Source organism: Balearica regulorum, chromosome 16 (genome assembly GCF_011004875.1).
Source record: "Balearica regulorum gibbericeps isolate bBalReg1 chromosome 16, bBalReg1.pri, whole genome shotgun sequence".
NCBI lineage: Eukaryota > Metazoa > Chordata > Aves > Gruiformes > Gruidae > Balearica > Balearica regulorum.
The window spans coordinates 15,140,536-15,211,930 of record NC_046199.1 but is presented as its reverse complement, the minus strand read 5'-3'; the positions used below and the strand labels follow the sequence as shown (position 1 = coordinate 15,211,930).

The window sequence follows — 71,395 nt, the reverse complement described above, 5'->3', positions numbered from 1 at the left end:
TCTCACTTGCTTTGAGTCAATTTGTCACATATTTCTTAATTACCATTAACCATATGAAATGTCTAACTGAAATGCACTGCCGACATGCCATTTGCAGTTATTCAGTTTCAATTAAGCAGATCTTCTTAATGAACCTGACACCCTCTTTTGATCTTATTTGTAGTTTCAGGAGCTGCCTTTTAGCTTCATCATACTGGATTTTGGTTCTAGTTCATCAGTTTTGAGCAACCTTTTTGGCCAAATGTCCTTAGAAATATTGCAAAGTTCACATAGGTTGATTTAATTTATATTTTTTGTACGTGTTAAGTGCCGTTCTTGCTATTACTTTATCCTCCCCCTTTCCTCTGTCAGTAAAAATATTTCCCAACTCAATTCCTCTTTACACTAAGTTACAAGGAACTGTTTAGGAATGTGCACGCACACACAATTATAGCATGACATTCTTGCTATATGGAAAATGGTTGTGTTGGTCAAAGAGCTTTTCACGTGTAGCTTTTTATGTAGATGCAGTTTGCACGCGAAGGTATGGTTTGTGCTTCCTCAAAGGCTGGACTGCATTTTACACTGGCTCAGTTACTAAAGGCTAAAAAAGTGCACACAGAGCTCAGTGCTGTGCCTTCAATTCTGAAGTATGATCGCTTATATTTTCTAACATTTGGGAAGTCTTTCACTGGCAGATAAGGTAACATCAAAGTCTTAACAGTTTATTTTACAAGGATATTTTGGAGTCTTTCTAATCTTCTTGCATGATGGCTTATCTTCTCTGCTGCCACTTGTTGAATGAAAGGATAATCTTCCTTTTGGATTAGTTTAGGAATTTTAGACCAAAAAGTCCACAGTGTTTTATATAAGAGAGTACACTCTTGCTGCTGATGGTGCTTCTGCTGAAGTTCAATGTCACTAAGTACACACTAGATTAGTTTTTCATTCTGCTTAGCATTAACTGAAAGTCCTTAAAAAGGACCTAAGTGAAATCAACATAAATATATATCATAAATTTTCTGCCTTTCTTCTAGAAATCAAGGTACAAGCAAAAATGTCCAGAAATTACAGTGAATCAGTTTCAAAATGGTTTTGGGATTATTGAGGTTGTCTGGGCTGAGATATCCATCAAGAAATGTGCAAAACTCTGTGAAAACCTAAATCAAAACTCCAGTCATACATATTCTGACTATGGTAACTAAAAGATGGTTCAAACCAAGCTGTTAATTAGGGTCATGTTGTTATTCTGAAATTAAAATTCCTAGAAATGTAATTTACAAAAAAAATAAAAAAATAGTGATGATATTAAACCAGGGGCTGGAGCTTTAAAAGCCTTCAAGTTTTCACATTTACAATTGAGTCTTGAGATGTGGCAACAATACCTGAATATATCGCAAAAGGATTTACAGATTCCACTAGATATGTATTTTATTCTATCTGTGTTTTCAAGGAACTGTTAACAATGCAGTGTAGTCAAGTTCCTTAATTTAAGATAGATACATACGGGAAAAAAAGCTCATGGGGGAAAGCTACTGAATAATTCTATTCAACAAAATCACCAATTGCTTATGCTTTTAAAGCTAGAAATCTCACAACTGGACGTTGGAAACTAGTAATTGTAGGTATGTGTTTTGCTCATGAAAATGGCCAATTGGCAAGCACATTTATAAAGACAATACGTGCAATTAGATTCGTAATTATACATTTTGTTTATTGGCAAACATTCTTCTTTGTTTCAAACTGGAGAAGGAAAGTCATGAGCAGCTTTTGGATGACACCAAATATTACACATAAATGCTTTTTAGCAAATCTACCCCAAGCAAGTCTAATAGAAACCACTGATTTTCATAAAAGGAAATAACATTTGGTTAAAGTTTAATGTTAAGGAAATGAACTGTCACAAAGTATAAGGCTTGAACAGACTGAGAAGGGATGACAGCAACGCCTCTTTCAGACCCAAATGCTGCTAAAATGCCATGGTAACACTCATGCATTATTTATTTCCATGACTAAATATAAGCATTACTTTTGCTATCCCAAACTGAACCACAGCTGGGAATTAGAGTTTTCTTTCAATAAAGCTCATCAGTCTTACCAATCTATCAATCTTACCAGGCAGGCTTTTCAATTAACTGAGGAGTTGTTTGATCTGCTCACGCCAGCACAGCCGCGTGATGGGGACCCAACCTGCCCCAGCCACAAGCAGATCCACGTGTTACATGAGATAAGTTGCCCGTATTTTCGCCAAATGCACTATTGGCCCTCTGTGTAGTTGCAGGATGTTCAGAAAAGTGGGAACAAGGTGCCAGAAGAATGTGTTTGTTGGTGACACCTACCCAGATCTAAGGGATTTCTCTACAAGGAAGCTGGCAGGAAATACGTTGATGGCCAAGCGAATTGCCCTGACAGCCTGCATGTCGTTATTGGTGCCCCACATTCTGTATTAACATTTTAGCTCTTGTGCGAACTCCTGCAGTAAAAGGTTAATTGTGGACAACTCTTTGACATCTTGAGTTTGCAGCATGAGTTGGGATTGGAGACTGCGAGGAAAGCTTCCAAGACAAAAAGATAAAGACTGACGTGTCCGCTAGTGCAAACTGGCATCGTTCAACGGAGGGGAATGAAATTCTGCCAGTTTAGATTTACTGAGACTCCAACCAAAAGCTCATAATAAAGTTACAACAAGCAGATTCTAGTTTCTCCAGAAAATCCCTCAAAACTAGTGTTATTGATAGAGAGTGAAACAGAGGCCTCAGAACTACTCATCCGTCATTCAAGGAATTAGGCCTTGGAACAGCCATCAACTGAGCACATTGCAAACATTAGTACATGACTAAGACCATTAATTTATAATGTCATTATGGAACTGCTTTCAATTAGGTTCACAGTTAAGGCTCTTGATGAGTCAGGGCTGTAGCGTTTCAGTGCTCGTGGTCAAAAATTACCGAGAAGAGATTTGCAGGAGAGAAACGAATCCTTCCCCACATCTAACCTGGGCGAAGGCCAGGGGATGCGGGGAAAGGACGAGGGGTGTGCGGCACCTACTTTAAGGAAAATTAAGCTTCCTGGTCAGGTGTGTGCTCACTGCCGGAGCCCCAGAGACGTACGCATCTCCGGAGCAGGTTTGCTCCTTGCCCTCTCGGTTGCGGCCGATGGCCCTGCCTAAAACTTCCCAAGTCCATAGCGGAAATGGGCAAATTCTGAACGCTCCTCCTGTACGTTGCAAAAGGCTCCTTCGAAATGTAATAAACGGGTTCTCAGAGGAACCTGACAGATGTAGGCATCTAAATCCCACTGAAAATTCACTAGGAGCTGGGCTTCCTTAAGCTCTCCTGAAAGCCCGAAGCACACAAGTGATGCCAGGACCGCGAAAGCGATGCCCAGCGGTTCTGCAGCAGTGCCGAGGGCACAGCACACTGCCTGTTTTTCTCTCCCCTTTCAGGCTCTGGCAATCAGAAGGGACAGGTGATGTTGTTACAGCAGAATTAGTCACAACTTAAAATTTACTTTTCCCCCATTCTTTAGGCCATAGTTTGTTTTGAAAGAGAAAGCTCTTTGAGCTTGAGTGTATAAATTCATAAGGGCTCACGCTGAATGACCACAATATTCAAATTCAATACTTTAAGTCAGATGACAAGTTCAGTTTGTTCATAATTTGTACATGGACTCCTCCTATCCAACTTCCTGTTGTTTACTGAAATGTATGGAAAAACATTAATACACAGCTGAGTAGATAATTGTCAGGGTGGCTGGTCACTGGCTGTGTAGCAATTACCATTAGTTACTCTTTCAGTATATCCTATTTAAAGGAAAATTAAATGTAGTTTGGATTTGTACATGTGTCAAAGACTGATCAAAACTACAAAACAGCACAAAGTGCACAGAGGACGTACTCATCTTCAGCCTTCGGTACTTTGCAGAGACCTGGGCTGGATGCAGGCTGGGAGCATCCGCAGCATCTCGCCACCGAGGGTTTCTGTCCTGCAGGTGGGAGCTGGAAGGGCCGCGATGCTTCGGAGAGGGAGCTGGGTTACCTCAAGTAACCCCTATATAAGGTTTTATTAAAGTATTATAAAGTTTTAATACAATGATGGAAGTTCCAGCAGTAACGGTTTGTTATGGGTTGTGGAGTACACAGGTGGAGCAGTGTGTTAGTAATTCTTCAGCACTACATTTTATAATAACTTACAACCTTTTAGCTTAGTGCTTCCTGCCACGCAAATTCACATATTCTTAATAGTCATCTAACGTTTTTAATGTGTTGTAAACTACTTGTTGAAAGAATGTTGACATAAAGTGAGATGGATGAGTCTGGCCACAAATAAAGACAAAGTTAAATTTGAATTAATGTAACATTTAATTATCAGTAAGGAAACAAAGGCAAACCCAGTCAGGAAACTGCTGACGAGGCTTGTTAATGCTGGGCAGCGCATGTTGCTCGAGTCGTCTTTGCTGGTTTTGTTTCTGAAGGAATGCTCTTTGTGTACTCCTGCCTGTGCTGTTCCCCCCTCTCTGTTCCTGCTAATCAGTGTGTGTAGCCACCGTTTAGGACAACTGATGAGTCCCCAGAGCCAGCTGAGCCTTGGCGAGCAAAGTCACCTGTGTTAATGAATGCTCATCTGAAATAATTTACGTGAGAGATGCAATTTACAATATTTTCCGTGTAAATTGCATGAAAATCAAGGATAATTGGGCGTTAAGTCATTCTTCTCAGTTCCTCGGGGAAGTAGCTGCATGAGAAAGGTCTGTAAATTCCACCCGATACAGCCAGATGTTCAATTTATGGTAGCTTTGTTAGAAAACTTCTTAAACTTTGGGTAATAGTAAACAAATATTTTACTGCTACACTCTACAGTCAAAAGCCCTGTCTTTTTCACATCGCTTTTGAGTGACCTGACGTATCATTGAATTTAACCCTTTGGCAAACTTTTCCTGGTTTAGACAATCTATGCCTGTGTTGGAATCTGCTTCTCAAAGTATTGCACAGCAGCCCTCAGGAGGTGCGCGCGTGGAACGAGTTCTCGTGCTATTTCTGACCATGACCCTGGGAAATCTGAGAAATCATTTAGCGTTTGAGAATCCTTTCCCGTTTGTATAGCAGACTCGCTGGCGCAGTTCAGGAAAAGAGACCGGGAAGCACCGCGGCTGAACCCAGACAGGTCCCCTTAAATCTTCCGTGAGACTTCACCTTCGTGGTCAGTGCAAATGCAATTAAGAAATGGTGTCTCACAAAGAAAGGTCACGAGTGACTCGCTCTACGGTACCTGCAGCTGCCGGGCAGTTGGCAGAAGTTTACAGAATCTGTATTCTACACAGAGCCTGTCGCTACGTGGTGTGATGGAGCCACGCGAATCCCTCTGATCGCTTCCTGAGCAGAGGGCCCGTCATTTGCGCTTTACCACTCTGAAAGTGTTCATAATATTCTTATTTCAATACTGAAATGCAAATTCCAGATTTGTTTGCGTGCCATAAAAACTTACTGTCCTGGTGTCTGCCTTACTTGAGTTAGTCTTTGTTTTATAACGGCTGTTTTGAATTTCCACCTTCACAGTTAGCAAAGAACATCTGTAAATTTGGGCTGCCTTTTCAAAAAAGTGACGTGCAGGTTTTCACACGTGAGCCGAGTGTTTCCAGTTGTGTGTGCAGGAGCGTCATTGACGCAGCCTTTTGTCTCCGCTCTGGTCAAGAAGAGTCAGAGAGTACGTCTTTGTAGTTAGCTGTCCTTTCTGATCCTCCGGTGTGAAGGTGCTGTGATTCAGTCGTCGTTCTTTCCTAGTAATGTGTCTTGCTTCTAAAAGGAAATAACTCGCCTCAGCCTTTTAGTGCATTAGAAAGCACAATTCTTCTTGGACCAGGTCCATACAAAGGGACTGATTTGTTGGGAGAACGACACGGAGAACCAACCCGCCCTTCACGCCATCCCTGGTCAGTAGCTCCAGGGCGTTGAGAGCTTTGGCTTTTCCAGCCTGCCAGTCATGCTGCGCTGGGGACCGGTGGCTGGTCTCACCTTCGTTCGGTTTAATCTGGTGCCCGCTTCGTGCAAATGTAACCTTGCAACTGCACAATGAAACGTTAAAATCCGGCCCCCAAATCTACTGATTATATAAGGCAGCACACAATATCAAACTCGGCGTTGTAAACTGACTCTACTTGGTATCTTTTCCAAATGCCATCTGCAAATACTATAATTAGAATATATACTTTTTTCTAACTCATTTAACAGCAACAAAAAGATCGAAAAACTTTCAGGCATAAATTTTCAGTAGACATGCAGCAATAAATGCTTAAATATGCACTAAGCCAAGATAAGAATTTGCCTTGTAGACATATTGTTAACACAGACATCAAATTAGCTTGACATTGGCTCAGTAATGAGTATTTCGGGCAAAACAACAGAAAATGAATTGCGCTGAAATCAATCAGTATTGGAATATCTATAAATATACACATGGAAGTCTAATTTAGAAACGACTTCTCACGTTTAAAATTCTGATGTAATGTAAAGAAGGTTCTATTTGAATTTTCAAGTGAAACCTTTAGCACTTGGATTTCAACTGAAACTTAGCCAATGCTTTTCTTGCAGCATGATAAGAGTAAATTTTTTATTTAAATACACTGTAATAGCGACCAGCGTCCTGTTACAGCACTGGAGGCAAACTGCAGCCTGAGTGTAGTAGTAACCCCAAACCTTCTTCCCCGACAACGTTACCAGAGACAACGTTGAGGTTCCTACAGAATGTCCTTAATATTTTCAGATACTGTTAAATATAGGCCCTCGCTTAAATATTTCCCTGGGCACCATTAATACTTTCCCAGTCAAGTTCCTTTGTGAGCACACAACAGGCAAATCGGCCGTTTGTGGTATGGTGTCCGTACCTTTGTCTGCTAAATCTCACGCACAGCTTGAAGGTGGCAACTCGAATCGTGAGATACCCTTTAGCAGACTTGTCTTCAGTGTCTCGGAAAACGCTGCCTCATCCCGGAAGACATTGATTTTTCCGCCAGCGGAGGTAGGTCCTGCTTTGGAGGATGTCTTGGAGGAACTGTTCAGCATGCTGGGGGGTTTAGCTGGGCCAGCCCCAACGACAACCACGTATGTCGTGCAGTGAAATCCACCTACACAAGCAACACAGATAAGTCCAAACACACAGAAAAACGCGAATGAGTCTGTCATGTGCACATGGAATAATCCGGATTCAGCTGCCGCCGAGGTCTGAGTCTTTCCCGCTGCTGCATTGCCTACTCAGGGCGCGGTAAAGCCTGCAGTTGCATATTTTGGGACCTACTCTGGGATTAATGTTCTTGTGCTGGCTCAGACGGGAAATATCAAACAGGCAGTCAGGGAAACCACAACTGCACAGGCTACAGCACTCCAGCCCTGCCACAGCCAACGATCAGAGCGAGCTGCCGGTCCCAGAGCTGCGCTTTGATACACTGCAGGCTCTGCTAAATTCCCTACAGGAAAAGGGAGGACAGGGGGTGACCCTGTGACCCGCCGCTCAGTCCTGCTTAATCCCTCCAGCCGTGTTCTGCAGATGCGGGAAGGTCCCTTGATGTATGTCTTCAGGAGAGCGAGGATGAAAAAGTTGCTTAAATGCTTGTAACTGTCACAGAAATACAAAGCAAGCAAAATGAATGTTGGGTTTTTCGATCGCTAATGTTACCCTGGATTCACTTTGCTTGCAGATTCAGTTAGCATATATTTATTTCTATCTTAACATTCACTGTGTTGACAGTAATTTTGTTAGGGACAAAATATTACAATCAGAACCAGAGTTTCCAGTAAAAGGATGCATTTCATTTGCTGCTCCCCCCCCCCCGCTGTCTTCTCTGCGTCTCACCACCTTGGTCTACGTGAAGCAAAATTATTTGGATGAATCGTGCAGAGGCAAGGTACTTTCAGTGCCTGCTACTGCAATATTACTGTGCAAAATGGCATGTTAGCCTGGTTAATAGATTATTTATTTTCATTAAATATTGATTATCGGTGGCTTATGCTGGCAGGCACTTTCCTGTTTACTGCGCAAGTAGCTATATGCCTACGTTCTGTATGGTAGGGGTTTTTAAGTTAACTGTTCAGTCTCATGAATTTTCATGTTTTGGCACTGACTGACATCTGCATAGTAATTCTGCCAGTAAGTTGTGTGTGCATTTCACTAATGCAATTTTAACCTAATGTATTCAAAAATCCCTGGAGCGAATGAGGATGTTTTAACCAAGGGTCCTGCCCTCGCTTCACCAGGTAAGCTTCCTCAAAAGGCTAGCCCAAATCTTATGAAGGTTTCCTAAATTCTGTGACCCAACACGCTACTCCTCTGCCTGAAGCCTGGCAGTGCTGGCCGTGGCACTGGCAGCTTTACCGGCTTATTAAAGACATAGAAGAAGTTGTAACAGCAGAGAAAAGTATCTGAGAAATCTTCATTTCTGCAGAATTCATTCACTCGAAATCAATTAGCACAACGGTACGTAAATGGTGAAGGAAGAGAATTTCTGAGCAGTTTTGTCCTGTGATCCAGCGTATGGTTTTGCATTAGCACCAGCGGTACAACAAGCGACAATTATAAGGCAAAACAAAGCAAATCTCTGCATTGTAAAAGAAGTAAATCCAGAATAAACTTTTTTCTTTTTCCAAAATTAAATATGGCTGGCCTAATGATCCGAGGCAGCACGACAAGTTTGGCTTTGCAAAAAGGAGAATTCAAAGGGATTTCAAGGTTTGCCAAGAGCATAGGAAAACCATGTAGGGGTTTTTTGTTTGTTTGTTTTTTTAAGAATGAAACTCTTTCATTTTTGCTCATTATCTCTTACATATCCTTGCAGCTAGAACTAGTCTAAATTCATAATTACTATTGCAGAAATCAGAAGGAAATATCAAAAATTTATCTTGCACCAAAACAAAATTAGACATAGGAATGCCAAAAAGCTTTTCATAGAGATACTGTACTTGAAATATTGCATTCCAGTAACCTAAAAGTACTTGATAAGGTCAGAACACTTCATTGTGATGTTATCATTTCTAAACTACTCCGAAAAATCAAAACAGTAGTGGAAAAATGTTGGCATCTTGACCTTACGGAGACAAAATGTTACGGCAGCTTTTCATAAAAAAATATTGATGCATGTTCTACATTTCCAGAAAATCATTTCAGGGTGATCAAATGAGAAACTTTTTTGTCAGGAAATGTTTGACTCCAGCTCCATCTGTTCAAGGAAATAACTTTAACAGAAAATATTGCTTCCTTAAAATGGCCTCTGCAGCTTTCTTATTCCGTAACTTGGTAAGTCTCAGAGATGTTTGTCACATCTCGCCTTCAGACTCTGATGAAATAATATCACGGACACAGGGGATGCCATGCTGCAAATATAATAAGGTGAATATAAGTTTTTTTTTCAAATGTCAGTATGGCATTTTGAAAAAACCGGATACCTTCGTTTTCAGTTAAAAAGCATAACAGTGATTTCTGTTTCTAGAGCCCTAAAAGCCAACAAGCTCACTGTAGGGCCTTACAGTGATAGTTATTATGAGATTAGAATATAACAATAATCCACTTAAATTATTAACAGCGGGCTAGTACTTCAAAGTGACCCTTGACTCTTATCTTCAGAAGAAATAATAGCAATAACATTATCATTAAAAGGAAAAGAATTTGCATTTCAATGAAAGCTTATTAGAAAGGTTTTATACAGTTTTGAACATAGATAAACAGGCGCAGCATTTCCTTCTGGGGAGTGCAAATGGTCAATAGACCCCTGGGGAAATGAAAGGAGGACTCCTGTCAAAACAATGAGAGCACACATTTGCATCGCTATTGAAACCTGGTAAACAAGGTTTTTTTCTAGTGATGGTATTGGGTTGAAAACCTGAACAATGAGATTTTCTGGCACATTCTCGGAACATATTGCACACGTGGGAATCAAAATGCATTTTCTCTTTGAACCATAGCATGTGTAAGGGATTTATGTTGTTCAAAGTGGACACTAATATCCTAATTCATCAAAGAATAAGCCCAGGCTTAAATCCACCTTTACTTAGCAAAGCTCTTAGGAATGTGTTTACCTGCAAGAATATGCCAGTGGCTAATGAAATCAGCAGTAGGTGTTTACAGGGACTGGAAGGGATTAGAAGAAACGTCTAAACTTGTTGAAAAGACATCTAAAGTGGCTCTGTAATTTGTTTCCTGCTACAAATGCCTTTGAAACCAAAATAAGCACGCTCTGGTTTTTTTCTGGTTTTAGAATATACTTGATGCTTCCAGCGTTAGTATTTTTATGGTGCTTGGGATTGTGAAATATGTTTCCGTGCTGAATGCACGCTTGTACACAAGACGAAGCAGGCTGGGTGTCTTAGCTTTTCGGCCAGGGGTGAGATCTAACGGGTGGTGCCGCGGGCCTGGCACTAGCGGTGTTCGGGGCTCTGTACAATGTATTTGACAACGCCACATTACTTGGCAGTTTTGCGGTGAGGAGCCTGTGCTTTGTAATGTGCAACTTCTGTGTCGATTTAGGGTCGGATTATCCTAGTGGATGGACTTGTCTCAATGTTATTCTCATTTCTGTCATGTTTTGGTGCACGGGTGTGGAAGTAGTTGTTTCCAGCTGAAGCTGCTCTATTTTATGCATTCTGTAGAACAGCCCTGTGAAAAGGAGAGGGAAGTGTAAAATTGTGAGGCAAGGACTGCAGACTTGTCTCCTTCATCCTAAGTGAATTAGCCCTTCAGCTAGAGAGCCTTACACTCTATCTCTGTAATCCACTCCATCAATTAATATTTCGTAAAGCCCTGCAAAGCATAATCACCTCTCCAAGCAAGAACTGAAAGCACCACGCAGTTACCACAGCGGAGCAACCGCCATCATTTCTGGCTGCTCCTAAAATGAAGGAGCTACATATTTAAACCAGAAAGGAGCCAGTTTTAGCATAGGTGAGTTTTGTAGCCATCGAACAACTAGACAAAAATGAGCATCACTTCCACGCTGTCCAGGCTTGGCACAGCTGCGAGGCGATTCTCTGCTCTGCCTTCCTCCTTGCTGCCCCGTTTGTAATTTCCATGGCACGATAATTCTCAAAGTCAAAGTCATCTATCTGGCTGACCTCCTCCTCAGACTGCCTCTATTTGTAGTGCTATTAAAAGATGTTATGAAGAGATGAACGATCCCTCTTTCCAGGACGTAGTATTTATAGCGTACCACTAACAGGTAACCCATGTAGCGCAAGCGGAGTCACTGGAGCCCCGCTCTCCCGGGCTTGCTGGCGTATTTGGCAATGTTTGCACGTTCTTGGAAAAGGAGAACTCGGGGGACGCAGAAGGCAACCCCGGGGCCCAGTGCCAGGCAACCGCACATCGCCTAGAAAACGCAGCGTACGCTGGTGTGACATTTCCAGGACACGGAGTGCACCGCAGGACGACAGCTCAGGTTACCGGGCTTCGGGAGGAGATGCTGGAGCTGCGCCACTTGGCAGACCTCCAGGCATCCGAAAGACTTTCTGGAAAACCCTCTTTCCTGGGGAAAACCGCAGGTCAGAGCCTCACCCCCCTCAGCACGACGGGGCAGATCCGATTATCCCCAGCTCCCCCCGCCCCGCAGCTGGAGGACACGCTCGGCACAAGGCGCGGCGTGGCCCGAAGCCCTCGGGCAGCCGTTAGCCCAACTCCCGGCGGAGCCCGCGGTGCTGGGGGCTGGGGGGGCTCCTCGGCACCGGCCGCGGGGGAGCGGGGACCGCCGGCCCTCCCGGGCGCGGCAGGACGGGGGGTGCCGGGGCGCGGACGCCCCAGCCGGGGGAGGGTGCGGGGGGGGGGGGGGGGGGCGCGGAGGGCGGGCGCTGCCGACGGCCCTTCCCACGGCCGGGGCGCTCCGCGGGGCGGTGCGGAGTGGAGCGGAGCGGGGCGCGGCTCGGAGGCTGCTGAGCGCCATGCGGGCTGGCTGAGCGGGGCCGGCCGCCTCCAACTTTCCCGGGGAAGGATGGCCTCCAATTTCAACGACATCGTGAAGCAGGGCTACGTGCGCATCCGGAGCAGGCGGCTGGGGGTGAGTGAGGGCTGGCCCCCTCCCGGGCTCGCCCCAGGGGCACCTGCCGAGGGGCGGCTTTTTCCCTTTTTTTTTTTTTTTTTTTCCCCCCTTTTTCTTCCCCTCCTTTGTCCTTCTCGCAAACTGAGCTCAGCGGGTGTCTCCGCAGGGGAGACGCCAAACAAAAAAATGGGGGGGGGGGGGGGGGGGCGGAGAAGAATAAGGGCACTTGAATACGCATATATATATATATGCATTATATAGATATACACGTGTACGTATATTTTTTTCCCCCCTTCTCTCTCCGGTTGGGAGATGGGGATGCTGCCTGCCGGGAAGGCTGCGCCGCCTCCACCTCCGGGCTCTGCCCCTCGCACGGAGCCCCCCGGCGGGAGCGCCCGGGGCCGGGCAGCCAGCGCCAACTTCGGGCCGGAGCTGCGCGGAGGGCTCGGACCTGCGGCGGGGAAGGGGGTGGCCGGGAGGAAGGCCGGAGGCTGGGGGTGCCTGTGTCCTCGGGGCTGAGAGTCTGGGGGTGCGGGGAACTTTGGGCAGGGGTGAGGTCTGACAGCGGTGAGTCCCGCTGTTCCAGCAAATCGGGTCTTCAAGGTCTTGTGCGGGACAGGTGAAGACCTTGTGATATCTTTAGGGCTTTTAAGATCATTGCGTTTGAGTGGCACAAATGAAAATCCCCAAAGCCCCCTTTAGCGCCTTATTTAATTTTAAACTTATTTTAAGGCTCTCCTTTTACTACCGTGGGGCGTTCCTACTTTCGGTTGTAGGTACCAGATAGGCAATAGTGGGGGCCAGGTCCCTGCCGTACCTTGTTTGGCGTATGTTCTCTTAAAGCCTGGTCTGTTCCTACAGTTCATGGGCTCCCAGAGCCGCCCCAGGGATGGGACTTGTGTGCCCCACACCTCCTGTCTCCCTTAGCGAGCCAGCGTGGCTTAAGGGGGACACTGGAGGGAGGCTTTGTGTATATAACGTGCTTTAATTGACTCATTTCTTGTGTTTGCTGAGATCCGGTGGGTTGGCAATTCTGAATTGTTCATGGCGTGAGTTTTGCATCAAGATTTGTTATGGGAGGGTGTGTGCGGTCATCTGAAAGCTTTTGCTGGCTCATTACAATTATAGTTTCATTCTCTTACTGTATCCACGTTCAATGGCTTCTCTACAGTGTTGATAACTTGCACCTCCCTGACTTGTCTGGAAACTGGAAAGCTTTTTAAAGGATTCTAGCAGGCTGTTTTTCTTGTACCTGGACTTGCAGGTATAGTTCATCCTTTAGGAACTGCCTGATTCTGTGACAGATGGAAATAACATCATTATGAGAGAACTTGCAGTAAATTTGGCAGAATTAGTGTATCGTAACTATCCTTTCGTTACTGAATGTGTATTAGTATTCAGTTTGCTCCAGCATAAATGAAGAGTCAGATTAAACTTTCACACATTTTTCCATCCTGTAACGGTGAAACGTAACGGGCACGCGAACAAGGTGCATCTAACTCAGAGAGAGGGGTAAATTCTGTTAATGCCTCTGACTTTCCTTTGTTCAGGCTTTCCAAAACGCTTTGAGTGGTGGTGGTGAGGAAGTGATCGGTGCCCTCTCAGCAGAAGCGAGTTTGACAGTTGAATGCAAAAACAAAGGAAAAACCAGGGAACGACATTGTGTCATTGGAACGAATGTTAAATGTTTCCTTTGAAAAGACAGTTTCTTTATCTGATCTCATTCTTTCTAATTCCAAAGGTTTGTAGCATTATCAACGGCTGGGAAGTGTGAAAGGGGTGATGGCAGGTGCTTTTCTGAGGAAGTGCAAGCAAAGTCCCAGAGAGTTCCCGTGGCCACAGACCTGTTAAAGTGCCCCGAGCTGTTGCCCTGAGCTGCCCTTGGCTCTGGGCATCCCGACGGCTTTCCCGTGCCGAGGAGGACACGAGGAGGGAAGGTGGTAGCTGCTGTGATCTGGCTGTCGCTGCTTTAGGTCTGGTGGAGGGAGAAGTGACCTATTCAAATCTTGCTGCTCCAGTTGTTTGGAAATAAGTGTTTTCATCAGCAGTAATGCTTTTCTCTCCTTGTACTTTTCAATTTACAGTCTTGGCCCACTGCGTAAGGATAGATGGTTGGAACACGGCTGCGGATTTCTTCCTGTAACTTGCATTTTCTATAAGCTGCTTAAAAGCCCAGTGCCCTGATTTACAACACCCAAGTAGAAGTGGGTAATTGCGATTAACCAGAGGTCTTTAAATGCAGGACAAGCTTGCGCGGCACCCTCTTCTCAGTACTCAGCCGCAGCTAAAACGTGTCCTTTCTCCTTTGCGAGTCTTCCTCCTTGCTGCAGGTGTGTGTGCGCAGGGCAGCGCTGAAGCTGGCTGCGCGCCGGGGGCTGCCGCCTGCCTTCAGCAAGAGCGTCGGTCCGGGCTTACTGGGTGGCTACCGTGGGCTTGGCTTCTGCAGAGGGGAAGGAACTGCGCAGCCAGCTTGTTTTCTGGTTGGGGGAGGGCTGATGGATACCCAGGAGCTGGAGGTGGGAAGGGAGAAAAATACTTTAGACCTTAAAATACGAACTTTCAAAGAACTTTCCCACACCCTGAAAACATTAGGAAGGACAAGCGTACTCCAGCCCCTGTTTAATGGAGAAGGATTTCAATGCTGTGTGGTGGTGAGATGTAAGTGGGAGTTATTGAATTACATTCCAATGTTATGGTGGCACCGCTGTAATCAGTGCATTGTCTTTTCAGACTGAATTCAGCTCCTGGATTTTTCTCTGTAATGCTATGGTAATTCCATCACCAAGGGAACTAGGAGCAGATCTTGTATCTACAAATTATCTCCAGAAATGACTTTTCTGAATAACTGGGGTGCAGGTGCTACGTTTGGAAAGAAAGGGGTGCAGAAAAGCGGCTTGCTCAAAACCAAACCTCTCTTAGAAGAAAGATGACAATTCTGATAGGCCCTACTTTGTAATCCCAGATTGAATTTAGGCTAATTAGTTTTATACCTGGACTGGTTTTGTGCACTTTAAATATGTAAATCTAATTTAATATTATTTAATAGAATAGTTTCCATAGCAACATTTGTATCACATGTGTCTTCTGCAGAGCCAAATATATTCAGGAGAAAGCTCACTCTTCCCCATTCTTGCCATCCTTACAGGGAGAAAAAGAATTCCCGCAGCCGATGGTCTCCCTCTGTTACGCCATTAGCAGAGACACAGAGAGCTGCTGGCAGTGTAAAAGCACGCCCTTCCAGAGTTCCTTACAACAAAAACCAGCTTTGCTCGGTGAGCAGTGCTTCCATCAGTGGCCACTAGTGACCGCTGGACCAGTTTTGGGAAAGCAGATCCTCCGTTGCGCTGAGCGCTTTTGCTTGTAGTCACCTTTCACCTCTATATGAAAGTGCTTTATACCTGCACATGAGACAGAGGAGTCGTTTTATGGCCTCTGTACCTAAAAAGGATTTTTGTGATTACGATTTTCAAATAATGTCTTGTTCTGTGATACAGATGTGAGTTTTCCGAGGGGGAATATATTATGGGGATGTTTCCTCTCCGTAATGAAAAGGCCGGTTCTTGTGTTTTCATTTTGAGGATGGGTGGACGTGCGATGCTCGTGAACACGCTTGGGCCTTCATTGTAGGTTGGACTGGCTTAACTGAGTGTTCAAGTAAGAATTAAACGTCAAACCAGGAACAAATCTTTGAAATAGAGGGCCTTTGGTGAGTCTGAAGAGCTTTAAAAGGAAAGAGGCACTTCAAAGTCTTCTTCGAGGTGCAGCCAGGCCACCTCTCCCCGTGGAGTGTGTTGGCTGCAGTCTAACGCTTTTACTGAACTCCCCGTAGTTAAGGCTTAGCTTACCCTTGCTGTGTCCACACCCAAACTCAGGTTTGCTGGAAGCCACGTATCAACGTGAGCGGCAGAAGCTGCTCTAAGGATATCCTCTACTGCCAACGTCGAGGTGTAGGCAGAAGTGAGTGCTGGGGGCTCGAGGTGAAGGCGGGTGATGTTCCCGAAGCCTGTTCCTCAGGGTACAGGCAGTGGTGGTGGGAGTGCTGATGGTCTGGCACCGGGAGGGTGCCGGCTGCCCGCCTGTGCAGGGCTTTGAAGACGATGCTGCTCCCCTTGGAAGACCCTGAGGAGTTTGCAGGCATCTGGCCTGTCCCTGCCTCTTGATGTATGGGAGACTGCTGGAGCAGGATGCCACGGGGTTAGCTGTCAGCCCCTGGTTTCTGGTATGCCAGCAACACACTGGGAGTGTCTCGTTGCATTAAGTGATGAACTACTGTTAGTGTCAGAGGGAAACAATCTCTTCGATGAACAGCAACTGCCTTGAGCTGTCCGCAGCTAAAAGCAAAATAGTGCTGACCAAGCAGAAGTGCCTGAAAGGACCAGCTGAGAGGTGCTGGTGGTGAGCAGATATTTCTCTGTTGAGGAGCTGTACATATTCACAGCTGTGTAATGCCTTGCAGAGTCTGGTTTGGCTCTGCACAATACTTGATTGACTAGAAAACATTGGCTTCCAAAAAACATTCTCTGTGGCTTGCTTGGAGACTAGATATCTGCTTCCCAATTGAGAGTTTGGCTGTGGTGGCTTACATGTTGCTGCTTTCCAGGAGGGTAAAATACCTTTCTGAGCACACGTTAAGATGATACAAATAAGAACGTACTCTTTGTCCCAAGCTTCGTCTACTACAAACGCATCTGGCTTGTGTGCAAGTATTTCCACTGTATCCCCATTTCTCAGGTAGCATCACGTTTAAACTCATTAATGTAGCAGGCGTATCAAAACGTGAGCTTCATTCTGTGTACTGTGATGCTTGACCTGTTGCGCTACAAGGTGGATCAAAGCTCTGCGTAGGCGATGTGAGGAGCCTGTGTTACTGAACAATCTTCCAGGAAAGATCCAACAGCAAGGACAGACAGCATCTTTTAAATTTTTAAGGCTTAAAAATAGATGTGGAGCCATCTACAGTAGTTCGTGCTCTCATGTACGCTTCCCTCTGTCACAAACTTCCCAATGCTGAAACAATCTTTATCTGTCTTGCTAATAAAGCTCTTAAAATGTCTTTGTTCTGGGAGACTTTTGATATAAGAGGTCTATGCCATAATACGATATAAATCCAGATTGAAATAAGGAATGAACTGTGGTTAAAAAGCCGCGCGTGCAGTGGATTGCATACGTCTTGCATTGCAAAGCCGAGGAAGCGTAACAGTTGTGATGCTTTCTGCTTCAGCAAACTTCTCTTTAACATTGAAACTGTTTCTGCTCCCTGGCTCTTCGCAACATGTTACTTGGGGTTGGCTGCCTCTTCCTTTGGTGGTGAAGGTGCAAGAATTGGAGTTGTAAAACAGCTTTGGCTCTCGCAGATGTGGAAGTAGCCTTCCCAACCTTAAATGAATGTTTTCGCAAAGGATTCAAGAAAACACTAAAGATCATATGTATCTAAAAGCAGAATAGGAAATGCTGAAATAATTTGCATATGAAAATTAAGGTGACCTGTATCCTAGAAGAGGATGAAGTTTTTTCCTTTATAAAAGGCAGGGTTATTAAAATTAGAAAAGTGTAGGACAACATATGTTGCTGAATGAATATACATAGATTACTGCTTCTGCATGACAGAAGTACTTAAAACAAATAGTCCTGGCAATTTGTTGTGTGTTAGAAAAGCCTTACAAAGTATTTATCTTTCTAGAACATACACTATTGCTAACTAGATACACTGGATGTTTACAACCCAGAAAAACAATCTGAACGCTAAAAATAATGTGTGGAACTCTCAGAATTGGACATTATTAACAGGCAGCCTGATTTATTTTATTATTGCCATGATTTTATGAAGGTATTTCCTGCATGTGGAGGCTTGGGAGTCTGCTCCTCAAGTTTGTATTACTCTCAAATTATTACAGGCTATTAAAAATGCTCATTTGGGAGGACCCATTGACTTTAATGGAGCTGTGCTAACAGCTAAGTGTCTGTTCCTAAAAATGCAGGTCTCTGCAGAGACTTCTGTATCTGTTGACAGAGAATAAAGCTCACAGAGAGGAAGAGAGGGGTAAAGTGGGATTTTTTTACCTAGCAATCTGTTTCTTGTACCTCTGTCTGGCAAAGGAAAGGCTGCTAACAGATTTTTGCAGAATCCTGTCTCATGAGGTATCTTCCACTTTGCTCTTAGGAGGCGAGGCACAGAACTGTTCTTGCAGTCGTATCTGTTTAACAACACTTCTAATTAAATCCGCAGTCTGCACGGCCTGCTCTTGGGGTTGTCTGTAACCCCATCTGTTGGAGGCACCTCCTTGTTATGCAAGGAATGATCAGCCTCATCTGTCTATTAGAGTGGGTCCTCCACGGAAATTTGGGCTGGATCCAAGAGAAAGATCTGAGCACCCAACGTGAGGGTTAGCGGGGTTTTAGCAGCTGAAGCCCAAAAGTGCAGTTCTGATAGCACTTGTGTTTGTCCATGGGAGTTTCCTAAGGACATGGAGATCAGCCAGTGTCCTCCAGGGTTTCAGACATGGTAAGCACGGGGTTGTCCAGCATCTGGAATGTTCCTGCAGTCCTGCTTGGGGGGGTTCTGTTGTTATCCTCTGATGGGGCCAGATCTTCTGGGGACTAATGTGTAGAATGGAGTTTTAAATGATGGCTTGCACCATCTTTCTTAAAGATGGAGAAACTTCTGCCCATACATCTAGCAACATGGTTATTCAAAGAGCTAGAGATGAACTAAGCTCAGCCTAGACCTCTCCTTCCAACTGCTCCTTTTGCAAGGTGCTGTCCTGGCTGTGCTGGGGACGATGTGGGTCAGGGGATTCGGCCTTTCCTCCTTGGTGTCCTTGCCCTCACTGATGGAGGAGCGTAATTTGATTTTTTTGTACCTCTCCAAGTCAACTTGGGCACGATTAAGTGATTTTTCATTGCAAGGGTGGCCTTATGCAAGTGCTGAATGTTACTGGAAAGGTGGCTGCTAAGTAGGACCTGACTTCGTGGGGTGGAGGCAAGGAGAAGATCAGAAGTTGTAGTTCTGAAAGCAACTGCATTGATGCCAGCAATCTCACTGGTGCAAGGATCACATTAACACAGAACAGAAAAAAATTGTGTGGGTGCTGTTGTTCTGAACACTATTTAACACTGATCGGAACCAGCTCAACCAAATTCAGCAAAGTCCTGATCATAGTGACATTGGGGAAGTAAAGATTAGTAGCAAGAGTGACTGGGTCTCTTCTGAAAGATGTGACTGCTGGAACTACAACAGGAGACTTGTTCCCTCTTTAGTATTAACCTTGTTGAGGGCAGAAACTAGATCTGTGCGTGTCAGTTTTCTTTGCTTGGTGGGTCTGACTAGCTCAAAAGCTCTTAATCACATCAGTGTGAAGGAATGCGGTGTAAGTGGTGTCCTCCACGGCAGAACTAGGGCGCTCTGGCCAACCCCATAGTAGGAATTTGTCATAGTTTGGTCTTCAGTTTGTGCTAGAGGAGGGACCTGACTTCTTCACAACTTTGTAACGAGTTGATTGTTTCTAGGAAATGCTTAAGTGGAGTAACGTGAGGAGTACTCAAATAGTTCTGGATTCATTGAAAAACTCGATGAAAAAATCATTCTTAGGTTTCTGGACTGCCTGCTGCTTCCTTTGATTAATGCTCTACTGCCAATATTAAACATTCACACAGAATTAGGAGGATGTTTCTCTCTTGTGTAATTGAGTATTGCATGAGAACTTGCATGTTGGACAGTAGCCATATGTTAGATTTAAGTGGGAAAATACAACAATTTTGTGCTATAGGCTGTTCCTCAGGAAGTATAGCATTAACGCTTACTGCATACACTTGCTTTAGTATAGCATTAACGCTTACTGCATACACTTGCTTTAGAATTAAAGGGGAAAACTTCTGATTCATGCTTAGAAGTTTGGAAAAACTTTTGGATCAAGTTTTGGACTTGTCCACTTCAGCCCCCCTCCCTGCCCCTTTTTTTTTTTTTAAACTTCAGTGGAAAATTTTTGATTCTCAAAAACTGAAAAGAGGTGAAGCTTTCAGGGTTTTCTGTTCTTGATTTTAATTAAACTGACTTCTGTAGAAACTTCATTGAGAAGATTGGTGTTGAACATTTAAAATGACATGTACTTTTACAAGTTTTGCATAGCACTGTTTCTGTGAAACCTTGTGGGAGGAGAGGTAAAATGGGGGAGAGACAATCTGCAGGACTAGAACCATATGGTTAAAGAGATTGGTGCTTGAATAAGCGTGCCAGAAAGTTAATATGGGGATTTTAGAGCATGAGCTGTGAAAACTGGAAACAAGGATGATGTAAGGCTGGGGGTGGGGAGGGGAAGGAAAAGTTGTCTGCCTGTATCTCCAGTTGAAGCAGCTTTATTAATAAAACTCGTGTGTTCACCTATACAGCTCCTTTCAGTCTGGAAGCGCTGAGAGAAAAACTGAACAGATTTCTTATGTACCATCTTCAACCTGCAAGATATTAAGCCCATTGGATATTCATATTTTTAGAAAACTGTTAAATAAGGTGTTGGAACATATTCACAGATATTAAGATTTTTTTTTTATTGCTTGGAACTTGTCAGTGACAGCAGGGATAGGATCCAGAACATTGCTTAGAAAGTTTGAGCCTTTATCCTTGAGTAGGTGAGGGGAGGAATCCTGGAACACCAGTAAATGTCGTTCAAGACCTAATGCAGCTCCATCTGGCTGCTGGCATCGGGTCTATCAGCTCAGGAGCAAGTCCCCTTTGGATTTCGTCTGGAACAAAGTTAATGGGAGTAGAGTCCAAGGCAGTAGGTGTCTCGATGGGGCTACCTCTGGAATTAAAGCAAAGATCCTTGAAACAAAGAAGTTGAGTTAGAGAGAGTGAGCAGCACTTGTCCTTCGGGAGTTGCTCACCTTGTGTGATCCATGTGTTAGAGGACCAGGGTGCTTAGCACTGTATTCAGGATGAGTTAAAAGGTGGTTTTGCAACTCACATGGTGGAATTGCATTTTGTTTCTTCTCTTAAGGTATGTTTATTTTGGCCTTGTGTAAATAGGTTGGAGAAGCAGGGATCTGCTCTCTTTCCTATGGGCCCCCACTTTCCATCACACCGCTTTTTCTGTCTGAGTTTCATTTTGGGGCAGCACCCAAGTTTGTTTTGGATATCACTCATAGCCCAAGCTATGATTCTAAACTCAACTGGAAAATCTGAATAAATAAAAATAGGCAAATCTGATCTTTAGGATTGTACGCAGAGAAACAAGAGAGAGCCTAATTTGCTTCCAAAAGAACCCCAACCAAAATCCCCCAAAACAAGCCTAAGAACCGTTCCAGTTTTTCTCTAAGAGGTAGAAGATGGGGGATTATAGATCGTGATTTTGGAGTATGAAATTCCTGGTTTGCTGGTGGCTGTTTTTAGGAACAGGAACAGCTTTTTTTGTACTTTCAGCATATGTTTTCTGGTACGTTACCTTCCACGTTCTCCTTTGGAAGATGGGCTTATTTGGTTAACCAAAACAATGAAGCTCCAAATTTGCCTTTTTTGCCTGAGTTAACTAGTAAACAAGTGGTTCTTACCCATTTGCTATCTTCTTCTAAAGACGGAGTTTTCCTTTGAACGAGTCTAATGCAAACCTGTCCAGAACACCCTTTTTCTTCTGCTTTTATCTCAAATGTTTCCTGATCTTCTGCCAGTTGTGGGTCCCACTTCTGCGTTTTCACTCTTTGCTCTTCCTTTGCTAAGACAAAGGTCTGGTGCTGACTGCGCTAGCTGCTACGCATACGAAAGGATATGCCAAGAATGATTGTAAAGGCAGAGAAAGAAAACCCAATTATAAACAGGTAAAATTTAGTCTTTCGTGATTTTGACGCCTTTTCATCGTCACTTCGTTACACAGCGTGAAGGTAATTCTCCTGCTGGTGCATGTGGCCATTGCCCTGAGGGTCGATCAGTGATAAATTAACGTTTTGCAGTGTTTGTGGAAACACTTGACAGAAAGTAACAGACGTAAGGTCTGCACCTGAGACTGACATCCTAATTTGATGTTTGTGTAGTTTTAGGTATACCGTGGAAGGTGATGGACTGTTCCCATTATCGTCTTGTCTGACTTCATCAAGTCCTGTCAGAAATACCAGGGAAAGTTCAAGCTATTGGAATGAATAGTAGGGTTTTTTCCCCCTTTACTGAAAATAATGTAACTTGTTTCGATTCAAAATGCTACTGATTTTACCGTATTGATATTTCTCCCCAGTGATGTTAATGTAGGAGATTAAGCTGTACCTTTACTTGACGAGTAATGTTTATCTGGGGAACTATCAATGCCCTGTGGTTGGCAAAGGAAAAATTCCTCTTAATGCTCTCGCTAACGTCTCCATGCCAGTGAGGATGGGTGTTAGCTGATTGTACCGAATTACCTGCATGCTACTGAGTGAGGTACTCTTGGCACGGCGCTTCTGGGAAAATACAAGTGGCTATTCTCTGTTAAATGAAGTAATGCAAATGGAGACGATATTCTGCTCAGGTTTCCTAGACATTTTTGTATGCAGCAGTTATACTTGCTTGAGGATGGAGTCTACCTAAATGTGAATGAACTCTTGAACTCTTTCTTTAACCAGTACTACACAGCTGGGGCAGGAGAAATTAATAGAAGTTGGGTTTGTCCAGTTGAACTAATGTTTAGATTAGCCTAAGCAAATGCAGGAGCCAGTGGCAAGCTGGAGTCTACCCAGGGGTCTGGAATCCCTGGTTTAATCTGTGTTTCTTTAAGTCAGTATTAGTTCATCCCCCCAAAACAAAACCAAACCTGAATAAGCAAACAAAAACCTTTACTAGGAAACTGCCTGAATTTTGTTTTTAAAATATTGGACAAACTGTTGATGTGTTTCAGCGGGTCGGTTGCTTTAAAAGTTCTGGCAGAGCCACGGAGCTCTTGCAAGCAGGATCATCGGTGACAGCCAGGACGGAGCCACCTACGGCTCACGGCCCCGCGGGCTCTGCGCTGACTTGGGTCCCTTTGTGCGCTGCCGTCGGCGATTCCGGGTACACTGAAGTTATCACTCTGAAGCCAGCGCACCGAAGTGCTTGGAAAGGGAAATGCGTTTTGACTGCCGTGGACTTCTCCCTGCAGCAGTGTGGAGCAGAGTATCAGTCCATCTAGCAATGGACTCCAATTGTTTGCTGCAATCCTGTAAGGCAATGCTGAAGTGCTTGTTCCTATGATTTACTGGGCTGTAATTCTGTCACTTTTAACAAAGCACTATATTTTGGTGAAGTCCAGCTTGCAGCAGTTCACTTGGTAGCATTATTTGCTCTTTCATGCAGATTCACTTTGATTTTAAGACTGATCCAAGCTCGAGAGGTTGGGGGAATGACCCATGCTCACCGCCTAGCTCTGATGTCAGGATCGAAAGAAAAATGGAAGGAATAAGATAAGTTTGCCTTGTGTTGGGACAGTACGATGGACTAACCTTGAGACTTACTTGAGGCGTCTGGAGGGATGGGAGGTAACGTATTTGTTACAGGAAGCCCGTGATGTTTTCTGAAGCTTGCAGTTAAATTAATGGAGGATGGCAGAGAGTGACAGCAGGCCAGAAATGGGCAGTCATTCCCATCTGTTAGTTACGGGCTTGCAGGGCATTTGTCATCCTTGGCTCTCCACGCAGCACATAACCGGCCTCATTAGCTGAATTTTAACAGGTGGGCAAGTGGCAACAGGTACAGCTGAATCGTTCAAGTCATACACCGAAGACTGAGAAACTGAAGCTCTTCTCCCACGTCTGGCTTTGGACGCTGGCAGCTAACTGCTGCAGAACGTACTCCGCTGAGACGGAGGCCTAACTCACGTCTGCTTTCTGCCTTTATTTGTCTCGTTACGTGTAGTCGCAAAATTACAAGTCTAACTCTGGAGTACAACTCTTACGAATGGTTGTATGCTCTGGGGGGCTGAGGCAAAGCCTGTTGCAGGGAGTTGGTGGGCAGGTACAGCTCTTCTCCAAACGTGGAGCCAGTCCTGTCTGTGCCTTCTGACAGCTGGCTCCAGGACAGCATCCCCCGACCACGGCCTTAGCAGCCGGGCTGGTGTTCTTCTGAAAGCTGTGAGCGGCTGTTACCAAGGGTTAGCGCACGTGCCTGTGTGCTCTGCGTCTGATGTACTAATTAGTGAGCTCCATGAACTGTTAATGAGCTGTATCAGTGCCATTTTCCCCCTATAGCCCATGTAATTAAAGTAACCAAGTCAAATACTTAATGACAAAAAAAAAAGAATAATTCCAAACCATAATTCATCGCAGTCATTTTAAGTCGTTCAGCAGTTACCTGATTCTAATGCAGCACTAAATCGTGTGAATGCACTGGACGGCGGGAAGGGCCTGACCCAGCAGGACAGCACACCCAGCTGCACTCCGCAGGGCTCGCCCAGCCCGAGCTGGTGGCACAGAGTCGCTTTTTTAGTCTGCATTGAAGCCTTTACTACGTTTTCTTCCTTTAGTAGATAGAGTCCTAGGCTGATTTTTCTCCTGTCCAGTTTCATGCCTAGAATTAACTGTGCCTATATATAAAGCTTAGCAGATGTTCAAGGAGCCAAATGAGATACTTAGCTCCAGCCTGACTTTTTTTTAAACTGTCACTGGCAAGAGAGGGTTTCTGCTGTAAATGCTTCTCGGCACTTGGAGGCTCTCTCCTCTAATGGCCTAATGCAGCCCAGAATTATAACCTTTTCTGCGTGTGATTTTAAAGAAACCCAGCAAACCAGCAGCCCTACACTTTGCAGGCTGTAAGGCCATCAAGAAGGGCCTGAAAGTGGGAGGATATTTCAGGTAATGCTCTCTTTCTAGCGATACTCCATCCAGCTCATCATTTTTGCAGGGAGAGGAGACTGGAAGTTGAAGTCTTGCTTTTAATGTCTTCTAGGTCCTGAAATTCTAGACAGACATTAGAGAAACTGAAAAATGGAGTCAAGTTCTGTACTGCCCTCCACCACATCAAACAGTGTGTCTGCCTATCCCTTACACGTCCTGTGTATTTTATTACGCAGTGTAATTTATTTACACATTAGTTTATCAACAAGTCTCCTGTGCGTTGCATGTAAGGACCACCTGCCAATGCAAATTCAAGGCCCCGTGCACTGAGCAGAGAAGGGAAAGAATTGGCTCCTTGGCAGAACACTTAGGATACTCATGTGGGATAAGCAAGTCCTAAATCCCAGCCCTGTCGTCTTAGGGATGTTTTGTGTTAGCAGCTCTCACCGTTCTCTTCCAGGTGCCAACGTCCTGGGTGTCCTGCGTTCCTGGAGCCCTTTCCCTGCTCCTTGAGGTCCAGAATGTTGTTTTAGGTGTTCCCCCAAGTCTGGTGGCTTCTCTGCACTGTCTGGGCTGAACCATAGCGTCCTTCCAAAGCCCTCAGAAGATTGTATGTCAAAGAGATTTCACTGGTAATGTGCTTCATCATCTGGCCAGGATCTGTAATTAAGATGCCTCTGAACTCTAGGCTTCCAGCTGCTGAGTGCAGCAGCAATTTGAAGGGGTGCGTTGCTTCTAAACTACTTTATCGACAGTTGCAGTAAGGGGCTCTCATAAGGTCCTGGGTGTCCCTTTAATTTTTTTTTTTTTTTTAATAATCTGCTACCAGGCTGGAATATATCAGCAAGTGCCTTCTCATCTTTCAGTGAGCCCATTCCATCTTGAAATCTGCCAGAGGTGACCTGTGGCAGCAGCAGCAGCATTTTTGTTGAGCATTTTCCCCCCTTTGTCTGAACCAATGACTAATACAGACCAGTTACAAGTAAAACCTGTAAAATGCTACTTGTGTTTCCCTGTCAACGTCCATTTTCACAGAGCATAGTATAGACACAAAACAAAACAAAGGCTCCATTACTAAATTGTCAGGTAATCTTGGGCGAGCCATTTTACTGCCTGTGCTTAGATTATGCTCGTTATGCACCCTGCCGTGGCTCGGGCAATGTGCCCTAGATCACAGCACGCAGACTTTCAGTGGCTGAAGATGGTTTGGCAGTAAGTAACTCTTGTCTGTGGAATGAATCCCAAGTAATCATGAAGGACCAAAGAAACCCCTAAAACCCAACAACAACAAAAAAAAACCAACCCAACCAAAAAAGTTTTAGAACAAAGGTGCCTTCTAACTAGTGTGCCAAGAGGGAATGCCTCTGTAGGCTCAAATCCAGCTGTTTGGTGTTTTAAACTAAGGCTGGAAGGATGGCTTGGAGTTCTGAGCCTGAACCATTAACAAGAATCCCACTTCTGGTTGATGCCATTCCAGCTGGAGGAAAGGGGTAGAAAGAAAGAGTTTTTGAAGAGGAAAGACTGATTAAAATGCCTCATGTTTTAGAGCAGTAGGCATCTGTTGTGACTTGTATTAATAAGGGTAAGAGCAAAAGAAAGCGTATAGATTCTTAACGATCTGCCAAGCATTTTTTTGTGCACTGGTCTTATAGCAGGTTCTGGCCAGGGCCAAAGCTGGATTGTGTAACTTGATGAAAAAACTTTGCAATCCTGAGCAATATTGTGCATTCTGAACAGGCACAGAGACAAGATTACAGCTTCATTCCCTATTAGCAGCTGTGGATGACTTAGTGTAAAATATTGTTTCTGAAGATATATACTGAATGAGAGGAAGGAGTGAGGTTTATCTCTCCACAAATGGGTTTCTCGGGGGAAGGAGAAATCTAGATTATTTTCTTTAGTCACCGAGAGAAGACGATAGCTTGATGTAAACCAAATTTGATTTATGTAGTCATTATAACCTGATCACAATGAATAATGCAATATTGCTTACTCATAACATACTCACAATAAATGGGTGTTCTGGGAGAGTGAAATCGTCTTGTTGCCAAGTGCAGCGATATCTTTGCAGACAACATGTGGACAACTTTGCTGCTTCTTTTACAAAGCCAGTGAACCAGACTACTCTTCTGTGCACCATTTAAGTCATGCTAAACACATTTCAGTACCAGTTAGATATGCTTACAGCTATGTGATTCCTTCTAGAAATCCATCTACGTGTAATTGTTTTATACTTACACTGTGTTTTTTCAGAATGAAATAGCACTGAACACAGCTACCAATATGGGGAAGAAGCAGGCAAGGGACAAAGCCGGGCTGGAAAATTAGGGGCAAGTCATAACCTTACAGAAGAAATACTTTCAAATTAAATACTTCCCTTTGGGAAGTCATGGGAAAATTGTGAGGTCTTCACTAGAGCCGCGCAGTCCCATTCAGCGTGATACGTAAGGCATCACCACACTTGCTGATACCGAGATCTCTGTACTAGAAAGCAGTCCTCCAGTTTTTCAGGAAGAAACACCTACCTAATGGAGATCTACTGCTTCAGACGTGTCTGAGGAGCGAATGTAATTAAATGAACAAGCTGCAATCTGCCTTTGTTGGCAATATTTCATTTTTCTAGATGCAAAGCAAAATTCTAGGTCTAGGCTCCTCACAAATTTCCTTCAGGCTAAGAATTTTATTTCAGGGCTCTTTACCACCTTTTGAACCAGAAGTGACATATTAAAGCATTTTTTTAAACAGAAGACTTGAGATCCAAACACTTAGCACGAGCTGGCTGATTGCCTGTGTGAACAACTCCCAGTTGGAAGGACCTTGTAGCTGGAGCTCCAGTCCGCCAGAGACTCCCTGGCAAAGTGCAGCAAAACCACTCAAATAATTTTCCTTATGCAACTGAGGTACTTCAGTGGGTGAGCCAGCCGTTGGTCTTGGATAAATTGGCAGCATTCTTTTTTCCTGCGAAAAAGAAAAGTTCAGAACATACTGTGAGAAATTTCGTGCGCTATTGTGCTGCGCCTTTACTGGATTATTGTTTCTAGAGGTTATCGGAGTCACAAGCGGCAAGTTTCTGGCAATAGCCCAGGCTTTCTGGTAATCATCCAAGCTGCACGATGGTACTTTCAGCCGCTGCTTTTAAAAAAAAAAAAAAAAAAAGCAAAGTTTGTGTTTATTTGACAGCAAGTTCAGTGTCCCTGTAAATGCAGCTCATTGGAATTCTTTGTTTTAGGGCAGAGAGCAGAAAAACACAACATGGGAATGAAATAGGGCAGCCTTCCCTGAAGGCTCACTTCTTGTTTGAAAGGAGAAATTTGCCAGATGAGACTTCATGCTACTGTCTCTGACTTCTCTGTATCCCTCTTAAATAACAAACAAACAAGGGGTGGGATTATTTGCTCCTGAAGTAACATAGGCGTGCTTTGCCATAATGCAGTGGAAGCCACGCATCTTAGTTTAAAAAAATAGCCAGTTTTAATCCCCCTGCCCCTAGATATGAAAAATAGCCTTCCCCCATCCAATTTCTAAGTATTTGGCTATTTCCAGATGCTTTTTTAGATGAGTTGCTGAACAAAAGTGTTGAGGGGTGGGGTAAACTTGCTTTGGAGCGAAATGCACATCTTACTTTCTAAATGCAAATGTTTGTTTCGTGTGTGGAATAGCTTGTGCTTCACATATAAAGAATGACATTTTAGGCACTCAAAAAATCTAGCTTTTAGTTATCTCACTTTTCTGACCAGTTGGGAGGTGGTGAAGACCAACGGGTCTCCTTCCCCACACCCACTTCCAGGCCAGTCCAGGGGTTTGGGTCATCACGTAGGACAGCAAGCCGCCGGTTTCCGTTTCCCTCTCTGCGTGAGAGTATTCTCAAACCACAACTGAACCGTGAAACCCAGGAAAGTCAAAAGAAATGTTTCCACTTTACTCAGGCAGATGCTGACCAGTTCCAGCCGAGGTTAATAGCTCCTCTGCTCCGCAGTGTATTTCCAGCATCAGAAGGAGCCCAGAATGGCTGAGCTATCCTGCCTGGTTTCGAAGGCATAGCAGCAGAGAGGCAGGAATCTGAATACTCGGATTGCATCATTCCTTTGAAGTTGCTCCTTCTTTGACTTCAGTTGTGGTAATGATTTATATCAGCTGATCTTTAGAGCCAAAAATAGAACTGATTTGACGTGACCTTGGACATGCATATTGGATCACCTATCTGGGTTTCAGATGATCCACTTCATAAACAGTCGCGTTGTTTCCCTCAAGTTTTAGGTTGTTGCCTGCTCAAGGGGCTGTTAGAAGCTGAAATTTTCAGGAAAGGCCATAGGAGGTAGAGGCTAATTTTTGATACTCGAATTAAATTCTGAGTTAGGCTTTCTTGGAAGATCTCACAGGGAGAGCTCTGTAAGTTTTAGGTGTTATGCAAATGAGAGCTATTACTGTTCTCTCTCAGCACATCAGATCCTGATTTGCTGTTTGGATTATCTAATCACTGTCAGCACAAGCGTTTGGAGTGGAAGTAATTACAGCAGTTCTTTCAACTAATTCCTATTCATGGAGTAGTAGTGAAAATGTTGATCCGAGGGATAAGCGAGCTAAGTATTCATGACGGAGTAGGCACCTAATAGCATTTTGGGCTGGTTCCTGTTGCTGCTGTCACAGCAGCTGTAACAACATAAACAGTTCATGTGCCATCTTCAACTTGAAGAAATACTGTCAACTCTTGGACACGTACTAGATCACGGTGGCATCAAAGACCTAATTACTTGCTCTGTATTGTAGCTCATAACAGGGTCTATGATTAGCTCTGTCTTGGGCACAGCATCATCTCTTCTGTGTGTTGACTGCATTGAAGGGCTTTCTGTGCTCCTAGGCAGATGCTGCCAAATCGGTTATTTATAGAATCACAGAATGGTTTGGGTTGGAAGGGACCTTTAAAGGTCATCTAGCCCAACCCCCTTTTTTATCACTTTATTGCTAGAGGTTTAAGGTATCATGTAGTTTACGCTCACTTAAGATGGTGCTGGGTGTTCACCTGTGAGATATACGTGTCATGGGAGCACAGGAATGTGACTGCGATAATAGTAGCCCTTTTTCATGGCTCCGTTATTTTATTTTTGAAGGTGCTAAGCAGGCTTCAAGTGAGGGAATGCATCTTCTTTTTGAGTTTGTTTATATAAGCTCAGCAGAGAGGAGTTAACCATCAGATCATTAACATCAACGGGATTCCAAACTCTACATTCAGGTAAAATTTGTTAATTCTCTCTAATCAAAACAAACTACTATAAACTACTATTGTGGTAGAATCTTTCTGCCTAGAGATTCCGTATGAGGAGAGAGCTGACGTGCTCACACAGAAGGAGGAGAAAATTCAAGGGATGGACCTTCATGACCTGACTCTCCTCCAGTTTGCTCAAGTTAGCATCATGAATGCCATTTGTTCTTTACAGCTGTAGTTACTTGGGCCCTGATGATGTTGCCCTGAGGCGCTGGCATTAATGCATTCCAACCCTGGGACTCTTTTGCTAAAGAATTATTGCAATATGGGAGTGGAACCAAAACTCAAAGACCAGTATTTATACTGTAGGCTGATTTGGCTTTTGCATCCTTGGAGGTACTTACATGTAATGGGGTTTTTTCTTTGATTAGTTGGGGTTTTTTGTTTTCCCCCCAGCTGTGCCCTGATTCTGATCTAAATACAAGAATTAGTCTTGGATTAGTCATTGTTGAACTACAGTAATAAATTCAGTAGCACCAACTTCTAGCCATCTACCATGCTCGACTGGCGTTGATTGTTTATAGTACTTATGCTCCTAGTGGCATTTGGAAGGATGATAACCATCCTGGATCTGTGCCCAGCTGGAGGCAGAGCAAAACTTTAGTTGCTTACTTGTATTAGAACGTTATTCTCCTGTTCTGCCCCGAATTCTGCGCGCTGCTGAGCTCACTGTTGCAGCTACAGCTTTGAGATGCTTGCTGACCCAGAGAGGTGCTTCTGAGTGCAAGTGGTCTGAGTAGGACATCATCATGTTGTAGTTGTCCTCGTGCGTGTTGTATAATTGCAAATGCATTACTAAAGGATTCTGTTCTCTTCTATGGGCTTCTAATTGCCGAAGTTAAAACTATGGGGTTTTGAAAAGCAAAAGAGCTGAATGCTCAAACTTTTGATGATCTCTTTTGGGTGGGGTTTTAGAGAGTTTTGCGTGTCGGGTGTGATGATGAGGTTATCTGGGCCCAGCACACAAGATTCTCTTTGTCATTTAGCAAACATGGACAGTCTCTTCCAGGAGAAGTGGGTGCATGTCTGAATTGCTTTTTTGATGGTTAGCTCTCATTTTGGTCAGTGTCTAGTAATTCTTGAACAATTCCACTCAAACCTTTGTATTAAACAGAACAGGATAAGTGGCCAATAAGCTGGAAAATGGGAAGAAAATCTTGCTAGGTTCAGCTGGTGCCTGGCATCGGAGCAGCCTGTCCATATGCTAAATGCTTCTGCAGCCAAGTGGGCCGGGAGTATGAGTGCCCGCGTGTGAGGCAGAATAATAAAGCCAGGGGAGAATAATATGGTTCCCTGAACGTCTTTATAGAAACAGCTAAAAGCCAGTAAAAGAAGCACAGCTAGTCAACTAACAATCGTTTTTGGGCACAGAAATAAAGTTATAGCTACTTTTCATGGGTATAATTGTATTGTGCTGAATACATTGGTTAGAAACCCATCAGGGGTTCAAAGGATGGAGTTGCCTGGTCTGGTGGTTACCTGGTGGGTGCTGGCTTGGCTGGAGGCACTGAGATGTTTTGATGGGTCTTGTCACTGATCACTCCAGTGAATTTGTGCTGCGCTGGAGCTCTGCCAGAGCTGTGAACTACTTGACAATGGCTGATCAGTTGTTTGGGTTTTTTTTCCCTTTGAAATCACACTAATTTTAGTGGCGATTTTGTTTTATTTCTAATTTACCAGGTGTTACTTTGGAATTACTGATTAAACGCAGGTTGTGAACAGTTGGCAAGGCTTATAATTCTTTCCTTCTCTGCAGCCAGTATGTTACCTAAGCTGAGAATTATGGTTTCGAGTGTGAGAGAGTGGCAGAAAGTGCACCGCAGCTAAAGAATAGGTGGGAAGATTGCAAGAAAGGGGGGCAGAAGTTTGAGAGATGAAGTGGCTTAATGCTGCAGATGGAAAGGTTTTTTCAACCACTCTGCACAGAGTCTGCCCAAGTGACTTGAATTTAAATTCAACTGGACCTTGAAAGCAGAATGCCGGTTGTTAGCATGGTCTGGGGTTCCTTGTCCCATATGTATCCCCATCTACCCTTATACATAGAACATACACTTACAGTTTTATCTCTTTCTTGTGTGATAGAAGGTCCATTCCCACCTGTCTGCTCAAGCTTTCTTTGTGTCTATCTTAAGCATGGAAGACTGGAACCAGTAACAAATCCACGTGGAAAAGCGTGTCACTTTATTTAAAAAAAGCTGTTTCCTAGAAAGCCTTGCTTTTGCAAGCATGATTACAGCTCGCTCTTCCTAGCACCGTTCATGCAAGCATGCACTGTCTTCGTAAGTGTTTCTGGTGGTATCGTAATTCAAAAGAAATAGGATGTAACTATCCATTAACTTGATTTTTATTTTTTGTCGAAGCTGCCGAGAGCCATTAATTGTAGCTCCAGAGCAACAGCTGATTTATGAGTTGAACTTCTATGCAAATATTAGTGATATTCAAGTCATTGGAGATGCCAAGTTTATTCTCTTGTGTTTCTAGATTTACCAGAGATGCTGGTTAGTATTCAAAAAAGCTTCAAGCAAAGGGCCAAAGAGGCTGGAGAAATTCTCAGATGAACGAGCTGCTTACTTTAGATGCTATCACAAGGTAAGCCTTGGTAATACGGTTGTTTCTCAATCTTGTTTCTACATGCAATCAAGAATAAAATCTGAAGTTGTCGTGTATTAATTGTCCTGAGAATTGGAATTTTTTTTACTATTGAGATCTTAAAGCCACTTGTATGTTCCTTCATTCAGAAAAGTGGAGGCATAGTAAGTTTTCTGTTTCCTGTTTTGTAGCAAACATCTTGCTAACCTAATGGAAAATGACTTTATTTTTAGAGATGATGTGCTTTCCTCAGCCCTTAAAAATCAGAGCTGACATACTTTGCAATGACTAACCACTCTTCATAATTACTGTAGCAACTCCTCAAGGTAATGTGTGAATTCAAAAAGCTGGGTACTTAGAGGTTCCCGTTTCACTAGGATCTTGCATCTGTGGGAGATGGCAGACAGCTACAGATATGAAGGGCAACATGCAAATTTTTCTTGCAATGGTGATGTGAAAACCTTTGCTAAATTCACCGATATTAAAAGAATGAAGTTTTTCCCTCTAATCTCTTCTCTGGAGTTACGTGCACATTTCATATTCATCTGAGAATTTACATGTGTAATTCTCCTGGGCATGGAGATGAAAACAAGAAACCCTTTAATTTATAATCATTGTTGGCAAAAGCTTAATATATTAGAAGATTAGGAATTATGTGCATAAATCCTGGGAGTCGGCGAGCACAGCTCAGCTTGAGGCTGATCTGCACTTACTCACTTTGACATACATTTAGGAGGAAATCTTGAGGGAATACTGAATCTGAATTCAGACTTGTCTGTCTACATGCCGCGTAATTTGTAATTGATTGCTCATAAAACCTGTGGCTACTTCTAGTAAGTCATGCCCAGAAATAGTTCATTCACATTTATATTAAGCAAGTTTCAAAAGTAATGAGAAGCGCATTTTTCTCCCATTTGTAGTGTGTGAGGGTTGCCCAGTGCGTATAAGACAATTTCCAGCTTTGTGTGAAATGTTGCATTTATATTAGTATGGCTCTGCCAATTATTGGTGCAAATCTGTATTTCTTCTATTGTGTTAAGGCAGTATATCAGCAGCACACACTGACTTGAAGTTCACGTTAGGTAATGGATGTGAAATCCATGAGGAATCTAAATGAGACTGGACTTCTTTCCGCAAGTTGTGTGGGTTAGCACTTATTTGTCACGTATATAACCCAACGGCAGTTTCCTACGTCTGGATCTGCAGACTAAAGCGTCATAGAAAGTCTCACTAGCTTGCAGGGATTTTCAGCTTTAAGTCAAGCTTAGTCTTTAGTTAACAGTTACTTAATGTTAAACTGTTGCCTCCTCCATAAAGTTCGTTTCTGGATTTCTCTGGCAGCTTATTTGACAGGAATAAACAATGGTGAAACTCCAGAGTCACTCGCTGGGAATCGACTGTTTACTTTCGTAGCTGCAGAGTTCATGCTTTCTGCTTTTGAAAGCCGTAACTGTATGTAATCAGCTCTGTAACATTAATAGTTACAGGCATTAGAGCAAACCCCAGTCTTGGCTGAAGTTTTGAGAAACGCTGTCATAGCAGTAAGACAACTTACACAGATATTTTGTGTGGTTTTTTATCAGAACTCAGCCAATCTAGGGGTTATTTCAGGCGGGATGAAGGCCAAACCCCAAATGTCTGGAGGGGAGGTGGGCAGAGAAACGTTTACCTTTGGGGAGAGTAAACCAACTCTGAATGCAGCGTGTACTCCTGAAAGCACTGGTTCCAGCGGGACTGAACTGGTAGATTATTGCCTGGGACTCCTTTGGGGGGCAGGTGGGGTCTCTTGGGGTCCGAGTCTGAAACTGAATATACCTGAGAAGATCAGTCTGCGCTTCCGTGTTTGTTTGGTGTCTCGGACCGGCCGAGCTAGATTGCCAGCTCCAGCCACTCTGAGCCCGTCCCGAAACCGTCTGCCTCAGGTCCCAGGTAGGTAGACCCACATGACAAGTGGGGTGCAATGCTGAAGTTTCTGCCAGAAAGCCTGCAGTCCTTCTGCGCAAAATGGAGAGATCTCTCTTGCCAGCACCGCGCCAGCCGGGACGCTGAGGATGAGCTTGGTGAGACCCCCTGGGCACAGAGAGGCTGGACGATGGGAGCCACCCTGGGAACGTTGCCATCAGCGTTTGCTCCCCGTGTTCCTCGCTCCTCTTTGCCACTCTGCAGTGAAGCCGTGCTCACCAAGCGGAGCGCTGTCAGTGCGATCGCCCAGGGCAGCGGGCTGTCGCTTCCGCAGTGTCACTGTTTGGCGTTGGGTTCTGCGCTGTCCCCATCTTTTCACTGCGATGGTAAATGAGGCTGTCTTCTAGTTCTAGAGTCATCAGCTAGACGAGTTGACGGGTCCTGTTTATTTTTAATGAACCTTACTGAAAGGAAGCTAATGAATATTAAATAGCATTTTCTGTCTAAAATGTGTTAACTTACAAAGAGCACAGGTGGATAAAAATGAGTTTCTGTTTTAAATAAGGTTTGTAAATGTGTGAAATTCTAAGGTGGTGAATGATGCAGCTTCTAACAGTATTAAATGAGAGGTGTTGAAAAAGGAGAACTTGTCACTGCTGCTCTATACCGCTCTACAGTTGAACTGATTCTTACAAAAAGCACAGTTAATTATTAATAAAAAACCCCAAACCAACAAACAACGTAATACGGCAGAATCTTCAACTCACGCTACTTGTCAGCTGGTTTTGATGCATGATATTAATGGAACTTTTGTACTCGAGGCGTCATCCGTAAGCCTCGGGTAGTTATTGCTGTTGTCCTGATGCGCGTCGGGCCAGGAAGAGCAGCTGTCGTGATAACGGCTGGTGGTGCGCGGGCGCTGCTCTGCGCCTGTTCAGTTCTGGCGCTCCTGGACAGGAGGTGCTTTTGCCATCTCTGACAATAAAGTTAATCCTCCAAATGAGGAGCCCAGCCAGTCCTGTTGGCATGTCAGGTGTCACCGTGTCAAACGCTTCTGCTAATGAAGCTGAGGGCGGACGCGGCTCAGTCTGACAGATGGTATTGTAAGAGGAAAACCTCGCTTACAGGTTACCAATGTTTCAGAAATATGGTCGCTGACTTCATACCTGGGTTCTGAGGTGATTCTCAAATGCTGCTGAAAGCAGCATCACGTCTAGAAAACTGAGGAGCCCCCGCTCACCCCATCAATCTCGGGGAAGGTTTAATCCATCATAAAACTCTACAGGGTAGAAAAAGAAAAATGATGAATGGGGCTAATTTTTCAATAGCACCTGCTTCCTTCACTGAAGTGTTAAATTGTTTCATTTTCTTGCTTTTTTTTGGGGTTTTTTTGGGGTTTTTTTTTGGTGATGAATTAAAGTGCAAATGTTACTTCGATTTCTTAGTGGAAAGAGTCTGTCCAGAGCGTTTGTCTGTCACGCCATGGTGGTACCAGTCACTGGGGCTGAGCTGCTGTGGACTGAGGCCGTACAGCATCTCCTTGGCATTTTCATCTGGTCGAGGTCTCTCCTTTTTCCGTCCCAAGTCTGGGTCACAAGCACCGTTGCTGGGCTGTCTCGGTGGTGACTCTGTCATACCGTGGGCTTCAATTTGTTCCCATTTGCGTGCGTGATGTGTGTGTCCTCTTCTGCAGCCCCAGAGGCTGAATTTTGACATCCTTGCCACTCAAAGTTTAAAACAACAAAAGAAATAAGTACTTTTTTTCATATAATACTGACCTTTAAATACCTTCTAATCTTTTTCTGTTTTTTTTTAAATATGGAAAGGTTAAAGTGTCCTAAAATACAGGTCACCTGAGAACGGTCATCTGTAGGTTATGAAGCGAACTGGAAATTTGCATACGCAAAGCAAATTGCCCACTTAATGCATTTGGTCCCACAAGGGAGTGAAAATAATTAGGATCCAGGCTACAAAATCTACGCAGAGAGTTGCCTTTCACGTAGCTGTCTAGTTTTCACTTGGTAAATGTAAATAATCAGCCACAAATTACCATGCGCTTTAATAAAATAAAATTGGAGAAGGAAGAAATTCTTATTTCTGCAAGTGACTTTTGACTTTGCAGTGCACCAGAAGAATCCTTAATATTCCAATACAAAACCAAGTAATTGCATACTGCTGACAGGAATATACTGATTCCTCGAGGGGATCTGAGTTTTAATCCGATTGTATTAATCATGCCTTGAAACAGCAGAAGTAATTTAAACAGTCTTTCTGTCTAGTTATGGAATAATCCATTTGGAAAATTGAATTGTGTAATTTGTAATTGTTTTCCAGTCTTGCTAATGCAAAACTGTATCGGTAGCAAATTAAATGTTTAAAGTATGACCACTCTGCTAATAACTGGCTGTTAAACATTTATTTTAATGAATACTATCACTTACTATGAATGAAATGTCTAGTTTGAGGCTTTAAAAGACTTAAAGTAACTTGTCAGGACATTTTGGTATCTTCACTATAATGCCATACAGCGAGGCTCCCTGCGAGTCCGTGGGGCAGGTACGTGTCCGTCCTTGTGGAAGGACGTATCTTGTGAGTGGAGGAGCAGCCTCTGAGCGATGGCAGAAGCTGAACCTCTGCATCTGGTCCTTGGTCCTGGCTTTAATTTCTTTGAATAAGCCAGTGGTGGGGTACAGCGGGGTTCTGGCCAGCGTGCGTGATTCTGTGTGGGAGCAAGTGAAAACTAGCAGCTGATGATTTTTCCCACTGCAGAAAGGGGATATAGGCATGGCTGAGGATTTTATTCATATATATATATATAAAAAAAATACTGTTTAATAAGTATTTTAAAAATGATATCAAATTCTAGTATGTTATGTACACTTAGTAAGCTAGTTATGTACAGGCAAATCTTGTAAGGAGGACTGGGCTGGAATTGCAGCAGCAGCATTTTCCATTAGACATTCCCCTGGCAAGGCCTGGGAAGTGTTTGACCCGTACTCATCATAAGCGGAATTTTCAGGAAGCCAAGACAGAAGCATGAAGTCCTTAATTGAGATTAAAGCACAAGATACTTGAAAACCATTGAATGTGGCAGTTGCGTAGGCAATAAATGTACTCTCTTGTGTTGTGCTCTGAAAGGCGACCCGTATTTGAGAGTGATGTACTAATTTGAACAATAGTTTCAATGCTAAAGACCGTTTTTAGTAAACTGTGTGTTTGGCGTGTTTTTGAAAGGAATGGGAGAGATGGAGGAATTTTTGCCTGGGTGTATCTGTCAGGGTGAAGCTCTGTCTGCTGGTGCTGTCGGCTGGGAAATGAGTGAATAATCCCCGTTCCTGGTTCAGAACTCCCTTACCACGCAGCTCAGCAAGTGCTTTAGTTTTTACTCTAATGAAAGGTATTTCAGTGTTACAGATTGTCCTCTTAACATAGAGGAGGCTTGAAAGTAAAGGGGAGGGGAGAAGTATGCAAAGGGAGGTCTTTAACCCCTACCAAAATATCATTCTTCTTGTGATTTCTCTGTTAATACTGTCTTAGGTCTGATATTTGTGGTTTACCCACCTTTTTAGAATTAAGTTTATAAATGTACATTATTTGTTAATCTCAGACAAGTAATACATAATGAACTAAACTAACCATGAAAACACTTGTTTTGCAAGAGCCTGGCAGGAGGAGAGTTATTTTAAAAATGAAAAAAAAAAAAACAAACCAAACCCCAACAAACCAGAAAAAAGAAAAAAGAAAACGTCAGCCTCAAATATTTGCAGGTGTTTGGTGCCGGCTCCTGACTCCTCTCCAAACGCGTGGTAGAGGGGCTGTTAGCAGCCTGCCACTTCTTCGGCGTGAATTCGGTGCGTATGTGCCAGACAATTTGAACCATCTGTTGCGCAAGGGTGAGCGACGGGAAGGCTCTTGAGGCGCCTGGGATGACGGTGGCATTCTGAGGCACCTTGCTGGGTGGCGCAGCAGGTCAAATATCAAATGATCTTCAGCCAGCTTCGCCCTGAGGAGCGCAGGTGCGCTCCTGAGCCTTGGCAGCAGGAATAGCTTCTTGGCTAACGCTGGCTCTTGCCAGAAGGGGCTGTCACCGTGCCGGGGTACCTCCGGGCCTCTGGAAGGTGAAGGCAACTTCAGCAGTGCAGCCCCAGAAGGGAAGAGAGGGCAGCTGCTTACTGAGCGTATTGTTGCCAGACATAAAAATCAGATGCCGCAAGGTTGTGTCCAGGACGGAAGACATGCAGGAGCTGCAAGACTGAATTCAAGCGACTCTTCTGCATGCTACCACTTGTGCCACGGACTTCAGCAAGAGTCCCAGAGTGCCAGATTTTGTCCATCTGTTGTCCGCCCTGTGTCTGCTAGGTCTGGTACTGAAGAAGAGTGAAATCAGCTGGGAGGAGACTAGAGTGTGTGCATGTTGCTGTAGGCATCGGGACCGGGGTCAGGTCAGAACCGGGGGCTACCTGTCCGTCACCCTTCGAGGGGAGATGCTTTGGTGTCAGCTGGTGCAGCTCAACAGAAGCAAATGCCGTCAGGAAATCTTCAGGTGCACGTGAAGACGTTCAGGCAGTGCTCTGTGAAATGCCATTATACAGCAGCTCTCAAGCAGTCGGTGCAGCACAAAATAACCCAGGAGCTGCCAAATATTGTAGCTAGCATTTCTCCAACTGTAAATACTCCTTTTTCCCCCAGTTCAGAGCTAAAACGTGAGTTACAAAGGATGTGATGATCAGTGAAATTAATAACACAATACTATTGATTTCAGTACTTCTTCAAGACATCACCCAAGGGGTGAAACCGCCTGCTACTTTATTTGACGGGGCTGCGAGCCGGGGCTCTTGGGGTGTGTTTTTGGGACGTGGCCGCTGTGCTTTGCAGCGCAGGCAGTGGGCATTCGCACGGGGACAGGGTGATTCCTGGAAACACCTGACTTACTGCACACCGCTGCGGTGTGCGGACTCACACCCGGTCCCTGTCCTGTCCCTCCTCCCTTCTCCCAGCATACAGCACTCGGAGGTGGGGCCAAAGTGATGAGGAAGGGGCTTAGGATAGAGCTTTATAAACATATGAAAGAAAATAATCCCCGTACGTTGTTCATGTTCACCCCGTCTCTGTACCCCTTTTTCCTTCCTCCCTTCCCTGTATGCCCCCGCTGCAGACCCAGGGAAAAGCCCATCAGTCTGAGTTGCCCTTGCACTAACACCCAGGTGAATGGCACACTCGTGTGCTCTCCATCTTCATCCTCTGCTCTTATGTTGGCTTAGGGAGAGTTTTTGCTTAGAGATGAATTAGCTGCTGGTTGATACCCTGGAAAAGCAAAATAGACCACTGTGAATACCGCGAAGGCAACAGATAAAGAGATAAATAATGTCGTAGATAATCTGTGTTATCTTCTTCGTAACACAGTATGCTTAGGAGGAGTACGGTAATAAAAAGCAAATGTAGGAGAAGGCATATTCAAATGAAAACAAATTTTTCTGTTCAGAAGGATGAACTTTGGGATTTCAAGCATGAGCTGTTTCTTGTAAAATCTCTGTTGGAATATATTACTCTGCATTTGAGATTACAAAGTACTTTACTGCAGTAACTAACAGGCTTTTGAGAGGAATTTATGATAAGAAGGAAAAAATTATTGCTATTGTCAGCTCCAAAACTATGGTGCCATTATATTCACGCTTTTTTCTTATTTGGTTTATTTCTAAAGGAGAATGCAGGAGTGGTGAGTTATGCTGACATGAGGTCAAGTCTCCCAGCCACCATACTTCTGGACACCCTGAGTTTTGCACGACTCAGGTGTCTGTAGAATAAAGTGGCTGTCCTCACTCGTGGGGAGGAGAAGTCAGATTGTCGTGCTGGGCCATAGGATGGAGTTTCACTTTTGGTGAAACTTTTCTTGACTGTGAGGCCTGAAGAAAGAAAATTCTTGGTTGCAAGACATGGCTGTGGCTTCTGTCCTGTTCTGCGTGCTGGGTAGATCTTCTTGGGATGACCAGCTGCTTCTGATGGGAAGACCTAGACTAGAGGGAGACCTCAGGTATCTGAGATACGGGCAGGAGCAAATCTCAGTCCCCGAAGCTGGGTTCAGAGGTGATGCGGTCCTAGAGCTGCAATGTGGATCTGATGCACAAGCAACAGCGTGCCAGGCTGGTGGGTAGGGGTGAGCTGGAAATTGGAGTGCAGAGACTGGAAAGTATGGGATGTCCCTAGTAGTACAGAAACGAGAGGAAACGGGTGATGGATACTCTGTGCCAGGGATGCAGAGACTGCAGGAGCTCATGTAGAGATTGGGCAGCACTTGCAGCTTGCAGCCCTAGTGAGAATAAAACATGACAGCCTGGGGGGTAAAGTGTGGTCTTAGGGGTGCTGGGGGTGGTGAAGGTAAGATGTACAAGGTTGGAGTCGTAGTAAAGGAAACAGTGAGCAGAAATGCCTCTCCTTTAGTGTGGGCAGACAAAGAGAACGTTTTCACCTTGTCCTTCTCGCGTTCCCAGCAGTGGTATGAACATCTGCTCCCATCTGGCCCGGAGGTGCATCACTCAGTCTGAACACAGGGTCATTAGTGATACTGTTTGGGTCGGTTGGTTTTTTCTTGCCCGGCCCCGTGCAGCAGCTAGCAGCCTCCCGCGTGGTCCAGTGTCCTTTGCCTCCCTCGCTGGGACGTAGGGGGACGCGGGGTGTCTGCCTGCGCGGGGCTGGGGCAGCACGCGCTGCCCATCAGCAGGGGCTGGCGGGGGGGCATGGGCAGCAGCTGACCCCTCCTGGCTGCTGAAAGTGCGTTTGGCTCCTGAGCCAGCACGGAGAGGCAGTTTGCTATTCCCCGACTAGTATAAACCTTTCGTGATCTCCCTGAACCCTGTCACAGCGTCCTCGGGATTCATCGTGCTGGAGACAATTACTGGGATATCCAGCAGCAGGAGTGTGACGTGCCTGATTTTAAGAAATGAGCTTTCCATTAGGACAAATCCTAGATAGCTAACTGATTCATTACCAAAACGGATGGCTACGTTCTGCTTCTGCTAACTTTTGTACTCGTAGGTACAAAACTTCATTAGCACGTTCGCTTGCAGAAAATGTAAATGTGCTCAGTATAGATGTCGAGGTAGGTGCTGTCCTGAATGAGAAAGTCTGGCTCTTTTTTTCCCTCTTGCATTTGAAGCCTTTCTTGGCATATGAGAAAAATGTATGAGAGTTGAACTTGGCAGCTGGCAATTTGTGCTTGACCTGTCATGTGCTGAGCAGGATGGGAATGGGTTGTGACAGATTTGTCATATTTAACAATGAGTTTGTTGGTGTCTAGTTAGCACTGGGGGATGTGCTGCCATCACCGGATTTCCTGGAAGAGTCAAATACGCTCATGCAAAATTAAGCACAATTAGGAAGTCTGAGTTTTGACACTTCTCAAAATCTTGAACCTGGAGGCTAGAAAAACCTGAGTTCTAAATTTGGCAGCTGTGCGGAAGGTTTGGCGCGTGCTCCCCATGGGCTGTTCCTTCCTTTATTTCCTTCTGCTACTGCCCGTAGAGTGCGTTGCTGGACATTGGATCTATTGTTTACTCTTATTTTGGGGAGACGTTGCCCACCAAGTGCTCTTTGTTCCTTCCCTTCACGGTAAGATTACCTTTTCAGAGGTCTTGCCTGAAGATGTGACTTTGGCTGTGGGTTGTCCCTTGCCGGAAGGGAATGGGCACTAATGTGACTCCAGGGAAAAAGCGACGCAGGACGAGGGGCCGGAGAGACGCGGTGGGCGTGCTGGTGAACCCAGGACGCTCTAGCAGAGCGGTTTCTGCAACGCTGATAACTCTTCATACTTCCTGGGTCTTATCTACAAGGCAATTGCTGCGTTTCTTTGTTTAGAGTTGACACAGTTTGTAGAGAGACGATTCCACAGAACTAACGAGACCGACGTAGTGAAGTTGTTAGGTGGTACAGCTTTGGGAACACTTTAAATTCCCCCTCTTTCTCGCTCGCTTCAACTCCTACCATGTAAAAGAACCAGTGAAATGTTTTCTGATAATGAATATTTAAAGATAACGTCCCGATTCTCTGTCTGGGTGTTAACCTCTGTATTAAAAGGAATTTAAATAATGAAGAATTCCTCCGCAGTCAAATACAGCAGTGTTTCTTACGGTTGTGAGGGTGAAAAGTGGATGTTAGAAATATAAAGCAGCTGTAGTATGTATTTCCTAGAGCTGTATACAAGGTAACAGATACATGTTTATTTTTCTGGCGTGAAAGCTACTTTTCCAATCAGTGTTTGGCAACCAAGCAACGGAAATCTGTGTTTACAAGTCTGTGAATCTTTAAAGCTAAAAAGCTTTCTAATAACTAGAACTGTGATTTTTTTTTTTTTTTTTTAAGTGGACCATTCTAACAAATCCTCAACTTGCCATCAAAAAATTAATTAGAGAGCAGCTTTTCACCGTTCTTACAGTTTTGTCCTCCATGATGAAAGCTGTACTGGTTCTGGACTTGCCCCTCCAAATGGGTGAATCCTTTAGATTTTGACCTCTCTCTGCTTCTGCTACGTCAGGTTGGTCTTTCCCATCTCCTTCACGTAATTATTTCTCAAACCGGAGTGAGCTTTGATTCTACCTGCCCCTTGGCTAAAATGGTGTTGCAGATGGTGTTGCACTGAAGTTCGTGTGCAGGCAAGACAGAACCGGAGGACGCGACTGCTTCATCATCCGGGGCCTTCAAGTTGGTTATCTAAGGTGAATCGTGTCAAGGCTGCGTTTCTTTAAGAGCAATCAGAGGCATGTTCACGCTCTCTCTCCTTTCCTCTGTCCTTTGCAACCTGATACAATTCTTTTCTCTCCTTCTCCAGTCAATAATGGATATATATCTTTTCAAGTTCCTAATTAAAACTCCAAATTGTGCTTTTTCAGGTCACAGAACTCAATAATGTGAAGAATATATTGCGAATGCCAAAAAGCACAAAGAAGCATGCTGTTGGGATTTATTTTAATGATGACACATCAAAAACCTTTGCTTGTGAGTCAGGTGGGTAAAATGGAAACGCACGTTGAAAAACATAAGAGCATTCAGTGTGAAATTATAAACGTATTATACCTACACACAGATTTTCTGGGCATTTATACAGAACTTGAGGCAGATGAGTGGTGCAAGGTGCTGCAGATGGAGTGTCTCGGAACACGAATTAATGACATTAGCCTTGGAGAGCCTGACTTGCTGGCATCTGGAGTAGAGAGGGAGCAGAGTGGTAGGTACATAAATGTTGACCTTTAAAATCCTTAACTGTATTATTTTAAAGTCTTTTGGATTGTGCATAGGAATACCAGAAATAAATTGGAGCAAAATTGTTTTTCCAAGTTCTCCTTCCTGTTTTGTGGGGGTTGTTTTTGTTTGCTTGGGGTTTTTTTTGGCTTTTGTTTTTTTTTTTTAATTGATACCAGAGATAATAAGTAAGATAATCAGAATTATTTTGGAATAGCACTTTTCTTTCTCAGACAAGTTAGTTGCTCTTGGAGATGGGGGACTATCTTTTGTTGTGTGTTTTCTTGTATGATGTCTGTACAACAGTTTCCGTCTGTGACCCAGGCTCTTTGGCAGCATTGTAAAGCAAATAATAAATAATAGTAATTGCATGCAAAATCTGAGCCCGTGGCTACTTCACTTTCCTATGCAAATTAACTAATTACATGGATAAATGTAATTGCAATGTATTTATTCATGCACACAATTTTATTAATTGTTTGCAAATATCAGGATTATGATGGTGCAGTTCTCTTCAGGGTCTGAATGCACGCACAGATATTTTGTGCCCTTTGAGTGCAGCATTCTGACTGCCCCAAACACGGAGTTTGTCGAGTTACTGGAAGGAATTGAGTCTTTGTTTTTGAATTAATTGTTCTAAGTGGAAATAAGATCTTGTATTAGAGATGGAAAATAGGAAATTCCTTTAATGACTTGCACATTTAATGGGCAGGGATTTTAGACTAACCTTTTGTTTTTCTCCCAGAGAGATTCAATGTGTATTTGATGCCATCCCCTAATTTAGATGTGCATGGGGAATGTACCTTGCAGATAACATTTGAGAATATCTGTCTTTGGGACATCCAGAATCCCAGAGTAAAACTCATCTCTTGGCCATTAAGTGCCCTCCGACGCTACGGGCGGGACCCATCTTGGTTCACGTTTGAAGCAGGGAGGTAGGTGTGTGTTCGCTGTATTGCCTTGCTTTCCTGGGTGGTGCTCTGGACCACTTCCGAAGGTTGCTGAAGGACATGAGAGCTTATATTCAGACAGAGGCTAGTCTGTACCCTCTGGGAAAAAAAAAAAAAAAAAAAATTGAAACAAATAAAAACCCTAATAAACCCCCCTCTTAATCCCAGGTTGTATCTCGAATGGAAGCAGTTGCCAAATTAAAGTGCCTGAGGACAAGGGTGGCGGAGCTGAGGCATGCCAGGGGACTGCAGGGTGGAGGCTGACAGCATTCCATATCGCTGCGTAGGGTTGTTCTTAAATAACGCTCTATATGAGCCAGAGAATTGGATGGACAGATCCGGGAAGAAGGGGTGAACATAATTCCAGAATTTGTACAGTGTGTACTTTGGGCACAAGTTACGGGTTCTGTACTAGTAGAGGCGGAGATGGAACTGAGAGCAGTGAGTGCCAAGGCATTGCCCAAAAGCAAACTAAAGTAGTGGAGAAGGAGCTTCTGTTTTCCATCGATTACATTCCTGTTTTCCTTCTGTTTGACAAATGGATTTGTAAGAAAGTTGGATACAATTCCTTGGTTTAGAGATGTTGTCTATATTGCTTCCTGCAGCTCAGTCTTAATGAGCTGAACTGTGTGTGGCTGAAGTTGGAGCACTTGTTTACTGACCTAAACTATCCAATCCTTTCTAAGGGGTATGGATGCATTATTTTAGATAAACACATTAAAGAATTACAATAGTAAAAGAGAAACAGGTCATACAATTAACTTATCTGGGAAGGGAACAGGCATTTAAATGTTCATCATCCATATTACTGCAGAGTTTAGTCCTCTGTGGGGGGGAGCATACATTTTTTATTTATGGTCATGCATTAGCCATGATAAGACAACGCAGTTGGGATGCTGAGGATACATATTTATGGTTTCAAGTGGAAGATAAAACTCTGCAAAACTCATTACAGACAGTGCTAAAAGTCTGAAAAGGAAAGACAAATTAATCCTGCCTGGCACAGATTCTAGATAGGGTCTAAATATTAAAAATCTGAGTATTGAGCATGAACTCTCTAGAGCTTAAGCACTTACGATAGATCAGTGGTACTTAGCTGAGTCCCTGTTTGGTGACAGCTATACAAATACGGACTAAACCAGTGAGACTGGACCAGGGCTGGTAAGACCCACACGTGAAGACTTTTAGATAACTTTGTTCCGTATTTCAACGACCTTTGTTTTCTTACTGCTTGTGCAATAGCGCTTCCAGAGCAGCATGGTAAAATTTTGCTTGTTCATGGTGATCTGTAAACTTAAATCTCACCCTTGGATCCCATCTGCTCTTGCTTTGGCAGGATGTGTGACACAGGAGAAGGACTATTCATCTTTCAGACCAGAGATGGGGAAGCAATCTATCAGAAGGTTCACTCGGCTGCTTTGGCCATAGCAGAACAACACGAGCGCTTGTTGCAGAGTGTGAAAAATTCAATGGTACGGCTGTTCGTTATGCTTGTTATTTCACACTGGGTACCAGTGAACAGTATGTTTCTTCAATGGGATTTTCAGTTTTGATTCACAGATAGTAAACAATCTTACTACTGCTCTTATTAGATTCTGCTTAATTTTAATATTTAGGGCAGTATATATAACTGGGGTTCCTTTATCAAATCAAAACAATAGGGATACTTATAATCCTTGATTTTTGTGTTTGCAAAGCTATCAATAAGTGTGAATTAATACAGAGATGATAAGCTCCTGTCAGCGTACATTCTCATGAGGTTCCTTTGATTAATCAGCATCATAAGGTCGTTTGGAAGCATTTCTCATCAATCTATTTGCAAAATGTTGCGGCTCATGCTCGGTTTTCCATTTGCTAATTGATGTCTGCACTCTGAGGATGATTTAGAAAGAGTCGTATGGTTCAGATTAAACTATGGGGGAGGATTAGATGTTTGTCTGATCTCTCGATGGATGTCTGTTTTCCACAAGTGCTTTTTGTGTCTAAAACTTGTTTTATGACACACATGACTGGTAGGAAATGGAGGAGTGTGAGATGTAAAACTAGCATACAGATTGAGAACAGACAGGGTGACATCTCCAAAAGCATTATCTCTAAGGAAGGCAGTTTTATGTCGCTGCGCCTAATGTGTTTCAGGAACTTATTAACTTTATTTTTATTTTCTTTTTAATAAAACCTGTGGAGTGAAAAGGAATGTTCTGTTTATCCTATATCACAATTGGTTTCTACACCCCAAGACTCACAGTTTGACTTTGATAGCAAAATCAGTATCCTGAAGATAACAGGTTTTCTGGAATGCATCCCATGCCCAGTGTGGACAACTGTGGAAGAGCCTGGCTGTAAACAACATCTCTGTTCCAGGCAGTAGCAACGGGTTTATGCAATCTGCAATAAGACTTAAGCTTTTCTCTTACTGTAGACATAAGCACTGCTGTTACCCACATCCATGTCTAATTCTGTCAGTAATTCTACTAACATCTTGGTTTCAGGGATAAGTTGTAGTGATGAATTATCCCAGTACTAACTGGATGACCCAGCTGGGATGAAACAGAAAATGCCATTACTACTTGTGAAAACTTCAGAAAAGATGAGAGTGGATGTTGAGGGAATGGGGAAGGAACAAATTGTCTTAAGTACTTGTATTTCTTTCATTCTTCCACTTTCTTGGACTTGGGACAGAACAGAAGCCAAACGCATGACAGGGAAGTTATTTCTCGTAATAACAGTCCAATGAGGAGGAGCAAATGAGGTTGGGAGGGGCAATAGGAAACTCTTTGCAAGTGTCCCGACCGATCTTGTGGACCGGATAACTGATTGCTTCAGCCGAGGACGCAGGCAGATGGGTAATTCTGTTGTTTGAGGAGCAGGTGGGATAACCGAAATGGGAAAGGGAGGAAAACTTAAGTCTGTTTCTAGGTGATGTGGGTCATGCAATGTCTTTACTTTCGACAGGAAAGAGACTAGTTGGTGGTTTTTTTATATATATGTATCTATTTCATACTATATATAGTGTGATATACCAGTTTTCAGTTGATGCTGAAATGTGGTCACTTCTGCAAAGCCCGTGGGAGAGCGCTGTGTCTGTGAGGATGAGGTGCTAACTTGGAGCCTTTCTTGGACAGCCTCTGCCTGTGTCCATGTAGACCACGTGCTTCTCCCACCAATTCCAGGTTCACCAGGAAGAGCTTGACTTTTGCCTGCTTACTTTCAAAAACGTTAGAACTAGCAAGTGGACTCTGCAGCCAGCTGCACTGGTATTTTCCCCTTTCCCAGCAAAGTATCATCTAACGCAATCTTTGCTGGTTTTGACTTTTGTTTAAATCAAAAAATTTTATAGTTCTAGTTAGCAAAGGAAGTTTTTGTTGAAAAATATCCAAAATTATCTAAGTTGAGAGAGGTAGATGATACAAGTACTCAACAGTAACTAAATTAAGCAGATTAAAATTAACCTAGGCTAAATCAGCATAACTAGCTAACATTTGTAACCCACCAGGATTGGAAGCGATTGAGTAGCCGTTGAGAGCACAACTTCATTTTCAAAAAACAGAGAGAAGTTCAGTAACAATAGTGAATAGGCTTACAGGCAGTTTCATATTTGGTGGTTTTACATTTATGTAATAGCATCTTCAGTAGATGATGTCTGATGCTGTGCTGTAAAATTTCCGTCTTACAAGTGCCAATAGGCTCAACAGATGCGCAGTTGCTATAGATTTCAATAGAGAGCAGCTGCGCAACCTCTAAAAGCTTTTTCATGAATGCTGTGTCCAACCACAACCCCTAAATCTTATTTTATAGACCTTAGAGTGCTAAGTGGGGGATAAGAACATATTCCTGGAGAACAGAACGTCTTGTAATTTAGTAGGGGAATATAATTGTCTCAGACGAGTCCATATGCCCCTGAATACGAGTTTCCCAAGCCTGTCGTAGAAATGTTGTCTGGTTCCTAAATACTCAGTTAGACTTGGTGGCCTCTCTGGGGTTCAAGGATAGTGAGATTTAGAAGTTTAGGCAGAGGATCATTATATCAGTGTAGAATTCAGGTGGCTTATTTTGCTGATTACAAAATATTTGTAAAGTACATCTTTGTTCAGATTGATCGATTTCCCCAGTAGTTTCTTCTGCTTTTGAATGCTTCAACAAACAGTTCATTTTAGAAGCTTGCACTTCGTGCTCAGCTGTCTATATTGCTTCTATCTCCAAGAATTATTGACCCTGTGTGAATTTTTGTATTAGTGAAGCTTGAGCTATTACTTACAGAAAGGGTAAATAAAAGTAGAAAGTAGGAGATGCTGATGGTGAGAAATTAAGTCTGCACTGAATGCCATCTGTTTGCTCCTGACCATGGCTACGTCAGCGATGTGATTATCCATCAGGTGAAGATGGTATTAAGCTACCTGAGGGCTCTTGGAGCCCGTGCAGAAAAAAAACCCAACAAACCAACCAAAAAACCCCAAACAAAAAACAAAAAAAAGAGTCAAATGTCCCAAGCTGATAGAGTGAAATAAAGCTGCCAAGTACTGTTGAGAGTGTGGGCTATAATGTGTCTGTCACCTCCCCAGCAGTCGCTCTCTCTGTATTACAGTATGTTGGTTCAGTTCGTGACTAGAACTGGCTCTGGCTCTTGAAATGCATGTGGAAAATTGATGCGATGGTGGTTCCTCAGCTGGGAACCTCACCCTGACACTTTCTCTTAATGTGCTGTTGCTTTCTGGCGAGGTCTGAGCATATGCTGACCAGAGTCTGTGACACTTTCTCATGTGGGTTTCATTTATTTTCCTTTTCAGTGAATTCAAAGATCTCTGCCTTTTCTCTTGTGAAGGGAAGAAAGGGCTGGCGTTGCTCAGCGAGGCATGAAGCCATTTGGTCATTTGGTAACTCATCTCATCCAACTGTTTCTTTCCTTTCACTTTTGCATCGCCAGACAATGGAAAGAAAATATCTGTTCACGTTATAGTTCCATGAGTATTTGGTTGCCATGAAAACTGACGGGAGCAGTGCTGTGACTTGACTGCTGTCATTTATGCCTGCTCTCAGTTCAGGTTGCTTTAAGAAAAGACGTTATAACGTGACATCTCACTAGAGTGATAACAGTGAACTTCCCAATTTTGGCAGTTAAAGCTCAGTGCTTCACAGAAAGATATTATCAGCCACTTTACCGGCACCTTCCCTGGCTCTGACTCCCCTCCCAGCAACTCGAGTGTGCACTTTGCACTACAGCCATCTGATGTGGGAGTGCATCTCTCCAGGCTGGGGCCCGCTGTTATCTCTGGCCATTTCCACAGGGATTCATCATTTAGAGTGGAAATGGTGCTCGCCCACTTTTGAAATAAGAGAAGAATATCGAGTATTAGCGTAAGATGGGTAGTGTTCAAAATAGCAGCAATACGTAAGTTCTCTCCAATTTCTGAAGCTGGTTTTATTCGTTTACCATTCTGTAGTTTTGCTGTAATGAATTTAGCAAATGTTTCTTAAGCAATTATTGTTCTAATGGATTTTGGTTGCTTACATGAATTTGCTTCGCTGGGAAGAAAATTCCCTCAAAACCACAATATTCTCCAACTGGGGATCCCAAGATGAAGGTTTACTTCGTGCAAGTTGTTCTGCGAAATCCTTGAAAATGGCATTGTCCAGCCTGAGGAAACAACCACACCTAACAGATCTCAATCATCTTTTCTTTTCTTCCTTTCCTTTTGGAGCCACGTTGCTCGAAAGAATGTTGGTGTGCGTGTGGCTTTGGATGGGGTTTTTTGTTTGTTTTTGGTTTGGTTTGGTGTTGTGGGGTTTTTTTAGCAGACATTGATTTTACCTCCAGTGCAAGTTTTGCTGATTGTTAAAGTGGGACCCAAGAAAGAAAATACTTCATCTTTCCTCCCTGACCCCCCAAGACTTCTGGGAACCCCCCACACCGTGTGCTTGACCCAGAGCCGTGCTTTGCCCCAGTGAGGCGCTTTCGCGTGGCTCTCTACCTCTCCCAAGGTGCCAAGAGGCGGCACAGCGGCTCCCCGGCTGCTCTCGGCGCTGGGTGCTGGTGGCTGCGCGTGCTGCTGCTCCGTCCCCTTCCTCTGCCGATCCCTCGGAGCCGCTGGAGCCGCTGGCTTCGTGTCGTCCCTCACCACTTCTCGCATCTCTGCTGCTTCTTTGGTTTAAGCGTGACTTAACATAACTGGATCCCTGCCACGCGTGCAGGGAGCTGCGTTGGATCTGCTCTGGGGATCCTGATCTCCTGCCAGGTTTCGGCATTCTCCTTCTCCCTTGGGCAGAAGAGGGTGAGAGGCTGCGGATTAGGTGCCCTCCGGTTAACAAATTATTTGTTGGCTTAATGATATGTGGAGTCGCACGTCCCGCCCGGCGCTCTGCTCGGAGCTTTTGCTCATGCGTGTTCCAGCATATCAATTCCGATTGCTTTCGACCTGCGTACGGTGCCGGGTGCTTCTGCGGCATAGAGCCAGGTCGTTATCAAGTTATTCGTACTCTTTTGGTTGCCGCAGAGATACAGTAGGTTAATTGTGAGAATGAAATCAATCATCATTAAAGCTGCCTTTGCTTGCAGTCCGAGGCGTTTTGATGAAGTGTTGTATATTCAGGACATAACATACTAATTCTTATCTCCAGCTGTGGGTTTTTTATTTTTTCCCCTGCTGATCGAGTTCAGGAGGAACACCCCTTCTGGCCCTTTTCTGTGTCTTTCCCTAATCTTTCTCTAGTTGTGTCTCTTTTTTTCTCCCAAGATAGCCACTTGGTTTTTTTTGCAATCCTCCTAACAGCCCAACTGTTGCTCAAAGCGCCTTAGCTTGCTGCCCAACTCACCAATAAATGGACCCACCAAAAGAAGTACCTGCAGCTGGGAAATGCCATCCTCGCAGTGCTCTGCTGATTTTCATTCCCAGTAAAAGATCCGTCGTTGTTTGTTTCCATGGTGCTGAGATGTGTGTGGCGACACTGCCCAGGGTGTCGGGGCTTTAGTGAAGGAGCTGTAATAAATAGGCTGTACGATGTAGGTGGAACCTCGCGTGGTGCGGTGATTCACATCCAGCTGACGTGGAGGTGGGTGGTTTAAGAGCAGGAGTTGATCTGGGTTTGGTTTGGTTTTGTTTTACCTTCACATCACAGGCACAGCGTCCACTGTACAGAGAGGAGGTTGAAGGTAGATGCACCTCTAAATGCCTTGGAAATGGGTCTCTTCAGATACAGCTGGCCCTCACCTCTTTTCTGTGCGGGCTTTGCCTGTTTGGTTTTGCTCCAAAATATATTGATCTACCTGTAAAAGGTTCTTTCGCCTCAGATTTTGTGAAACTAAAATGTAAAACTTACTCTTTTATAAAAAGCTCTCTTTATAAATTAGAAACGTTAAAAGTGGTCTTGATATGTTTGAACTGACGTTTTCCTGAGCTTTGGGAGGAGAATTTTAGTTGTGCTGTGAAGCTTATGATAAAATCCAAATATTTTTATCAGCTTGCACATACATCTTATTGAATTAATGGAAATAAGTGCCTTAAAGTAGTCAGTTCTCATCTATGTTTGTGTTAAGCGTAGTATAAATAACAAGGAGCTGTGACTACGTAAGAAAATGTAGCTGAAGGTCCCATATGGAGGGAAAAGCGTGAGATGGGGCTTCCAGCAATGCACTGCAGCCCACGTGCTCTCCTCCCAGCATACCTGGACGTGCTGTTCATTCAGGGAATCTAGCTGAAGGGTGCAGTTATCTCCTGTTGAACTCCTGTGCCATCCAGCCGGCACGTTCCTCAGCTGTAGGAGAGGGGAGATGAATAGAAAATGCTTCAAAACTAACAACAACAACTTGTCCTCACCCACGTGAAACATCTCCAGTCAGGTTCTCGATGTGCTGAGGCTGTATTTAGCTTTGGGAAGTCTCTTGCTCAGCTGGGAAGACCCTCTGATGGCTTTGCTGCTGAAGGGGGAGAGTACCAGCACTCTCCTACCTCCCACTGACCCCCGGTTTCTGTTTCAGCTGCTTGAGCTACAACTCCCCTCAGGGGAAGCGGTGCTGGCCCAGGACCCGGGGAGCACCAAGGTGAGCTTTGGTGTGCAATGGCAGCGTGGCCTCCTAACCCGAGTGCTGTGTGCCCGTGGAGACTAACCCCAGAGTTAGTCCCTGCTGCTGGTGTCGAGTGGGCAGACGGAGGGAGGGAGAGGCTCTGCTGGCCATTTCTGTAGAAGTTCTTGCAGCCAGTGGTCGTGTCGTTCTCAGACTGTCTCCTTCACATCGGTTTACTGCTTTGCAGCTTCAGATGAAAATGAGCGAGCGAGCCGTGTCCCTCAGCACCATGGTGCCCTTGCCCCGCAGTGCCTACTGGCAGCACATCACGCGACAGCACAGCACTGGCCAGCTCTACGGTCTGCAAGGTAAGGGGCTGGGGTGGGAAGAGGCAGCGCACAAATCGGATCACGACACTGTTGAAGCATTTCAGTATCTGTCCATCTCACAAAGCTGATGGACTTTCCCCACTGCTGCCGGGTTGATGGGGAGAAGGGCATGTCCCACCTTAAGATGGAAAATTGGACAGAGGGGATGTCATCGGGAGGTGCCCTTCTTACTTCCCATTGGAGAGGGATCCTTCATTTGACAAATTTTCTGACCGTTTTTAGGTGAACAAGGAGAAATTACTGTTACAGGATGGCCAGTTATCAAGGTTGCCCAATCCATCCTGCTACCAAACTCTTTTAATGCATCTGATTTTTATAACCAGATGGCTCCCCTCTCCATTGGACACCTGCCCCATACTAAGAATGATGCTGTCTTCATTATTCATTTTGTGTACCTGCTAACGCTCCACCAAAACAATGGCATCCTCGAAAGCAGCTGAATTAGGGAAAGTAAAAGGAAATGGCCACAAGTAGCAGCTCTAGAAAACTGTTGCTTGAACAGCTGCAACGCTGCCACCGTGCACTGCAGCGAGGCCTGAAGACGGGCACATGTCTTCTCCAAATCCCCTCCTTGCTCTCAGCCCGAGGGCCAGCACGGCTCCGTCCGCTCTTGCTGCAAACCTCCCGAAGCTGCAGAGAGGGAGGAATCGCTCCGGGGAGGTCCCCGCACCCAGTTGTCCCTCCGTGGTCACCAAGGGACATCTAGTGGTTACTGCACGCAGGGATGGGGAGGTGGGCAGCTAACGGGGAGGTGAGCCGTCTCTGCCCCAGGATCGCAGACCGTGCTTCAAAACTGCACTGCAGTCTCCCGAGACAGGGAGAACTGCAGCACCTAACGTGCACCGACGTTGCTTTGTGCCGCTTTCCCCAGAGGCACCTCTGGAGCGGGAGCTGCAGGTGCTCAGTACCTCTGAGGAGCTGGTCTGAAGTCAACGTCTTTGAAGTCGTGTGTATTTTTAGAATTACAAACAAACCACAGCCCATTTGTATTTCAAAACACACTCTTCCACTCCAGGCTACGTGGGTTGGCTGAGTTAGCGTTTGTACAGAAGTTGGTGTTGATGAGTTGTGAAGTCAGGATCAGGGCGTTACTCGGAAAAGCCAGCAGAAAACAGACTAAACATGTATTAAATGGAAGGAGCCAATACCTGCCATAACTTTATTTTCACAACATATGGAATAAAGGCTAAGCTTCAGTAAACATTTGGATGATAAAGATGGACTGAAGCAGTTTCCTTCCCCATAGGGGCATTAGAAACTAAGCTCAGCTTGGCCATCAGGATGCGGGTTGTTCGCTGCCATCCCTGAAGGTCAGGGCTGGCGTGTGCCGCTCCAAGGGGCAGCCCTGCTCTTGGGGCTCATCCTGCTGCAAAACACCCCACAGGTAAACCTGCGTTCAGCTGAAAAGCTCAGGAGCTGGCAGGGCTTTCTGGTACTAACACGGAGATATCATTTACCAACATCAAGCATTCAGAAATCACTAGACAGATATTTTAAAACATCCTGATTTGGAAAACTTTTAGAGTCTCTCTTTTTTTGTTGTTTCTTTTTTCCTCCTTTCAGATACTAGGAGTTTCTCAAGGAATAATGAATGACAGATATTTATATTACCTTTTTTAATAAAGCGGGAGATTGTAGAAGTTTGCACCTTGAGAGCACAGCATAGCACAAGCTGTGATTAACAATTACCAGTGCTAGCAGCCCTGACATATATAGCCATATTCCATTCTGGTCCTCTGATTTTCAGTAAATCAGAAAATCTAGTATTTTCCCTTTTTCCTTTTTTCAACACTAGAGGGGGCAGGCAGCACATAAAAAGCCCCAGCTGCACCCGGCAAATGTTCCAGAGGAGGGCTGGATAATAAAAGCAGCACTTGCACGCCTGTTCAGATTTGTTCAATAAATTAGGGCATGGGAAGATGACCTGCTGGTGGCAGCCTGTGGCACACGAGAACAAGACTGCTTGCAGCACTCTGCCACCATCAGTGGATTGGACTTACTGCGCCTTACTATAGAGTGCTTTATTAAAACAATAATTCAGCATTGAGTTGACACAAGATAAATAGACTGTATGGGTACAAACCACTTGTTTTACATTTAGAAAAATAGCTGGCTTGTTAAACTGGGAAAAAAGGATTCTAGGAGATTGCTGTCATGAGAATGGGGAAAAAGTCTTTGTTAAATGAGCAGCCATGCAGCCAGCATTGTAATTAGGAAAGACAGTGAAGTCCTTGTCTCTTTCAGCAGTCAGGGCTACTACTTCAGTGGTACCCTGAGCACCTCTAATTAGATTAGGCTGCCAAAATCTTGAAATGCTTCAATTACTACTGGAAAAAGAAATATGAAAGAATTGTTATACTGAGTTGTAAATTCCATATGTATGAAGCGGCATTTCACAGACCTGAAACCTTGTTTGCAAAAACTTTCTTCCATCAAAGTTGGGATTTATGATTTCTGAATTGGCTCTTGTCCTCTTTTCTAATGTACAGGAAGGAACTGATGCAAATACTGTGAGCTAAAGTGCATCTTTCATTTAAAATGCAAAGTCAGAACTCGTTAAAAATTGATTTGTCTTTTACAACTTTCTGTTCTGAAGGAACTGGGAAAGAAAATCTGAGTGGAGGGGTTTCTGAGATGGAGCAGATTAAGCAGGGATAGGTTTAGTTAAAAGGCTGTAATGTGTAGTTCACATAGTCCTTTATAAAATGCTGAATAAGGTGCCTGTGTCTTACTGAGTGTTGTTCTGTGTTTTGGTTTTGTTTTTCTTTTTTTTGCACCTGCCTTGGTGAAGATGTTTCTAGCCCAGTGAAGCTTCATCGCACAGACACTTTTCCAACCTACAGGTCAGACCATCGATAAAGGACTGTACAGAACTTTAGAAACTCTTTGTCTTCTGACAAACTGCCCCAGTGGATGACAGTGATGATGATAAGCAAGGATGGAAACACACAAGAGTTCAGGTTGGATGAAAAATACTTGCAATACAAAGTTTTTTTTAAACTTTGCCAAAAATTAAAACTATTCTGTAGCTACTGGGGAGGGGGACAAAACCAACAAACCCTCCAGTGTTTTATATCTTACAGCTGGACAGAGAAGAAATCACTCCCTAAATATTTCCACATGTTTTTGTATGATAGGTATGTTGTAAATACATGAGACTTCCCTGCTGTAGTGCGGTTCCATTCTGTCTCTTACAGCTGTGTGTTCTCTGATGTCAGCTGTGTCGCCCTTGTTCGTTGTAGTGCTTATCTTTCGTTATTTACATTATTGTTCAGCCTATTCCTTGACCTTTGAAATGTGGCCAGTTTTAAGCAGCTATTGGATACAATTTTCCCTGTTTGAAGCCTGATGAAGACTCGATTGATTTCTTTTAAAAGCACCCTATCTTCTATTTCCTGTATTTATTTCCATCTCTGTAACTGTTTAAAATAAAAAAAAATTAAAAAAAAAAAAAAAGTCCCACTTACTTTGTGGTACCGTGCTTTTTGTTGTCACTGCCAGCATCATGAACAGCTGCTGCGGAGCCCCGGAGGGCACGGGGTGGGGGGCCGGTGCTTTGCTGTGGGTCCCCCCTCCACATCTAAACCACGCACCCTCTCGTCGGGTGCCCTGTGAACAGACTAGGAGATGCAGCAGGAACCCCACAGTGCCACAAACCATTTTGTGGCAGAGAGCAGATTTTTCTGTTTTGTGACAGCATCCATGTTACGCTTCCATAGATTGGCAGCAGCATCTTAACCGAACAGCAGACAGACTTCTCAAAAGTCGCGTGGCTGACTGCTGTGTGCTACGGCAAATGGTCAGAACTGCCTAGCAGCCGGAGGTGGAAAGCTGCGAGTACCCTGCGTGCTGTGAAGCACTGCGCCCGGCGAGGTGGGGTTAAATCATTTGTTAACAGGCTCTGAGTAAGATCACCGTGCCAGGTTACAAGCTGGACTGATTGTCTCTAAGCGTCTCATTCCTGCTCACCTAACTAGGTCTTAGTTTGATTGCACTAGTGGGGAATATGGTCTCTGCATATTTTTAATTGAAAAAATACGGGATACAATTCTAATGATAATTGCTTTTATCTAGGCATGTATAATGTTAGCAGCTAATTTTTCAGCAGATATCCCAGAAGAAAAGCAAAAGAATGCAATGGCCAGAGTAGGTTTGTAGAGAATGAGCTACATTTGTTCGTGTTTGTAGAGAATGAGTTAGCACAGGCTGATTTTCTCATATGATGGAGATGATGGTCTTAAGGTTTGAGTAAAAATAGCATTATCTTAAGCTTGGCTTTTAATTCTGAAGATGAAGTTTCAAAGCAGACTGGGAGGACATGGTGTTGATCGTGACCCACATGATGACTCAAAGCAGATTTCAATATGTACTCACAGTTAGAGTGAGCTGTACTCGGTGATGCTGTCGGTGTAGGGTGCTGGAGGAGGATATCCAGGGCGGCGTGCGGTTCTGTGTCTGGTTCCAGTCCTGGTTAATCACTGGGACAGAGCAGTAGGGAGTGGGCTTATTAAAACTGCAGATCTATAAAATGGGAAGGAAGGACACAGGAATACATGATTACAACACAAAATGATCTGGACAAATCGAAGAAATTTGATAGGGACAAGTGCTTCGGAGCAAGGCTAATTGACTACACAAATACATAGCGGGCAGAGGGGCAAGAGAGCAGCCCTTTGGAACGGGATGTAAGGGTTATAGCAGATTACAAGTGGAACATGAGGCAACAAGGCCGTGTTGCTGCAAAACAACTAAACATCATAAGGCAATGTAAAAGCATTTAGCTTTCGAAACAGCTGAAGTAATTCTTCTGCTCTGCTTAAGGCAGGCAAGGTCTCAGCAGGAGTCCCGTATGGTGGCTGATCCCAAACCGACGTGCTCAGCCACTGCAAAGAGCCGTGCGCTGCTGCGGTGCTGCGGCGTTGGGGTGGTTCAGCTCTTGGGTTGCACCGTGCGCTGTATTATGTCTTTACCTTCCTGTATTAAACAGACTTTCTCTCCAGGAATGAGGGAGGAGCAGATGTTTCCAAGTCAATGCAGCCTTTCTGTTTGCTACAGTGTCCCGAAGTAACCAGTCACTGCAGGAAGATCTCTTTTAACCGGCTTGGTATCTGTTTAATATCAGTTTAATAAACACATGATTGATTGTGAAGTAAAACACTGGGAAAATGTAAGATGCTGGGTTTCTACATCCCAAAGGGTTGTACTAACAGAACTGGAGGGGAGGTGGCCTTCAGGGAAGCAAACCAAGGAGTGTGCTGAAGGTAAAAGTGTTTCGGAAGTTAAAAAATCAGTATGCCATCATTGCTTAAGATACACCGTAGCGCAAAGATAAGCTGAACTTATTGTAAATAAGGATTATGTTCACTTTGAAATAAAGTTGAACTACTAACATAAATAAGTGATTGAAAGGCATGTTATGACTAATAGGTCTTTATCTTTCAGGTTTACTTCTGCTAATGTATTCCTTTTAGAGCTGACGGCATCTGTTGTTTTATCACGGAGATGACAGTTCAGTAAATGCTTTTATTCACCTTTCACTCATGCAATGATTGATACAGTAAAACTATCTGTGGTTGAACAGTCCAATTACAAAGACGACAAAAACCCCCACTCTAACCTTGGCCTTTAAATGAAGGGTCATTAAATCAACTAGCTCCGATATTATTCTTTCTAGCGAAACTGACTGTGAAGGATGGAAAAAAGGCCTAAAAGTAACTTTGCTTTGCATTACTCTGTGTTTATGACACAATATCAAGAAGTTGCTTTTTTTTTTTAAATTTGTGGTACCGACAGATCAAGTCACTTAACTTTCCATCATTGCTGACCTGGTTAGCAAGGCCGTTAGCTGAAGGAAGCGAGAGGGTTTTCTGCTCCGGTGGGTCCTGGCCGTAGGGGGAGGGAAAGGTCTTCACTGTGTTGGGGGTTGGGCTGCTTAGCGTATGTACGCCACCGATGTGATGATGCCATCGTGTGTGCCAGCGGTACCTGATACGCCGGTGAAGACAGATGCAGAATTAGAGTGGAAATCCTTCAGGTACCTAAGCTACGCTCTGAAGAGATGTACTTCAGAAAATATGCTGCAAATCCATTTGTAGAGCTGTGAGGCTCAGGGTTACCGCGGGATTCAAGGATCGGTGTGTGACAAATCCTTGAGAACTATTCTTCTCCAGTCTCTGCCCTCCAATTTAACAGGAATTCCCAAGGGGTTTTTGAGCTTGTCCTGTATGTAAAAAGGAGGATAACAATTTTATGGAGTAGTTTCAATTCCTCCACCAAATTCCAACACGCCCTTTTATAACCATCTACCTTGTTATTTCTCAAATGTCCACAGATCTCCCCAGATAACTTTTTCAAAGGCAGAAAAGTGTTCTGCAAAGTCGTCCAAACGAGCAGGTCCTTGGCTCTGTGTAACCTCTGCTATTCATACGGCTCGCAGTAACGCTGGGCGATTTCTCAGACGGCTGCTCCTCACAGACCGGACAGAAACGCCGTACGGACCCTCGGGTCCCTTTCATCCCACAAAAGACCAGTGAGCAATCTGCAAGCCATAATTGTGGAGATGGAAGAATATGTTGTAGGGGTAGAAGAAGAAGGGGTCGGAAGAGAAAGCGTAGAGCTGCTTACCCCCCTTTTCAAACCCACACTGAGAAAAGGCGTTCTGTCTTTAGAGCGGGAATGAACCAGCAAACTGGGAATAGCACAGTGGGTAGATGGAGACAGTCCAGGCTGCAGCAGAACTCGGCGGGTAATGATCTTAAAAGGCTAATCTTGGGACGAAGTACGTTAGGGGGAAAAAAACCACCTCATAATATCAAGATTTCAAATTACATTTCTTTTTCTTAGACATTCCAGGTAACAGAATGCAAATGCCATTATCTGAAATAGTGTAGAGGGCAACGTAACTATCGTGAATCGTCGTACTGCTGAGATACACGGGTTGGCTGACATCCTCTCCATTTCCATTTCACAGCCAGAGATGGAGTCACACAAGGACTTGCCAAAAGGCGCTCAAAGACCTCAAAGTATCTTCATTATGTTTCAAAACTTTTTTTTTTTTTTAAACAAAGGAGATCTTACACTTTTTGCTTGACCAAGATTTAACAAAACAATTTTTGCTTCCTTGAGGGAGGGAGGGTAGCGGTTTAAATGGGTTGTTTCAGCATTTGTCTGAGTGAAACTGCTTTATTTTTCATACTTGTACTGTTGTTAATATTTATTCTTGAAATTGTTAGGATTTAGTTTTGCTTTCCCTTTTTACACCTTACAGCAGAAAAGCATCATTAATATTTAAGCAGATGAACATCTCTTGAAGTTTGTGACTTGCAGCCAGAATGTCATTAATTTAAATAATCACACAGATAGATTTAATGCAATAAGAGTTGTATCTGAGTCCTGTTGCTGAGCAATTCTGGTGAGTGCATAATAATACTGCTGCCTCAGGCATTGAGATCAGGGGTCATGATGTGATATTTCTGTGTATTCATTAACTTTCACAAGGGCAGATTGATCTTCTGTTTCCATGAACACTAATGAACCATTTTCTTATTTTTAGGGAATATTCTATCACTACCAGTAGCCACGTAGTGTTTAAAGAAAAGCTGTTTTCAAACAGAAGGCTCTAATTAGAACTTGGGCCTCAGCTGTATTGATTGCACTACACTTTCTCAGTGGATTTACAAATGCCAGCAAATAAACTTGCCAGGGGAAAAGTTTATTGTAGTGCATTTCTCTTTAGTATTTAGCCTACGCGTTGTTCTATTTCTTGTCAAGCCTAAAAAAGGAAATTAGGTGCTGAGACATTCAGGATGGTTGGGTTTGTATATGAGTGTTTTCCCAGCTATCTGTCTTTTAAATACTCTGGAACTCCTAGAAAGCAAAGGCGTGAGGTGTTCATCCTGCTCTAAGCCATCTATCAAACATTATAGTCTGTCCAGTGAAATGAATTCCTGCTCTCCCAGCCACACGAATGTGAGGAAAATACCGAAAGGAATAACCAGAAGAAGGTCGGGGTGTGTTTGGCTGGGTTCTTCCCTACCTTGGCATCCTCCGAGGGTCCCCCGGTCCCAGCGATGCCAGCCTTGCCCCCGGGGGGGGGACAGGGGCTGCGGCTGCCTCACCCTGCCTGGCCGCTGCCTGCCTGCCGCTCTCCTCTGCCACCAACCTGGCGATGTAGCTGATGACGCCAAATATCTCGTATTTGGGGGTTTTTATTTGTCTTGTGGCACCTTCCACCATTTCGTCCATATCAAGCCTATACGCTCCGTCTCTTCCCTTGCTTGCATCTCTGTAGAAACCAAGTGGAACGTCTGGGTTATTCTGAAAGGGATCTCTATGGTTAAACCTTATAGAAACACACCAGAAGCATAAATGTTTTGGAGGACTCCAAGTTCCCTTTGTACAAGCAATAAATGTGTAGGAAGAACGCTTTCCTGGGCGCTGCTGGTGCCGTTGTCTCACCGTGTGGCCAGGATGGAGGGGGCAGCAGCCCGAGCCCACCCTCCGCACTTTGGAGCTCTTCTCTCACCTGCGCAGCCAAACCCCTTCCTGGCGGGTTCTGCACAGGGAAAGGAGGGGTGGTGGAGGTAGCTGGTGAACCACTGGATTTGCACAGATTTCTCCTGCCTCTTACACCGATTTGAGAAACCAAAGCCTGTAAAGGAGCCCCGACCCGCTGCTTTCAGCCCCGCCGCAGCTCGCCGAAGGTGTCTGCGTTGGCTCGGTGCACGACTCGCTCCGGGGGATGGAGAGAGGCTGGCTCTGAGGCTCACCTGAAGGAGCAGCGTTCGTTTGTTTACTTGGGGCTTTTTTATTAAATTATTTCAGCTTCCAGACGTGAGGTCGCAGTCACCCAACTGCCGCAGTCACCCGACTGTCATCTCTAAAGCTTCCAGAAAGCCGCCTTGTAGCAGTGTACTTCGGAGCCAATTCATGGCAGCTGAGCAGAGGAAATGAGGGATGCAGGTGATTTATCCTGCCCTTGCATTGCTGCTACAGGTCACAACCTAAGTGAAAAGTTTCACATCCTCAGGTGAGGAAAGTAGCAATGTCTAGATGAGCCCATTTTTTGGCTCAGGCTCTATTTCCAGTCCAGCCTGGGATTCCCACCTGATTTCCCACAACTTAAAAATGGGTATGTCCGCAGGCAGGAGTCCCCAGGATAAGCCTGTAGTAACAGTCCTGCCATTTTCAGAAACAATACAGTGAGGACCACATAAAATAGTGTGAAGATGACCTCTGGTCCTATCGGACAAATTATATTTTAAAGAACACATAAAAGAGAGACTCCTAATTACCTGTGCTCATTAAGATGCATTTGATATTTTTTTTTAAGAGAATTGCACCCCAGCCACACTTAAACTCTGGCAACTGCCTGAATTTTGTGTCTCAGTTGTCTAGGTTGACTTTCCCTAACCTCTTGTCCTATACTTTTATATATACCGTGAACTTAAAAAAAAATCTAACATATTCCACCACAGAGGTGGACATGCTATTTCTGTGTAGTATGTGAAATTATGTTTGTATGAAATTATAGCTTCTAATCAGATAATGTCTGTAATTTGGAGATCATTGGATAAAAGACCTTACAAAATGACTAAGAGAAATGAATAGGAGAAATTCACTTGCTAATATAATTTACTATATCTTTTTGACTGAACAAAGAGCACTTAATTTTACGTAATGAGATAAACTGCATACAGACCAAATGATATAGAAAACCCTTTGTGCTGAAGGCAATGCATCCTTTTGGAATATATTCTCCATAAAACTGAAGTAAATAGTTGCACAAATACTTATTTCTCCATAAACGTGTAATGACTCAGCGGAAAGCCAGGCAGTATTAATGATGTATGATCTCTATTTTTGGCACATTTAGTAAAATGAAAGTGTACCTACCTTTAGCACAAATGAAACACATAAATGTTGTTCTGCAGTGCAGGAAGGGAAAAGGTAGGAAAATGAGATTTATAGCTCCTCTGCCAGCTGTGAAAGTTAAGGAGTCGGAGGGATGTATCGCAGCTGGAGCTGCCCGGGAGCTCTGCTCTGGTGTCCCCTTGGTGCCCTTGAGTAACCTGCCCTTTTCTTCATGTATTTGTCTCAAAATAAAGACCAGGCCAGACTTTCATGTGCCTTTTAAATGTATTGGGGTAGGCTTAAAGGAACTCTATGTATTCAGATACTGACAGAGGCAGCAAGGAGGAACAAGAGTGGCTATGATGGGCGATGTCCCCATAAAGCCCCACAAAATGACGTCCTTCCTTAAGCCAAATGAAGAGGTGGATTGGAAAAAAGTATCTCCAGATGCCACTGCATGCACCTTGGATCCTTGGCAGCTCGCAAAAGGGACGATGTCACGCAGCCCACAAAAGGGACGATGTCGCACAGCCCTGCCGCATGGAGCTGAGCTGCAGTAACCCACTTGGCTCGTCCATCACTGCTCGCAGCCTCCATCTATCATCGCTCTTGTACAGCCCCTGCAGCTCACAACGCAAGTCAAAAGGATCCCAGCAGAGGCTGATCCTTCTCTAGAGAGGACCAGCAGTCGTTGACGTGGGGCTGGAAGGGTACTGAGGTACCTGAGTCCTTGTTAGACACAGACTCAGTGGAAATTCTTGAGAAAAAACCTCTCCCTCTCTCCTGTCCAAAGGCATCCATCCCTCCGTAGGGAATGGGCTGGACTCGTGCGCACGGGTGGTCCCTCCAAAACACAAGTGGCATTCCTGTGGTTGGGGAAGAAGAGTGATTTGGTGCAATGCCCAGGCAGAGATGCTTTACTAGAATTGCTGTCAAGTGAGATGCTTTGACCTGGGCTAACTGCACATTCTTACTATTTTCTTCCCTTTCTTCTTGAGATATTTGGATTTTTTAACGAATGCATTTTCAGTGTCAAACCAAAGGAAAAGCAGAATGCATACTTTTAAGAGGGGTTGAGTCATTTTCCTACCTGAAAGCCATGGTAGGTCTCTAGCACACCTATCCTTTTCTCTACTCCAGAAAGGTAGCAAATATTTGCAAGAAAAAAATGCTTCTGTGGGAGACCTTTCCTGACCTTTTGCAGTGAGCCAATAAGGATCGATCCAAGGCCAGGGTCCACCTAGAGCAGCAATATATAAAATAAAAATTCCATTTAGCTTTGTTTGGGGGGGGGTGTGTGTGTGTGTGTCATTTCTAGCATTTGCTTATCCCATGTATTATTCAATTTACTTGCTTACAGAGTGAAACAAAATCAATTGAAAGTTGCTTTTCCTTTGCCACACGTGACTGTCAAATCCTTGTGGAAAATTGCTTAAATTGTGTGATCTATGGTTCAAAGTGAGAACAGAATGCTTAATTAGAGTTTAATTATCTTGGAAGACTTGATGCTCTCCGATTGTTTTTGTTTTCTTTCTTTCCTCGCTCAGTGGTCTCTGTTGAAGTGTGCCTTCATTTGCAGCAGAGCCAGGTGCACAGGGTGACACTGCGTAGTTCACCGGGATAGAAGAATATATTTTGCTTGCATGTGCATCTGTCCAACTGACCCGCTAGCAAAAAAAATACACTACACCTGTTAACATGGGCCTGATCCTTAGACCCGATGGCTAAAAACCTAAAAAAAACCCCCAATGGGTTTACACAGACCCAGATGTTATGTTCTATTCAGTCAGTGGTTTTAAGGCCAGAAATAGGGTTTACTGAAGAACTGTGATTTTTGACACTGAAATCCACCACTTGGCCACTAGTGCTTGATCTGGCACCAACTGAATTGGATGAAAGTTTTTCCCACAGGGCAGCCTAGGTACCTAAAGCTCAGCTTTCCATCTAACCAGGCTCCTAAGGTGCTGATATGCTACAGGTTATCAACAATATATCATTTCCAAACCATATTCATTTGGGCAGGGGAAAAAAAGGAAAAAATGGGCTGTACCTTGATTTCGATCTTGGCCTTTAGCACTTTGTTCTGGCACAGCAAGAGTTCATTCTCCGCAAGCAGAAAACTGATCTGCTTAAAATTGCACTTGGGTTTGGGGAATGTTTTGTTTGGGTAGAGCTTTTTGTTAGGTCTATTTAACTTGAATTAGTTTCCAGGTTGTCTTCACTCTGGGGCTGCTGGCACGGAGAGGGGCAAAGCAGAGGCAGGGAAGGATTTTGGGGTCAGTGCCAAGCTGTGCTGGCTTGTGAAGATCACTGAGCTGTGGTGTGAAGCCCTGCCCGAACCAGAAGTGAAACAAAGGGAAGGCAGGCATGAAATCCATGGGCAGATTTTGACACTGAAAATCTTCTCATCTGGTTCAGTATCAAGAGCACTTTTGGAACTGAGTTTTACTTAAGTTTCAGAGTTTTTGGAAGTTTCACTTTATTTTTGCCAAACGAGTTCATTAACTTCTAACCAGTTAGGCTTGTGCTGTTTGATTGTTGACAAAGACTTCATGTCAGACAGGGAGAGTTTGGCTGGAAAAACTTGTTACCTGTAAGAAAACTGGAATTAAGAACCCATTAAGTAGGTGCATTTGCAGAAGATTGTTTCTCTCTTTTGTGTGTCTTCTTTCCCCCAGGAAACCTCCTGTGACAGCATGTTGGTTTCCTGAGGAGCCATTATTTAAATAAGAGCATATAGCAGATTATATAAGAAAAGGTTGCCTTCAGTGTCAGGGCTCCTCCAGGCTCCCTCCTTGAGCTACACAGCCCAAAATAAAAGTTGACATTTGAGCGAGCCCGGGTGATGTTTGTGTTATTTGCAATAGTCACCTCTTAATTCAAACTTAAACTGGGAAAGTGAACAACTGAGCCACGGAAGGCGGCAGAAATCCTTTCCATTGATATTGCTGGCTTGGATCAGGAAACCATTTATTAGCACTCTTGGGATTGCAGGAAGTCAGCGTCGAATGACAATGGCATTATTACCGGCTGTCACTGCTAACGTCAATGCGAACATTAGGTCTGTAACACATAAAATGAGCCAAGAAATCCAAGCCCAGTTGAAATAAAGAAAGAAAATCTAGGAGAGGAAGGCTCACAGTGCTATTTTTAATCTGGTTGAATCTCCTAATAGGCTGGTAACAAATCTTTGTATATTATTATGTTTCTGTGCTAGTTAATTGGTTTGATTATGGTTAGGGGATTCTGAAGAATAATGATAGCATTTTTGCTTTATTAGAAGAATCAGGACTGACGCATCAGTGTCCATGAAAGGCTGTGAGTGCTCCTCCTGCTTTTGACACGTGTTCATTTATCTACCCCATGAGCCAAGAATACAAACCCTGCTATTCCAGAAGGTACTCGCAGATGTGGTTTCACCTGCTTTACAAAATGTGGGAAGGTTTTGCCAATTTAGAACTCAAAAGACAACCCCCCACTTTTCAGGGAAAACTAGATTTATAGCATCTTCTAATTGTATTGATTTGCAGAGTTGAGCTGGGATGCTGCTTGTGTTCCCAGGAGTGATATCTCACCTTGGCCTATTGCAAATGGAAAGAAGACGAAAATAGATTGGTCAGACATCATTCAAAATGCATCAAAGAAAGCTGGATGTAATCAAGGACTGAAACTTGTATTTAAAGCAATCTGAGAAGCTGAAGACAAGTGGTTTTATGATAGTAAAATATGAACAAGCTTTTTTTTTTTTTTTTTTTTTTTAAGCTACTACTGAGGTGGCTCTCCAGCAAAGAAGCCATATGGATCCTTTGGATGCATCTGTCAGTACCTACCACCTATGTGTGACCTCTGCTCTTTGACTGCTTGGAGTTATTAGAAGCAGCTGCAGGCTAAATCAACTTTTGGCTTGCTCTAAGTTGGATCAAGCACCGTTTTGCTGAACAAATGTGTTTAGGGTAGGAAATCTGGCTGCTGCTTCTGTGAGCAGGGAAATACCATGCAAACCAGCAGACAACTTCTGGGAAAGTCAGGAGCTGAAATGCGCAGGCAGGATGTGGGAAGTTTAGACCCCGTCCCTGTTGTCCATGCAATTCTCTGCAGATTGCACTGTTCCTTTTCCATCTTCCTAAACTGTGATGTCTCCTTTATTTTGCCCTCACTATAGAGAATAACCTGATCCAAAGCACTTTCTAATGAATGTCATTAGGAAGGAATCATTTAGCAGGATGGAATTTGTCAGCTTCAACTGCAAGAAGACCTGAACAATCATTGTTTTACAATTTATTTTCTTCCATTTTATTTTTCATCAGTTTTGCAGCTTGTGAACAAGCCAATGAGCAGTTTCTCATCAAAGATCCCAAAGAATGCTGTCTCTGACACAGTCCACCAAGGTGTGTTCTTACAGTGGTTCAGTGAAAACATCTTGACAGGAATTAAAGAGCCTGTGTCCTTCCAGACGTAGCAGTTTGTTATCAGATTTACATGCTTTTATTTTTCCTTTGTGAAAAGCCTGAGTCAAAGAAGTTGAAGAGTTACTCGAACGGATAATTGTGCTGGCTTTTCTGTACAGGCAAGTGTGAGCTCTCTCGCTGCTGAATGAAGCAGAACATACTTTTTGACATTGCAACACATTTGAACTCTGCTTGTTTTGGTTCTTTGTGTGAGGGAACATTTCTTTTATAACTCTCCTGATGCCCTCAAAAAGGGAATCATCAGCTGGAGCTGGAAGCACTTTACTGTCTAAGTGCCAAACTCTGATTATGGTAAAGAGAAATGGGACAAAAGTAGGTGAACCACATAGCATTAACATTTAAATGACTATCTCGATAGCTAGGTCTGCCAGCCTCGGCAGTGTCTGAACTTCGGGGTTTGTCAGTGAACTCTCACTTTCAGCATCTGCCATAGGGAGGGAGCACTGTCATCCTGGTTTGCAAAGCACAGTCTGACTCCTAGCAGATCAGACCCTGGAAAAGGCATTCCTTTGCTTGTGAGTCTCAATTTTGGCTAGCTCACTTCCATAGGAAAGTCATTGCCCTGAGGCAGGTGAGGCTGGAATTGGGAGCTGGTACCCAACAACAGGCATCTCACCCACCCACCAGGGCTTCGGCAGCGGTGGGAGAGCACTCCTTCCCATCCTTCGTGCCATCCCTTCATGTGGAATGTAACAACCTGCTTTTTCCTGTACAAAATAGCAGAAAGGTGTCTCTCCACACATTCTGAAGATCACAAAGTCCAAGAGCAGTAAGAATTGTCTTATCTTGTAATAACCTGCCAGAATCGAGTTGCTCCCCCTCTCTAGCAAAGTGGGAACTTCCCAGAGACCAAGTCGGTCTCAGAGGTGGGCAGCTGGCCAATATACAATGCCACACATCTGTTAAAAACATCAACTAGACCGACAACTCGGACTGATTTCCATAAAATAGAGAATTAATCAGTTACCTCTGAGTGAACGAAAGCAAGAAGGTTGTTTTTCTTACCGTGATAATACTTAGTGGAGTTTTCCAGCCGCATTATTGCAATATAACTTGTTTTCCCACCGTGCGCTGTCACTTTTCACAAACTATATTATATTCAAGAATCAGAAGTTCTAGCTAGAGTTTATTTTCTTTGTCTCCTATTGGCACCTGGCAGGATCCTGCAGAAATGCCTTTTTAAGCTGTCCTTTGGTGAGCAATCAGCCGAGTATGTAATGAACACCTATGGAGGTATCTGAAGCATATAATGAGGTAAGAAAATACACAAAGGTATCAGGATGGCTATTTCCACCTAAAATATTGGCATTTTCATCATTCCTTCCACTTTTTTTCCCCATACCACAAGCATTTTCTGCAGAACACAGCGACAGATACATTGTATGAAAAGAGATTTGAGATCACAAAGCAATGTGTTGGTGCCCACCATCAGAACAAAGGAAAAAAAAATATTTATGGTGTACTGATTCCGATCCAGAGATTCAAACTTCCATGGAATCAAACACTTTTGTCACTGTAGTAAGCTGTGGCCTTAATAGCCCTTTGGAAAGTGCTGGCTTAATAACGACTTTGTTTTACAAAATTGCACTGAATTTCAAAGAACCTAATCCATTGAAGTTGCTTGCATTATAAATACGGTAGATTACGGTGCAATTTAAGCGGTGCAGAACTAGCTCAGGGGAGCATCCCGGATCTTCATTTCATTTAGCTGTTACTGATGTGTCGAGAAGAAGAAAGGGATGATTGCTGATTTATATGCCTTGTCTTTCATTATGTTATATTTCTGCTGGGCAGGGGGTCACAACAGAATCTATTAACAACAACCAAGGCGGAACCAGCTGATGGTCTTACAATCACGTTAGATTCTCTTCAAAATTGCTGTTAGTTGCTTTTTCTCCATTGTTGTCTCCAAAGTTTGCAGTCTGCTCTCCTGGCCATGACTAGAATTTTAACGGCCTTGCAGTCTGTTGGCTATTAGGGTTTTTATTAGTATTAATATGGTCTATTTTTCTAGCTGTCTGTTTCGCTATATTTAATTTCAAAATGTTTCTGAAGTACAGGCTAAAGGGGTGCTCCCAAGGCACTGTTTGCTGAAAGTTCATTTTAAAGCCATTAATATGTGTCTCCAGCAAACCCTCATATTAGGCTGTGCAGCAAAGGCTCCAGGAACCAGCTGTTAAGGACACATCTGCTTGACTCCCAACTTAGAAGAGACATTTTTTAAAAGATCTCGGCACTCTTTTATACTGAAATAAAAGATTTTTCGGAACAAAGCACCTCGCTGCTCAAGCATGCTGACTATGATCTGCATTGGAGTTTACACTCATTAACTTCCTACAAACTTCACGAAGAGCAGAGGGAAAGGCTGAGATCTGAATTCACCTTTGACAGGACACCCAAGAGATCCGTGCAGGCAAAGGTAGGTGCTGCAGAGTTCCCAGCCGACCATTCACCCTCAGGACACCGGTCCCTGGGACGCCGGTCCCTGCTGGCTCTGTGCCGTGTAAAACTATTTGTTCAACCTTGCTTACCCGCTCTCCAGGAGATGACTTAAGAAATGAGGAGAGAGACGATGCTGGAGCCCATCTGGCTGCCAGCTACTGCGAGAAAGGGAGTTCTCCTGTTGCTTTAATTAAATAACCGTTTTCTTTTGAGCCCAGAGTGCTTTCATTGGCTTTGTCGATGGTGGCCAGGCGGGCAGGGTTACAGCTGCCACTCTTCTCTATATTCAATATAAATCTGTGGAAAGCAGGGCACAGCGAAGACATGACAGAAATGCGGAATTCCTACAATGCATCTTTTAATCTGATATGTAAGAAGAAAAAGAGAGAGGTCTGTCAGAACACATCGGTTTCACCACATCCATCTTTTATATGGAAATGTGCAAAAGTTCACGGTATCAAAAAAAAGTCCATTTCCCAAGACGCTGCTGCAGGTGCCGTGCTTGGGCAGCGCTCCCACTGGCTCTGGCACCTCCAGGACTTGGAGTGAAACTTCAGCCCGAGTAACACACGCTGGTGTAAACAGGAGCCTTCATTAATTTTACCTCAGAGCCCAAATTCCCTCTTTCTTAAACAACAGTTTCTTATCTCTGTAATGTTTGAAACCAGAGCCTGAGACACAAACCTTTCGCCCTAGGTTTGGATGAACTCACTCGGATTAAAGCAAAGCCCTGGTCTGCAGACTCTATGGCATGAAACCAAAACAACACAGAACTGCGTTTGGAAATAACTGACATTCTCTGGCGGAAAGCCTTAGTTGCTATCTCTAGTTTTGTGATATTTGTCTTCTGCTGTATTTCTCTTAGTTAGGAAAGAATTTTTTCTTTGGCAGAAGCAAGGCAGCACACAAAGTCATCTTTTACAATTTACACACTGGGTGGAGAGCTTTATTTTCTTCCCAGCTTCTTTCACCAGCCCACAGCAAACATTTATCTTCTGATTCCTCTAATAGGATGTGACTTGTTGTGACATCATATTTTGAAAGGCTGCGATTTAACGGGTGTATTTTATCCCCCCCTTCCCTAACACACATACATTTTGTAGAGACTAATAATTTAAAATACAGTGCAACCTCCTGATGATCGGAATTGCTGCCGGAGGCTTCTCCAGTGCTCTTGCTCAGTCGTGACTTTGCACAAATGAACATCTTCTGCACAGGCCCACTCGTAATTCCCTGGCCCTGTGGTAATGCGGAGGCAGGGTCTGAGTTGCAGAGAATTAGCCGTATTGCCTTAACGTGTGCACTGAAAGCCACCGAAACAAGAACATTGAGTTCTTCATATTATTTTACTAGTTCAAGTAAAAAAGTCCACAGCAACACACTGATAACTTAAATATCCATTTTCTCCTCTCACAGTATAGATCGAAGATAGAATTCATTCCATCAGGGAAGCACCCCAAGGAAACTCTGAGCTGTCAGCTGAAGCAGTGCTGTATATAAAACATCTCTGGCTCTATTAGTATTTGGGCCATTCCTGATGAGAGTCTGTAATGGTCACCGCCTGA

At 44.0% G+C, this 71,395-nt stretch overlaps 1 protein-coding gene across 5 annotated transcripts; it reads left to right on the top strand.

Annotated features, from left to right (window-relative positions):
* Positions 1-11,472: 11,472 nt before the first annotated feature.
* Positions 11,473-56,523, top strand: DOK5 (docking protein 5). Of its 5 annotated transcripts, none has more exons than XM_075768498.1 (9): positions 11,473-11,497; positions 32,492-32,599; positions 43,384-43,498; positions 43,578-43,718; positions 44,478-44,667; positions 46,019-46,154; positions 52,652-52,714; positions 52,926-53,046; positions 55,859-56,523. In XM_075768498.1, exons 3-9 carry the CDS (start codon positions 43,420-43,422, stop codon positions 55,924-55,926), a joined length of 798 nt encoding a protein of 265 aa, XP_075624613.1. In that variant the 5' UTR covers positions 11,473-11,497; positions 32,492-32,599; positions 43,384-43,419; the 3' UTR covers positions 55,927-56,523. The 5 variants fall into 5 exon arrangements, with proteins under 5 accessions (XP_075624613.1, XP_075624608.1, XP_075624609.1 ...); XM_075768493.1 differs by lacking the exon at positions 11,473-11,497 and adding an exon at positions 11,816-12,006; XM_075768494.1 differs by lacking the exon at positions 11,473-11,497 and adding an exon at positions 11,818-12,006 and having other exon boundaries at positions 43,599-43,718.
* The last annotated feature ends 14,872 nt before the right edge of the window (positions 56,524-71,395 follow it).

Excerpts from the sequence above, each read along its gene's own strand:
- DOK5 (XM_075768493.1), top strand. The coding sequence starts at position 11,941 with ATGGCCTCCAATTTCAACGACATCGTGAAGCAGGGCTACGTGCGCATC. Across the intron at positions 46,155-52,651 it reads AGAGTGTGAAAAATTCAATG|CTGCTTGAGCTACAACTCCC; the intron begins GTACGGCTGTTC and ends TTTCTGTTTCAG. Across the intron at positions 53,047-55,858 it reads CCAGCTCTACGGTCTGCAAG|ATGTTTCTAGCCCAGTGAAG; the intron begins GTAAGGGGCTGG and ends GCCTTGGTGAAG.